General features: G+C 39.7%; 2 protein-coding genes across 2 annotated transcripts; both read right to left on the bottom strand.

Annotated features, from left to right (window-relative positions):
• Positions 1–556: 556 nt before the first annotated feature.
• Positions 557–13,285, bottom strand: Mmp1a (matrix metallopeptidase 1a (interstitial collagenase)). The gene is given in 11 exon segments (NM_032006.3): positions 557–1,231; positions 1,400–1,503; positions 2,008–2,170; positions 3,204–3,337; positions 10,112–10,229; positions 10,331–10,489; positions 11,750–11,875; positions 12,079–12,227; positions 12,319–12,341; positions 12,344–12,559; positions 13,131–13,285. Coding segments are annotated over 11 exon segments (1,392 nt in total). The 5' UTR covers positions 13,230–13,285; the 3' UTR covers positions 557–1,130.
• An 8,165-nt stretch (positions 13,286–21,450) lies between these two features.
• Mmp3 (matrix metallopeptidase 3) lies at positions 21,451–31,604 on the bottom strand. Its single transcript, NM_010809.2, has 10 exons — positions 31,418–31,604; positions 30,249–30,493; positions 30,010–30,158; positions 29,779–29,904; positions 27,513–27,677; positions 27,216–27,360; positions 26,086–26,219; positions 25,528–25,687; positions 23,707–23,810; positions 21,451–21,836 (listed from the first exon to the last, which is right to left on the bottom strand). The coding sequence occupies exons 1-10, from the start codon at positions 31,526–31,528 to the stop codon at positions 21,736–21,738; spliced, it is 1,440 nt and encodes a 479-aa protein (NP_034939.1). The 5' UTR covers positions 31,529–31,604; the 3' UTR covers positions 21,451–21,735.
• Positions 31,605–60,948: the final 29,344 nt, after the last annotated feature.

Genomic DNA, 60,948 nt, shown 5'->3' with positions numbered 1-60,948 from the left:
TCTCAGGATCAAAGCAGGCTATAGTCCTCTGCACTGCCTTTGTGGACTTTAAGATTCTCAGGTTTTTCTACGCATTGTTCATCTGGGCAGGATCTAGCTTTGCAGTTATATCCTCAATTGATTTTGATAGCTACCATCTCTCAGGTCTCACTTGGGCCATGACCTGGAGACTTCAGATTTCTCATTTATGCATACAGCCCACTGGCTGCCTGCCACCCTCGGCCCCAGCACTATCCAGAAGTATAGCTTTGGGAAAATGTCACTTTCCCATTTGCCTAAGCGATGAAGCAGCATCAAATTAAAAAAAATATTTTCTGCTTTTGTTTACTTTGCCTTTAAGCCATGTTTAGATTTCTTGTCTGGGACAAAGAAAATAGAGAATCCACTCATCTCTACATAGAACAAACTCTACAGAATTGTAGAAAATTCAAAATTTTGGATAGACTCATTTTCACATGAGAACTTTTCATATGTTTGTTTTCCGTTGTAAATGAGAAAAAAATAGCACTTATAAGTTAGGCTTTACAATCAGGAAATAACATAATGAAATAGAGATCTTATAAAACACTAGAGACAATAGTGGCTTTATTTAAGTATCAAATACTTTCGGACAGGAAGTGTCTCTTAGCTGGGCACAATAGGGATTACAGAATATCAGCATGTGGGAATCAGAGGTAGAAGAGTTCAGAGTCCACTGGGCTATGAGATTCTCTCTTAAACACCAAAACCAAAGCAGCAATGCATTTCCTCTCATGTACCTGTTCCTGTTTTCAGAGCCATTTTTACTTTGGAAAGACCTTTTCTGTTGACTCTCCTCTCTTGAAAGGAGATGCCTAGAATCACAGTGAGAGTCTTGAAGTGTAAAAATGCCTTTCTTCAGTGACTCTTCAACCATGACATGACTTTCTTGGGTTGTCAGTTGTAGTACTAAAGTCTTTTAGTTCATAAAATATTATACTATAAATTGTGAAAGTTTGCAGAATAAAATTAATTTGTAGTTAGTAGCTCTATGTATCAGCACTTCTGGAAGGTAAATAAAACATAACAATATTTGGTTCTTCAGAAAAATATCTTCTTTAAGATCATGGAATATGTATTTCCATTAACTTGATAAGGAGTTTCCAATATTTTTAGCAGTTGAACCATGTACTAGAATCACGGGAATCATCAACTCTTCTTATTTGGAGGTTAAATCTGTGTTGAACTGATTGGTGAAAGAAATAGAAATTTTCTGGAAATAAGAAAGATATTTATCATATAATACATGAAGCTTTCAGATTTTGACTAAATCCTGAGTGTTGCATGCCATCAATATGCATACCTTTTACATCTGCTGTATAAGTAGTACTGCTATTACTTTTAATACTTAACAAAATGGAGAAAATATATTTATACTCACCTCCTTTTTGGAAAACATCATCAACTTTATCATCAATTCCAGGGAAGTCTTCTGCTGTTAATCTGGGATAACCTGGATCCATAGACTGTGTATTTTCATCATACCTGATCAAAAAGTGTTTAAAAGTATTAGGACCTTTGACCAACCATGAAGATTGCTTAAAATACGTACAGAAAACACAAGAGTATGGATGCTATAAAATGTTTTAATTCTTGAGATTAGAAAAGAGTGAACTGGGTGAGAAAATGTAGGATGTTGGCTATACCAAAATATGCATAAGGTAAGGTCCTTCTAAAATCCAATGAACTACACAGATGTTTTCTTAGGGTAAAATACTTTGTGAATGGTAAATTTAGGCCAAAGTAGATGAAGAAGTTGATTGCCTTTACTCCCCAACCTTTCCATAGCACAGAATACCAAGACAGGCTCATTGGATTCCCCGTACAAGCAAGCACATTGCAATACCTGTTAGCACATGGTAATGAACACTCAGTGGCTACAGCCATTTATATAAAAGACAGTTGCTTAACATCATTTGAAATGCATTTAAAGATCTTTCTGTGTAGAAACAACTTGTAACATAGCATTATTCAGATTTAAGTCTTTACCTCCAGTACATGTGGTCAACAAAGAAGTATGTTTTTCCAGTCTCTTCCTCACAAACAGCAGCATCAATGTGTGTCACATTGCTAGGGAAGCCAAAGAAACTGTGGATGTCTCTGGGGAATCCTCTCAGTACACTCTGCTCTTGAACAGCCCATACTTTGCTGCCTGTCAATCAAATACCACAAATGACTCTCCTTGTCTACATTTTCAGGTAAGTTTCGTAAAGCTGGAACAGTGTGTCCTAGCTACAGACTGCAACTGTGCTGCGAAGGGCTTAGTGTCTTCTCTGTTGAATGTTGATATCAGGATCCAATCTCAAAGCAATTAAATGAGTTTGCCTTTTGTTTGATTGTTGTGTTTTTGAGACAAGGAACTTACTGCAACCTACTTTGGTCTAGAATCCACTATATAATTTACAGCAATCCTCCTGCCTTAGACCCTTAACTGTTAGGAGTAAAGGCATGAGCCACCAAACCTTGTTTATATGAGATTTTCTTTTCTTCCCAGGACATTCTAATCTGTAACATGCTTTGAAAATTATCTCATGTTCCCCTCCCCCATTGCAGTTGAAGTTCCTTTCCAAAGCCAGACCCTCAAACAACCTTAATTTCTAGTCCATTTTGTAGTAACAAATTTCAACAGCATCCTACAAGGTAGATGTGTAAATTTGTGCAGATTCAAGACTGTTATACAAAATGATATCAAGGAAAAAATCTCTGGGATGACAGGCAGAGAAACATGTTACCACTGTACTAGAAGTCAGTCATCAGTGCCTCGTCTGCCTACCTGCTGATGGCTTTCCCCCCTCTCAAGAGGGTGCTTCACATCACAATGGGGGTTGAGGGAATTGCATATACAAAATCTTTTTGTGTCATATTTTGTAGAATTGGCTCATGACTCTCAATTTTATATCTGAGCACTCCCAGGCATATGGAGGAAGTTTAAAACACAGTAATTGTGTACAAGATCTTAAATGAGTCTAAAGAATTAGAACTCTAGTCATTTAAATCTTAATAAAATTATGCTGAATACACAATATAAATTTTAACTAAGTTGATGAGCTCCCATAAACTTACTTGGAGAAGCTTGAACATTCAGAAGTCTGTGCAGTGAATGTAGCTAATACCCTTTTATCTCAGTACAAAACTGAATGAAAATTTAGTTTATAAAAACAAAGAGAAACAATTAGAAACATTACCTTTGAAATAGCGGACTTGATCTATCATACTAGCTTCATAAGCAGCGTCAAGTTTAACTGGAAGATTTGGCCAGAGAATACCTATTAAATTGAGCTCAGGTTCTGGCATGAATCTATTTACCCGAATGTAGAACCTGATACAAAAGGGAGAGAAAGTGTGGCTGTCAGTGGGTCTCTCAGCAATCTCCAGCCTCTTCTCACTGCAGCGGTCCTGTCAGCAAATGTCTACTGTCTCACTGAAGGAGGGGTAAGGCATGAAGGTTTCTGCTTGACGTGCTTGTTTCTTGATGGAAATACTCATGCTGTGGCAAATGTTGAGACCGACAGTAACATATCACATGGAATCCCGATCATTTGGAGACACAAATGGCATAAGCAAACTGGAGACTATAAGGAGTAAAAGGTATTGTGAATAGGAGTGGGCTAGAGCAGAGGGGTTAAGTGCTAGCCTGGCGTGCGTAAAGCTCTGAGTCTGAGGCTCAGTACTATTAACACCTTCAGTGAAGGTGATGACAAAGCAATGCTTTATTTCTATTACTGGTGGTTCTAGTATAATTTAATTTAACCTTGATATTGGCTGTGATTCACAACCAATTTTCATAAACCTTCTAAATATATGGTTAGCTTTGGTGAACCATGAGGAGCATGTGACCAACTGCAATATAGCATCCTGTGCCAATATACTGTATTTAGTGAAGGTCATTCATTATCTCTGAGTATGTGGTGGTGCATGGATAATCTTGTGGATCCCCAAATCCAGGGAAGATTAAAATCACTATAGGTGATTATAATTTTCTAATTTATGAGGCTACCATCACAGACCCCTATATTACCACCTCCAGTTCCTCACCCAGCCAGATCTTCCACATTCTTCATCAGGGCCTAGCCTAGTAAGTCTCCCTGATCCTCTCTAACCTTTCAGTTTTAACCTGGGTCCCACATCCAGCATCCCAGCTTAGTCTACCTGAACCACAAAATTGAGACTTTTGCTAACACTCTACCTTGTTCCCCATAGCCCACACACTCTACCAACACTATCTCCAACCTTTCCACCCAACCAGGCCTCCTTTTGTACTCCATGCTTAGACCAAGAGTCACAGGACATCATAGTTAAAATGCTAAATATATGTATCAAAGAAAGTGTACTGAAACTTGCAAGGGAAAAAACACAAGCCACATATGAAGGAAAACAAGTTAATAACACATATCTCAATGGAAACTTTGAAAACCTGAAGAGCCCACATCAATATATTTCAAGTTCTAAAAAGTTATGTCAGGTAGTCTAGGTTAATACAGCCAGAAAAACTACTACCTTAATTGAAGGAGAAAGAAAAAGGTTCCATGATGTAAACAACCTAAAAGCATTTTATCTAAAACCCAAATCTAAAGAAAATACAGGAAACAATATTTAAGCCTGAAGAGTGATGTTGGAAAAATATGAAGTTATTAAAATACACTATATCATTGAGAACACAAATAACCACATGTATCAACAACATGACCATAGTTCACACACACACACACACACACACACACACACACACACACACACACACACGGAAATTACACACCAATACCCTTGGTGAATATAGACTCAGAAATACTTAATGACATACTTGAAAACAGAATGCAGACATTCATAAAAACAGTTATACACTATAATCAAGTTGACTTTATCTCTAAAATGGAGAGATGGTTCAATATATTTAAGTCAATAAATTCAATTAACCACATAGGTGGACTTAACAAAAATCATATGATCATATGAATGGCCACAAAAAAACTTTGACAAAATTCACCATGCCCTTATGATACATGTTCTAGAGTATGTAGGACTACAGAAAACACACCCCAAAACAATTAAATGTATACACACACACACACACACACACACACACACACACACACACATATATATATATACACACATATACAAATATATATATATCAAAGCCTACATCATTCTATATAGAGAAAAGTTTGAAGCAATTCCACTGAAGTTGGGATCAAAAACAGGAAGGCCCACTATCCCTACCTAGTCTTTCTCACCATCATGCTCATAGTACTTATTAGAGCAATAGATCAAGAGAAGGAAATTAAAGGGATGCAGAGAGGGAAGAAGTCAATCTCCCTTTATTTGCTGATGAGTTGCTATTATACATTAGAGATCCCTAAAATTAAGATCCCTAAACCAGAAAACTTATAGAAACATTAAACAAATTCAGAGCATTGCAGGATACTGAATCAGCTCACACAAATAAATAGCTTAGCTTTACATCAACAGCAAATGTATGGAGAAGGATACACTCCCATTCAAAATAACCTCAAAGAAAATATAATGTCTAGGAATAAACCTAACCAAGGAAGTGAAGGACCTATAACATGAAAACTTCAAACCTCCTTAGGTTCCACAAACTAGCTACAAGTACTCATTGTTGAAGTTAACTCCTATTCAGCTCATTGAACATGGAGAAATCAAGATGGTGCCTACTGTGAAGCCTTCACCCATACTAAGTTTGGTACAGGAAGGAACCTGAATGCTACCCAAAGAGAAATGTAAACACCAACCCAGCTACAAATCCTTGAACTACAGTGGTGTTCTGCTTGTAAGATATAGTGGTGCAATGACACAAAGTTGTGAGAGCAACCCAACAATATCTGATTTGACTTAAGGTCCACTCTACCAGATAACACCTATACCCAGTGCTGCTTGGTTGACCAAGAGCCAAAGACTAGATAGCCCAGGGATCTAAAGTAAAACAAGAGTTCTCTCTCTCTCTCTCTCTCTCTCTCTCTCTCTCTCTCTCTCTCTCTCTCTCTCTCTCTCTCTGTGTGTGTGTGTGTGTGTGTGTGTGTGTGTGTGTGTAGCAATAAAATGAAGCATCTTCCTGCAGTAAATGGAAACAAATACAGAGACTCACAGCCGGACAATATGCAAAGAGTGAGAGACCTTAGAAAACTCAGCTCTAAATAGATGTCTCCATCAAATCTCTCTCCTCAGGGCTCAGGGAATCCTGTGGAGGAGTAGGAAGAAAGAGAATAAAAGCCAGAGGGGATAGAGGACACCAAGAAAATAAGGCCCTCTAAGTCAATATGTATAATTAATTTGTGACATATGATCACCTGATTAATTGCAGGAACTCTCAGAGACTGAGCAACATACACAAGGGCTGCACGGGTCAGTAGGAAGTTCTCTATGAATATTCTATAGCTCCAAGTTTAGTGTTAGTATGTGGTTCCTGTGTGTGCATATGAGAGAATCTGTTGTGCCTTCTCTTGGGCTCTTTTGCTCCTGTTTGCTTATCTGGTCCAACTCTGATTTATTTGTTTTATCTTACCTCATTTTATTGTATTTTATTATTGTTCCTTAAAAGCCTGATGCTTCCTAATAAAAGCTAGAAAGGGAGTGAGTCCAGATGGGAGAGAATCTATGTCAGCTCTACATATGGCACAGGATTAATAACCAAAATAAACAAAAACTCAAAACACCAACACCAACAAAACCCAAATGACATATTAAAAATTGGGCTTGGGACCCAAAAAGAGAATTCTCAAAAGAAGAAAAGAGATGACTAGGAAATGTATCAAAACCAGTCTATTCTTTCTAGCAATTAGGCAAATTCAAGTCAAAATACCTTTGAGAGTTTATCTTAACCCAGTCAGAATGGAAATGACCAAGCAAACAAAGAACAATGAATGCTGCATGGGGGCTGGGAAAGAACAAAAAGGGTCTCCTTCACTGTTGTTAGGAGCTGCAAACCAGAGCAGTCACTGTGGAAATCAGTGTGGACCCACCCCTTGGCATATGCGCATAGGTATTTGCTCATCCATGTTCATTGCTGCTCTATTCACAATAGCTAGAGAATGAAAGTAACCTACATGTCCTTCAACTGATGAATGGATAATGAAAATGTGGTTCACATACACCATGAGCTATTATTCAGCTGCAAAGAGAAAAAGGAAATTATGAACATTGCAGAGAAACGGATGGAACTAGAAAAGATCATATTGAATGATGTAAGCCAAAAAGACAAACAGCAAATGTTCTAAGTTGTTGGAGGCTCCTACCTCTAAATCGTCCGATGTGAGTACATACCCTGCAATAACTACAGTAATCAAGAAAGTAAAAAGGGGTCATTACCAGGATAGGAAGGTGGGAGCAATCGAGAGGAGAATGATATGACACAAGTGACTTGATCAGAAAAACGGGAAAGGGGTAGCTCTAACTAGGAAGGGGGATTGAAATAAATACACAAGGAGGGAGGAGATGTCTGAAAAAGTAATAAGAAATCATACTATTAACTATCATCCTAAGAAAAACCCTATAATATGCATAAGTCGCTACATAAATAGACATATATAGTTTTAAGTAAGATTTTTCCATCTGGGCTAACAATGATCTCTCCAAGAGCCAAAGACCACCCTATAAACCCCCAACACTATTATGAGAAGCCCTCTTGTGAGTTCTTGGTCAGGATTGTCCAAGAGACTCCTAAAATATTATGGGCTATAGCTGATGTCCTTGATTGCTCTCTATAAGTGGAAGATAACTCCCCTGTTACTAAAGACTTTGTACACTTCAGACACAGGGCCTAGAGGCTCTTGAGCTGAAACTAACCTGAAAGCCTCTTTCCCAAGGACTAGCTATCGTGATGCCAGAAGGTGCCATGCAAGCTTCCAAAGGAGGGAGGCAAGCAGCAGTCCTACCCAGCTATGGCAGCTATGAACTTCACAAATGAGCAGCCTGGCATTATAACCTAAGGGTGCAGTAGTGGCTGGCATGCATAACTTGAAGGTAACCAACAGCTCTCTAATCATACTTCAGACATGATCAATAAGAGATAAACTGTGCCAGAGGTAGTGGTGTTGTAGATCTTGACCACTTAACTAGCATAATCCCTAACTACATTCTAAATAATTGTTCTTATACCCATAAATAAATGTAGTATCCACCCCTCAACAAGGAAATTTCTCTTTGCACCAGACAGAAAACACTACAGAAAACCATAACAAATCCAAATATAGGGTTGTAGAGCTCAGTCTGAGTTGATATTTCTAAAAAGCACTCCCATATTTAAGGCTCAGGGATCACTGAGGAGGTAGAGAGAGTATAAGAACCAGAGCACCAGAGTTTGCTGTGAGATTGTCTCCTAGGAGTGTCTGAAGCTACACCTGTAAAATCTCATCAATGACTACATAAACATGGGCTGACCAAGGACAATACAATTGCCACAGTAGACCAGTAAGGCCCACAAGAGCTCAGCCCCGCCCCCTCCCCCCCCCCCCCAAAAAAAAAAAAAACTACAGGCAACTAAGAGATACTGGAAACATGAGAGATAGTCTTCTCAGGGAAAAGCACACCAATTGGTTAACTAATACCAAAAGCACAGCCCTAAAAATATAAATACAAATAACAGGATTCAGAGTGAGCAGTTTATATTTAGGGATTTGCATATGTATATACATAGGCACATGTAAGAACAATGATAAAAAGTCCCTGAATCTGAAAGAGAGCAAGGAGGTATGTATGGAAGGGATTAGAGGGAGGAAAGGAAATGGGGAAATGATCTAATTATATACCACAGAGGTTGTGAGCTAAGATGCTGGTGCTGGAGTTCAAATACGGGTCCTTTGCAGGAGCACCACGTGCTCTTAACTGTTTAGCTGTCTCTCCAGTGCAAACTGGAACTTTGGAAGCTCCTAGCTCTACCTTTCATGTGCTGTGATTACAGCTGTGTCCTATCATACACGGATTTATTTGATGCTTCAGATCAAACCAGTTCTTTGTGTATGGCCGATCTACTAAACCACATTCCCAGCCCTTGAGATTTCCTTTAAGGCTACATTTCAAACCTTCCCATCATGCAGGACCCAACCTTATCTTTCATTCTCATAAGTAGTAAAGAAGATCCTAGAAAGCACTTGGAGCCAATATCTGAATGTGGATGTAGATGTAGTCACAACATAGCCAGCCAGCACCAACTGTGCTCTGAGAAGAAGAGCTGGAGAGATACAGGGCTGTGGAGTTCCTATGCCATGTTCACTTTTTTGGTGGGGAGCATCAGGTATGCTTCCTGGATATGTAGAAATTGTTGTGGTGTGGAGGATGCAAGTGTAGTCCTTCTGTGAAAAGGGACCAGCATGCTTCTAGGTCCACACACTGACAGGGAGTTTTACTTCCCTCATATGTGGAAGGATGCACAGCATCCTGGCTGCTCTTCTCTGCCTGGGAGAAGATCTAAGGACTCAGAACTCTTTCAGCAATGGCTTCTTCCCTTCTCTTTCCTGAGCCTCTAAAAGGGCTGAGAGACCTTTCAGAAGCAGAGAAAAGCTGATAAAAGGTTTAGAGGGGCATATACATACATAATACATACATACATACATACATACATACATACATACATACATACATGCATACATACATACATACCCACACATATTGTTGGGAAAATGTATCTTAAAAGAGTTTCTACTTGTAAAGTACCATCATACTTATCAACACACAGATCAACATACCTAAAAGAGGTCTGAATTGGGGGTCAGGAGACTAATATATATTATACTACCCATGAGCTCTGAGGAACTCTCCCTTTTCCATGCCCTAATTTACAGATCCATAAAGTGACATATTTTCAGGTTTTCCCTAAAGTGATACTATCTCTGAACAAGTTGACCTAATGCATGTGGAAAATCAGTCATTATAAGTTGTAAAAATTAAGAAAAGAGGGGGAGGAGAGAGAGAGAGAGAGAGAGAGAGAGAGAGAGAGAGAGAGAGAGAGAGAGAGAGAGAGAGAGAGAGAGAGAAGAAATGTAAGCAATTGCTACTTTGTAGTGTGAGGCTAACACATGAGCCCTATTGGTGGCTTATAATAGTGAATAAAGAGCCTAGGAAACAATGATGATCTTACCTGCCTTTGAAGAAAAACACCTCTCCCCTAAATGTAGTTATAGCATCAAAGGTTAGATCACCATTACATGGATGTGGTGTTGTTGCACCTGTTGGCTGGATGGGATTTGGGGAAGGTCCTAAAGAATAGAAGAGAGCTGGAGTTAGTCTCCATGGTTCTGAAAGGCCACCTGGAGGGTGAAAATGCCTTCGACTATGCAGCTAAGGTTGGTTCACTTACCATATAAGTCCTGGATGCGATTAATATCATCCTGGTTTAGCACAAAGTCTTCAGTGTACCACGTGTAACTGGGGAACATTAGTGCTCCTATATCACTAGAATGAGTGAGCCCAAGGGAGTGACCCAGTTCATGAGCCGTAACATAGAACAAGTTGAAATCTGGCAGGACAAAGAGATCAATCTAATTATTAAAAATGGTTTTGAGATATTATTAAGGAAATAATCTTCCAGGGTAAACATTCACACCTTCTTAGTCACTTTTTAAACTACACACATGCATATACAGTCTTTTCCTGATAGTGGAAGTGTGCATCTATTAATAATAAGGAGGCACAGCCAAGCTTACACTCTAGGGTTATATTATACAATAGAGCTCTTATTGACTTAAGGTCCAGCTCAGCTGAGTCCATGTTAACCCTGAGCTGGGAAAAGATCCGTCTTAGAGGAGCAATGAAACTCTGCTAACAGTTTGTACTTCTTATTTACAAAGCTGATAGACACACAGTGTGTGAAAATTTGAAATTACAGAAAACACCTTCTTATCATTCAGTCTTCCAATTTAATAACAAATTTGTTGTTTTATTGCATCATTCCTGTAAGGAAAATTCCAGGCCCATAAGAAACATATTAAATATTCAATACCTCCTTCCTTTTGAAAAAAATTACTTTATTTGTTTAGAGTATCTTTGTTTGCTCATGTGCGTGTGCATGTGTGTCTGTGTGTGAGCATGAGTGCACACTCACACATGTGTTCGTAAACACAGTGTGTACTGAGGATGCCTGTGTAGAAGGCAGAGAACAGCTTAAAGGATTCAGTTCTCTTCCACCAAATGGGTTCTGAGAATAAAAATGAGGATTTCAGATGTCACATCTCACAAACCCTCTGAATTTTAGTTTTTATTCTTCTCTCATTTAATATATCCTGAATGTACTGCAGCCTCTCTGCCTTCTACCTCTTCCAGCCTTCCCTTGACTTCCTGTCTCCCTTCTATCTTTTCTGTTTCCCTTTAGAAAAGAGCAGCCTTCCCATTGATATCAACAGCACAACAAGATGCCATAAGACTATGTGCAAACCCTCATATTAGTTTGATGAGGAAACCCAGTAGGATCAAAAGGCTCCTGAGCACAGGCAAAAATTAAGAGACAACTCCATTCCCACTGTTAGGAGTCCCATGAACGTCTCAAGCTAAAGAACCAGAACTTTTATGCAGAGGACTTAGCACAGAGAAGCTTTAGAGTGACCTGTTTGCCAGGAGGAAGGCAATATGCAATCAGAAAATACTCATGTCTCATGCTTCTCAGTGTACTCCTAAGTCTCTGAGTGGTGATAGACTATTTGCTTCAATTAACGCATTCTGCCTACTGCAAGGAACTCGGAAGGTCCAGGTAAACTGCAAGAAACAATGTTGGTGAACTTACTTTCACTGCTGTTGGTCCACGTCTCATCAAGGTCATAATGAACATCACCCCCCAAACCTGGGCCTGGCTGGAAAGTGTGAGCAAGCTTATAGTTAGGTCCATCAAATGGGTTGTTGTCACCATGGTCTGCAAGAAACAAAAATTCATCAAAAGGCTCACTTAGTTCTCATGTTGGTTAGCTCAGAGTTTTGTTGAGCAGTCAATGTTCTTCCATCCATTGTGATACTACTTTCCTCTTCGGCTCCAGAAAATCAATAATGTTCTTCAACAAGGAACTCTTCCTACAAAGCAGAAGAGGTTGAAGGGCAAAGTGAGGGTGAAGAGTTTACCTCCTCTGTGGAAGGAGAGCACAATATCGCCTTCCTCCTCAAAGACTCTTTGGAACGTAAGTGGTGTCACATCACTCCAGACTCTAAAGGCTCTCGCGATGGCATCTTCCACAACTGCTTTTGGCAAATATGGTGTGTAGTTTAAAATGCTAAGAAAATAACATGGAGACACAGTGGATCTTGTTTCCTTCTGTCCCAGTGGTATAGATATGCCCCCGTTGTGACTCTCCTTCTAGTTACCTGTATGTCAGATGTGTTTTGGTCAACGAGGATTGTTGTGAGTAATGGCATATGGGGCCACATCAGGCACCCCACACCTGGGCTTCTTCATAGCTCTCAGGGTTTCAGGATCTGAATTTCCAGTCACTTTCAGCCCAAATAACTGCTGCATTTGCCTCAGCTTTTCAGCCATCATCTCCTTGCCATTCACGTTTTTAGCTTGCATGTTTTTGCCCAAGTTGTAGTAGTTTTCCAGGTATTTCTGATAAAATATAACAATAATGAACTACTAGGGTCTGGAGAGATGGTCCAGCAGATAAAAGCACTTACTGCTGGCAGAGAGTACAGGCCCAGGTGATCTGAAGATTCTGTTGGCCTCGACCTGGGGGAATGTACACATGGCACACACACATACACACACACACACACACACACACACACACACACACACACACACTCATAATTAGGAATAGATAAATATTTAAAGTTATTGAAAATCTAAGAGGAAAAATGGCTCTCATGGTTTTAAAATGACATCCTGATATTTTAGCCAAATAGAGAATTACTTTTCAAGCTCTGATTAGGCTTTCCTACCCTCATTATCCTAATTATTTTAGAGCAGAGACCATCCCAGCATTAACAACTGAAAAGTATGTAGTTTTGTAGGAGAGGTTTGCACTTTGTTACAAATCCACATTTATAGAGGGAGTTGCCCCTCCTTGCTTGGGTCCCCCCTACCCCAACCAGAAAGAGGTATATAGATTTGACTATACACATTTTGAGAAGGTTACATTTCTAGCAAACACCATTTCTGTAATGCAGTATTCATTTACCCAGACTGTCTCCACATTTTGCCGGTCTCCGTTGTGAAACACAGGGAAACTGTATGAGCTAGCAGCCCAGAGAAGCAACAGCAAAGGAAGGCTAGGCATGCTGAAGCTTTTCTCTGGGCAAAATCACCAGTGGCCTCCTTCCTGCCTGCTCCAACATCCTAGTCAGGAACTTCCATCTTTATATAGAGACTTCTTGTACTTCTAGAAAGCCAGAGGCTATGTGACTCATGGTTGACAACATCCTCTTCTGTAGCAGAGAAGAAATCAGACACTTTGACCTTAGCAGTTGAGTTAGGTTGGTTTGGTGCAGCAATACCAGGACTATCCAGCAGCACATGTGTGAAAGAGATGATCTTCAGCATTTACACTGCTGTCTTCTCTTATTCATATCCATTGTATTTGAAAAAGGTTCTGTCCTATTAATCCATAGAGACAGCATAGTTCAAAGTCATGTGTGTGTGTATGTGTGTCTGTATTGTGTATCTGGATATGCATATTTGTGTGTGTGTGTGGTGTGTATGTTTGTGTGTATGTGATGTGTTTGAATATGTGTATTTGTGTGTGTATATATGTGGTGTAATGTATGTTCACATGTTTTGTATGTGAACATACATGAGGTCAGAAGACAGCCTTGGTTCCTCTTCCTCAGTGACCATCCATTTTAGTTTTAGAAAGGATCCTCATGTTCTGAGCTCACCCAGCATGTCACACATTCCCAGTTCTGGGATGCTACAAGCACATACCATCATGTCTCACTGTTTCACTTGAATTCTTGGATCAAACTCAACCTTCTCTTCCCTTGCTCAGGCAGCCCTTCCCCAGTTGAGCCAGCCCTATAGTCCTCTGTGGTCCTTATACAAAGCACATTTTGCTACTCAGTTCTCTGGTTGTCTGTACACACCTTGCTCCAAGGACAGAGGATGGGATCACTGACCCTGAGTGACAGCCAATATTCAGTGCCCACACATCTGGAACTCTAGGTCATGTAGTATTTACTGGGTTTCTGAGGTCTTCTGCCTTTCAAGAACTATGGCCACAAGATTGCAAAAGTACCATGGCCTCTCTTTATTTTAATCCAGGCTTAGGCTGTGAGAACCTGCCCAAGAAGAATTCTCATCTAAGCTGGGAGAGGAAATATGAAGACTCACATAGACCCTGCTTATCAGCATCATGGGACAAAAAGGCTCCATCTCTGAAATCTGTCTAAATGTAACAGGTAAAACAGTCTAGCAAGAGACTAAGTGTGTTTCTAGGGTCTTTGCTCACTGGAGGTAGGTGACATATGTTGATACTGCACACACATACACACACACACACACACACATACACACACACACACACACACACACACACACAGAGAGAGAGAGAGAGAGAGAGAGAAAGAGAAAGAGAGAGAGAGAGGCATATATCCACACTCATTCATACATACACTAATATGCTCATCCATTCAGTAGGTCTCTCAGAGCCTCTCTTGCATAGCAACTACATGGATCACTGTGTACTGAAAGATGTTCATTCAAACACCCATGATTCATGTACAATTGAAGTGGGTGTTGACTCAAGTCATCTGTGTCCCCACTAGTGAGACAAGGTGGTCTGTCTCTAGGCTGCTCTATTTCTGTCCCTTCTCTCCTGAAAGGAACTCAACACTATACAGCACCAAGAAGCACTGACCTCCTCCACAAGGTCAGCTCCCCATTGTGTCACTCTCATCTTTGCACCGTGGTCTAGTTTCTCAGGACTATTTCCACTTGTGGATGTCTGCCCTCATGGAGAGACAAACGATATTTTATTGATAAATAATACTTTGATAGAATGGATGTTTGGATTGATTTGATAGCTCTCATTTCCTCTCTTCATTGAACCACAGCTTCCTTGACTAAGAGGAGTAATACGTGAGTCAATCAGCATAGGAGGAAACTGAGAGAGGATCTCACAAAGACCAACCTTCTCTTCATGGGCATCAGATGGAGTGTAGGTGCACATGAGAAGGCTTCAGCGGGGTGACCTCAGCTCACGCAAGGAACACAGGAAAACAGTGCCATCAGGAGCTGGGCAGGGGCAGTTGAAGGTGGGTGGCATCTAAGATGCTCTTGTTATTTTATTTTGTTTTTAAAACAAGGTTTTAAAATTCTATATATTTTAAATATATAGAATATATTTTGAACATAGGTTCTTTTCCCTCATACTCTCCTCACCTTCCCACCCTTCCTTCTAACTCCACTCTTTCCCTGTCTCTTAAGAAAACAGACAGACAAGCAAAAATGACAAACAAGGAAAAAAGAAAATGAACAGAAAGAAAAATAAACAAGCATCACACACACGCACACACAGACAGACATATACATACACACATATAGACACACACATACACCACAGACACACACACACATGCATACACACACAGACACACACATACACACATACAGACACACATACGCACACACATGCACACACACACACACAGACACACACACAGACACACACACACAGACACACACATACACACATACAGACACACACACACAGACACACACGCACACACAGACACACACAGACAGACAGACACAGACACACACACAGACACACACAGACACACACACACACACAGACATACACACACACAGACACAAACACACAGACACACACAGACACACACACACAGACACACACAGATAGACACACACACAGACACACACAGACACACACACACAGACAGACAGACAGACAGACAGACACACACACAGAGTAATATGAGACCCTCAAAATATTTCTAACAATACCATTGAGCTCATTTTGTATTGGTTATCTATTGCTGGGCCTGGGGCCTACCTTTATGTGTGATTTGTGTATCTAGTGTGGCTCCCTTGGAGAAACTAGTTTTCCCCTGGGAGCAATTATCAACTGGGGGTCGTTTCTTGGTTACTTCTCCATCTCAGCACTGGGCCCCATCTGGTTTGAACCTATGCAGGCTCCCTGTATTTTATCACAGTCTCGCTGAGTTCATACTGTTTCAGTCCTGTGAGTCTGGAAGGCATTGTTTCCCTGGTGTCATCCATCCCCTCTGGCTTTCACAATCTTTCTGCCTCCTCTTCTGCATGCATAGGTCTTTGACCCCTGAGGGGAGAGATTTGATAGAGACATCCCAGTTAGAAATAAGTGTTTCAAAATCCTCACTCTGCACATTGTTCACTAGTTGTATTCACTATTAGTTCCCGACTCCTGAACAAGAGTCCTTCGCTGATGATGACTGAGACACTGATCTATGGGTATAGTAGAATGTCATTAGGAGTCATTTTATTACTATTTTCTTTCAGCAGTATGGTAGTGTTTGGGTCAACCCTAGGTCCATTGTCTGTCTAGTCTCAAGTTCTTGGCCACAGTGAAGTATCAGGCATGAGTTCCCTCTCATGGACTGAACATTAAATCCAATCAGATTATGGTTGGCTACCCCACTGATACTTGTGTTACGATTAAGTCACCATATCATGCAGACAGATCACCATTGTAGATCAAAGGGTTTGGAGCTGAGTTGATGTTTGGCTTTCTCCTTTGTTAGTGTGCACAGTACCTTCTAGTACAATGAAGACTAGTCAGTAGAATTCAAGGCCCTAGGAAAGCATCAGTTGAACTTTCCAGTGGTCAGTGAATGATGTAGATGCTGTCTTCAGCAACAGGGTCTTCACATCAGATTGTGGAGAGCAGCCAATCACATTGGTAATAGCCTGAGTTGTTTTGGAATTTCTATTGGGTCTGTCATAGTTAGTGTTTCATTGCTGTGAAGGGATGACATGGCCAAGGGAATTCTTTAAAAGGCAAACATTTAATTGGGGTCCGATTATGGTTTCAAAGGTTTAGTCCACTATCACCATGGATCGAAACATGGTAATATGCATCCAGATATGGTGCTGGAGGAGCCAAGAGTTCTAGGTCTTTATCTGAGGGCAGCCAAGAGAGTGTGTTAGGTTGGCAGCTCACTCTTCAACACCGGGCAGAGCTTGAGCATAGGTAGAGACATCAAAGCTCTGGGTGACATCCCCTGGATGACACATTTCCTCAAACAAGGCCACACCTCCTAATAATACTATTCACGGTGGGCCAAACATTTAAACACATGAAGTCTATGGGGGGTCCACCCCACTCAAACTACCACAGATCCATTCGATAACAACTGAGTTAGATAGATCCCATTCCTGGTACTCACTAGGGATTTCACTTGATTGACAGTAATGCCTAGTTGGGGCTCTAGCTGCCTTATTATTTAGTGATCCCATGTAGATTTCTTTCATGTATGTATATATTTTAAGAGACTTCTAATGTATGTTTTTGTATGCCCCTTCAAAAATCCCATATTGTTAGCAGTTCTTCTGTGTATTTTCTCCCTTACCCTCCTCTTCCCTGACCTTCCTGTTTAATCCTCCTATTTCAGTAGCCCTCCTGTTTCTCCCAACTATAGAGCGTATTTCCCCTCCCTTTGGAGATCCTTTCTTCCCCACTAGTTCCTTCTCTATAGCTAACCTCTGTGGTTATTCAGAAAGCAGCTTGCCTCTCAAAGACTTAACAGCTAACATGCACTTACAAGTGAGTGTGTATGTCTTTTGGGGTCTGGGTTGTCTTACTCAGGATGACTTTTTATAGCTCTATTTGCCTTTGATTTTCATATTTTTAACAGCTAAATAACATTCCTTTCATTAATGTACTATGTTTTCCTGTTCCTTTCAGGAAATCTTAGTTGTTTCCCATTTCAGGATATTATAAATCGAAGACCAATGAGTAAGTCTGAGCAAGAGTCTCTGCCGTGGGATGTAGAGTCCTTTGGGTATATTCACAAGAGTACTGTTGATAGATCTGGAGACAGAATACGAAGTTTTAGAGAAATGCCCTTTCCTGTCTCCCTGGGATGTAGAAAACAATGGTTACTAAGCTCACTCAAGAGAGAAAATAATGTAACCACTCTGAATCCAATGTGGAAACAATTGCATACAGTGTGACGCTCACAAAGGTTCAGAAAATAGCTCATCTTGCAGGCATCTATTTGTGCTATAGTCTAGAAACTTTCAGGCTTTTATAAATAACCATCCTGTACTTAAACAAAACCCTTACTTGGGCCTACTGTGGCATTGCAGACCTTTAATCCCAGCATTTAGGATGTGGAGGCAAGCAGATTTCTGCGATTACAAGGACAGTCTGAACCCACCAAGCCCAAACCCTAGTCCTAGGTCACAGGGACAGCATCATTTGGACAGAGACATGAGTCTTTGTGATTGCAGGGCCAGCATGTGCCCATGCTGGGCATAGAACTTGGGTTTGAAACCGAGAGCGAGCATCTGAAGCCACCAGGACTGTTTCTTTAATGTCCTCGAGCCTCCCTGTCATGGCCCTGTCCTTCTGGCCTGAGAAATTATCACTACTTTCCTCCAAACTACTCTCCCTTACCCTTTTCCCGATTGAAAAAAGAAAGGTAGCAAGGTCTCTCTTCTGACCTGCACAGTATGATGGGACAAGTATTTCCTTCTGCCTTCAACTCCTTTATCAGAAAGATGTGATTAGATTTACTTAACAGAGTTCTTGCCCAGCCAAATTGTTAAAATACTAGTTTTGTTAAATGCTTGACATTCTTCCTGTCATGTAGTAAAAGTACAGAGACTCTTGTTTGTTGTTGCTGCTGACTTCTCAGAGGAGCAAGTATTTGAACCCAGGACATGGAACATGCTAGGCAAGTGTCTCTCCACTGACTCACACCCCTGATTCTTTCTGCTTTCCACTGAGTTTTTTACTTCCCCAACTTTCTACTTTGAAGAAAATGGCTCATGGTTTTTCTTGTCCATATATACATGCATACACAAATACCTACATACATATCCTATAATAGAGACATATTATAGGGCTGTTTTTTGTTTTGGGTTGTTTTTTTTCTTTTGGTTTTTGTTTTGTTTGTTTGTTTGTTTGTTTGTTTTCGAGACAGGGTTTCTCTGTATAGCCCTGGCTGTCCTGGAACTCACTTTGTAGACCAGGCTGGCCTCAAACTCAGAAATCTGCCTGCCTCTGCCTCCCAAGTGCTGGGATTAAAGGCGTGCGCCACCACGCCCGGCGATAGGGCTGATTTTTAATAACAGGAATGAATTCTGTACTCATAGCAAATAATCTAGGTTGAATGTCTCATTTCACAGGTGAGGAACTCAAACTTATCACTTTAACTTACATATTCCCTAAGTAAAGCCCCTCCCTGCCTCAGCCATCAACTTTCCTCAAATCCTTGTAACTGGGCATGGTAGTACACAACTTTAATCGCAGGAACTCCAAAGTCTAACTATAATATGTCTAGTATTTATATTATATAATATAATTTCACTGATTGGTGAGCTGCTGGGTTTTTACCTTCTCATTGCATCAAATTCAATCTTCTGACGGTTTATTGCTAACTCCTCAGTAGATCCCCAGCATCTGTTCTCCTTCCCCCTACCCTCAGGTCAGACAGTCCGCACTTCCTGTAAACACAGAGTACTAGACCTTTTTAGTGTCAAAGGTTCTGGGGACAATAGGTACTAAGCCATTCTGGAGCCTTTAGGTAAAATCTACAGAAGAGAATCAGAATAGAAGAGTGCAGGGGCCAGAAGCTAGATCACAGCAAAGTCTACAGCCTTTCTTCATGTTGACTGTCCTTTGTACAAAGCTGCTTAGAAATTTCTTCTGCTTATATATTCTCATTTTCCAACCTTCCACCACAGCCAGATTCTGTTCTGTGTTTTCCCCAGCCCTAACATCTTCTCTTGAAAGTATATAGTTCCAAGAAGAGCATCCTAGAAGTATACACAAAAGTGTGTTTTCTTTTATAACTCCTTAACATTATAACTGTTTCTCCAGATTTATGATTATTTGTACATCTTTGCTAGATTTTAATGATGATTATAATTATCCCAATGAAGCCAGGAATTGTATGCATACTTTTGGGTTTCTATACCTCTAGTCTATCAAAATGCCTGGCACTTGGAATATGATTAATAAATTATTGTCTAGTGGATAAAAAGTCTAAAGGTAACTGTGAGCCCTCTGCATGTTAGGCATTAAAATTCAAGTGATACTGAGGGATGAGAAATGGGTTTTGTAATTGCCCTTTGCAAATGGACTTCACCTTGTGGCACATACAGATACAAAATGAGCACAAGATGATTAGTTCTCCTTTTTTGTTTGTTTGTTTGTTTGTTTGTTTGTTTTGAGACAGGGTTTCTCTGTGTAGCCCTGGCTGTCCTGGAACCACTTTGTAGACCAGGCTGTCCTCAAACTCAGAAATCCGCCTGCCTCTACCTCCCAAGTGCTGGGATTAAAGGTGTACACCACCACCATCCGGCTCTCCTCCTCCTCCTCCTCCTCCTCCTCCTCCTCCTCCTCCTCCTCCTCCTCCTCCTCCTCCTCCTCCTCCTCCTCTTCTTCCTGGACTTGGTCTTCTTCTTCTTGGTCTTGTTTTTCTTGTTCTTCTTGTTCTTCTTGTTCATCTTGTTCTTCTCCTTCTCCTCCTCCTCCATGAATGTATGTATGTATGTATGTATGTATGTATGTATGTATGTATGTATATATATAAAATCTATTCACTTATTTATTTGAGACAGAATCCCATTTACTTCTCTTTCTTCCTTTCTCTCTCTCTTTCTCCCTCCTTCCCCCTCTCCCCCCCTCTTCCTTCCTTCCTTCCTTCCTTCCTTCCTTCCTTCCTTCCTTCCTTCTTTCCTTTCTTTCTTTTTTTCTTTGAGACAGGGTCCCACTATACAGCTCTGGTTATTATGGAACTCACTATGTAGATCAGGCTGGCCTTCTTTCTCAAGTGCTGGGATTAAAGGGGTGCACAACCATGCCCAGTACAAGATGATATTTTCATGTATACACAGGGTAGTTGTGAGCCACGTTGATGATTGAGACAGGAAGGAACAATGCTGAGGAAATATGTAAGCTAATGGATAGCCTTGACTCCCTCATTTGCAAAATGAGGCATTCAAACTAGTTTGCTGTGAGTACATACATGATAGTACTCACATTGTAGTTATTAAAAGCTAGCCCTGTAATGTCAGCCTCACCCTTAGCTTTTTCCATTGGATATGGCAGAAAACATATGTCTAGGTGGAGAGAATGCCCTTTTTGTATTTTCCTGTTTGTAGTGGTACATTAGCCGAGCAAGTGTTCCATTTTCTTTATGAATAAACTCAGCATGGAGACAGCAAATGTGCTACTTCCAGGAACCCAGCATCTCAAGTGATGTATTGCTCAGTCCATCACTGCCCAAGGTCCTGAGCACTTGTTCTGGAAATCAACAAGCAAGCAACCATAATTTAATAAACGACACACAATCTTTATTAAATAAAACAAACCATCTACACAGTTCAGACACTTGTTTGTGGCCCAGGAGTGCCTTCCCTCCTCTCCTTGGGACACAGTGTAAGCTACACAGTGCTTCTGAACATCCTTTGACAACTTGACGTTGACTGGTGTCATCCATAGCTCCTGTTTGGTTCTGCCATAGCACATGCTGAACAAAGCACTTCCTTTCACAAAGACTCAGATGAAGAACTATAAGCATCAGTTAAAACACAGGATGCCTTCCTTGGATCTCTTTTTAACAATTAAACCAGCTATTGCTCTTCAATATGTGGGTCACTTTTTTGGCATTTGGGTCAAATTCCAACTGCGAAGATCCACTGAAGAAGTAGAGAAACCCTGTATGTAAAGATGAGAGAGCCCTTGAGTCACTTTCTTCAAAGTAAAAATTTGGGAAAGTTAAAAAAAAAAAAAAAAAAAAAAAAAAACCTCAGTGAAAGGTAAGTGGAAAGCAGAAAGAATCAGGGGTGTGAGTCAGTGGAGAGACACTTGCCTAGCGTGCTCCATGTCCTGGATTCAAACCCTTGCTCCTCTGAGAAGTCAGCAGCAAGAACAAACAACAGAGTCTCTGTACTTTTACTACATGACAGGAAGAATGTCAAGCATTTAACAAAACTACTATTTAAACAATTTGGCTGGGCAAGAGCTCTGTTAAGTAAATCTAATCACATCTTTCTGATAAAGGAGTTGAAAACAGAAGGAAATACTTGTCCCATCATACTGTGCAAGTCAGGAGGGAGATCTTGCTGCCTTTAGGGTAGGAGGAAGATCTCTTGCTTTTCTGCTTTCTATTCAGGAAGAAAATTCCTTCTTGTTTGAATCTATGATCTATTTCCTTTCTTCCTAACCCCTCCCTCCTTCCTGTGTCATATCCTAGCCCAAGGCTTTTCAGGACCTAGGGAAGATTAGTCACCACACCCCTTCCGGACCGTCTGCACTGTCAATAAAGATCACTAGCTTTTACTCACTTACCCTTTCATAGGAAACACATCTTTTAAGCTTTAGGTAATGGAAAGGGGAATGTTTACAAGGAACCAAAGTTGTCTGTCATTAAAGGAGTCAGGAAAGACAAAGTCTGAGATTGAGTGGTTCAAACAGGTTGGGTAGAGAAGGCCTTACCAGGGCCCAACCACTGATGGGAGCTTTGGAAGAACATCACAAAGCCAGGCAGTGGTGGCCATGCCTTTAATTCCAGCACTTGGAAGGCAGAGGTAGGTAAATTTCAGAGTTCGAGGACAGCCTGGTCTACAAAGTGAGTTCCAGGACAGCCAGGGCTATACAGAGAAACCCTGTTTCAAAACAAACAAACAAAAAACCAAAAAGAAAAAAAAAACCAACAAAAACCCCAAAAAACAACAACAACAACAATAAAAACAAAAAGAAAGAGAAAGAAAGGCTCACAAAGTGAGGCAGTGACTTGTCAGCACTTTGGTCTTTCGCTTCTGCATAAGATAATACTACTCAGCTATTAAAAAGAATGAATTTATGAAATTCCTAGGCAAATGGTTGGACCTGGAGGGCCTCCAAATGCTGACACCATTGCATATACTAGCAAGATTTTGCTGAAAAGACCCTGATATAGCTGTCTCTTATGAGACTATTCTGGGGCCTAGCAAACACAGAAGTGGATGCTCACAGTCAGCTATTGGATGGATCACAGGGCCCCCAATGGTGGAGCTAGAGAAAGTACCCAAGGAGCTAAAGGGGTCTGCAACCCTATAGGTGGAACAACAATATGAACTAACCAGTACCCCCAGAGCTCGTGTTTCAATCAAAAGATGGCCTAGTCAGCCATCAGTGGAAAGACAGGCCCATTGGTCATGCAAACTTTATATGCCTCAGTACAGGGGAATGCCAGGGCCAAAAAGTGGGAGTTGGTGGGTAGGGGAGTTGGGGGGGGAGAGTATGGGGGACTTTTGGGATAGCATTGGAAATGTAAATGAGGAAAATACCTAATAAAAATATTTAAAAAGGAAAAAAAAGATAGAGGCATTTTTTGTTAATCACCTTCATGAGTCAAAGCAGCTCACCCAAGGAGAGCTGCAATGGCCACGAAAACAAAGGGGTTGAAATTTTTGGAAGGAAGGAGACTACTGAGGTTTGTTTGTTTGTTTTTTTAACCGTGTTATTAAAATTATTTCTCTTCTGTTCTCTCATACCACAGAGTATGTCAAGGGCCCCATTGCCAACAGAATAAGTGTCCTCTTACCAAATGCTTCAAAGACAGCATCCACCCTTGAGTCAACACCTGGAAAGTCCTCAGCTATCTTCCTGGGAAATCCTGGCTCCATGGATTGTTTCTTCTCATCAAACCTGCCCAAAATGACAGAAGTACAGCTCAGCAGTGCATGGAGGGTGTGCTCCCCACACTCGTGAGCGCTGTGCAACTCTAGTAGCCTTTCCAAGTTCTGCACATACATGGCAAGCTTACTTAGCACCATGTGGTTTTAATAAGCTAAAGTTTAGCTCTTAAAACCATAGCTGTGCTTCTTCTCTTCCTTCTCTGCATGGCTACCCATTCTCTCTTTCTCTCTCCCTCTCCTCCCCACTTCCCCTTTGGCAACTTCCCAGACCTCTGTCCCCAGAGCCAGTGAACTAGCTGGCACCCAGAGCAGCTTCCCAATAAATCTGCCTTTAATATAGTCTTTAAAAAATAGCTCCAAGAAGAACAGAGACAACAGCCTACTACAGGAATACTGTTTGTTACTGTTTTTCTTAAATCTGGCTTAGAGAATCATCATCCTTTTTCATCCACAAGTACATGATCATATGAATATACAACCATATGTATTCATGTATGTATGCATGTGCACACATGTGTGGACTGAGTTACTGATCAGAAATACAATTCCTATGGCTAGCAATGCCTTTGTGGTTAAGAGCACTTTTGCTGTTGTTTCCCCATAACTGGAGTTCATATCCCCATACAAATTCAGGTGACTTATAGCTGCCTGTAATTCCAGGGTCAGAGAAACTAATGGATCCCTCTTCTAGCCTCTGTGGGCACCTGCATGAACATGCAGATATTCTCACACAGAAATACCTTCATAGATAGAAGTGGAATATTGTGGCTGCAGTAATGGCTCAGGTGTTAAGAGCACTAGCTGCTTTTATGAGGGTTCCAGGTTAGGTCCCCAGAACCCACATGGTGGCTCCCAACCATCTGTCGCTCCTATTCCTGAGAAATTCTATGCACATTTCTGCCTCTAAGGGCACTGTAAGCATGTGATGCATACACACACACACACACACACACACACACACAGAGAGAGAGAGAGAGAGAGAATACTCATATACACAAATAATAAAACTATTTTTAAAAATTAAATACACTTTCCATTTCACCATTATAAGTAGACTGTTTATATCTTCTTTTCCTTCCTGTGCATTGATTTTTTTTTTTTTAATGAAAGCTCCCATAGCAAAAGAGACTGAACAAGAAGCAAAGTACTGTAAGTATGGTTTTGACTCATGGGCTTTACACTGGATGGTCTGCCCTGATGCCTAGGACTCAGTAATCCTATAAGGAAGCAGTCCTGAGTGAGAGCCATGAAACAGGTCTGCTGTAGTGTCTCCTCTCTATGCAAGCAGAGGTCAGCAGAATGTGAGCTCAGCTGCAGTCCTTGAGAGGAAGATAAGACGCACACATGGGAGACAATGAGAACTCTGGGGCTCTGGTAAAGGACCAGTTAACTGAGATGTGGGCTCTCAGTGAGGAAGTAAAGGCCAGCTGGACCTGAAAGTGAGGGACTTAAGCCTGAACTGGAAGTGTATGTGCAGGATTGAACAGGTAAAGGAGAGAAGATGGCCTCTCAGCAGGAGGGGAGAAGGAAGTCCTACTTTACTGAATAGGAAGGAGCTGGGGAATAACAGGTAGGATGGGCAGGGGTGGGGAGGTGAGTCTCTAAACAGGAACACCTAACTGCCTTTTGGCAGCTGCTGCTGTTTAAAAGCCCTTCCCATAGTTGCCAGAGGGAGAAAGTAATTCTCCACTCAGTCTCTAAGCTAAGGCATCCTCACAGAATCCCACCTCCAGTATTTGTCCTCTACAAAGAAGTAGGTCTTCCTTTTCTCTTTATTAGAAATGGCAGCATCGATCTTCTTCACGGTTGCAGGGAGACCCAGGGTGTGAATGCTTTTAGGATAACCTGCTAGCTCCTCGTGCCCTCGTATAGCCCAGAACTGATTTCCTACACAAAAACAAAGCAACAACAGAAACACCATCGTGTTAAAAAGTCCAGGAATTATGGCTTGCGGTTCTGGAAACACATTCTTAGCACCCTCACTTTAGTGGTGAAGATGGAGTCCAAGTTTTAGATTTATGCCTTAGGTTTGTGGTGTGCATGCAACAAAAATGTTCACATGGAAACAATCATCAAAGATCAAATGAGGGAATTTTCAACTTGGACCATGTCTCTCCTCAAGTTAATTTTTTTATCTCTAAATTATAAACATGCTGGCTTTATGTATTTCTTTATTCTCTTTGGCTATTTTTTATACAGAATTTGACACAGTTGAGAAAAGTACTGTTTACTTTCCTTCCAGAGGCTTGTCTCACTAAGTTAAAGCGATATTATGTAATAATTACCTTTAAAAATGAAAACAGTGTCTCTGTTAGTAACCTCATATGCAGCATCCATGTTGGATGGAAGAGATGGCCAAAATGAAGAGATCAAATAAAATTCAGGCTCAGGAGTCCTGAGAGATTTGCGCCAAAAGTGCCTAAAAGCAGATGTTAAAAATGTGACAATTAAAAAACAACCATTGTCTTTAACATTATGTCTCCTGTCCAAATTCCAAATTCACCCATAATCCCTTCATTTTCTTATCCTCGGGGTTGGATGTGCAAAATATAAGAATGTTGTTACTGGGAAAATCCCACCTCTCCCTCTCCCACTACCCCTCTCCTCCAAAAGAAGTCTGCAGCATACCTCCTGTCATAGATTTATAGAGGAATATCTGTGAAAGCAAATTTTCTTACTGTGTCAATTAATTAGTTTAGCATAAGCTTTAACTAAATGTAATACATATGAAACAGTATATATCTCCTACATTTCCCCAAAAGACTGTGTGTGTGTATGTGTGTGTGTGTGTGTGTGTGTGTGTGTACATGCACACCCATGTGCATGCATGAAGGAATGTGATGTATAAATATTTTACTGTACACTCACAGAAAAATCTAGAAAGATGCACAAGAGGTCTTGAAGTAGGGTGTGGTGCCATGAGATTTGGGAAGAGGTATGAAATCACAATTTCCAGGCCATTCTGGGCTCTCAGAATACTTACTGTTCATGTACAGAGAGAGCTGGGAATGTAAACTGCTCAGCTCTCTTCCATGCAGAATGAAAGTTTTCTCACAGGCATAGTTACCCGGCAGCAAGAAAACTAACTGATAAAACTCAATGCTTCTCATGGTACCATTTTGAAAGAAAGTAAAGAGAAAACTATGACTATAAAGATTACTTCTACCCTCTAAAAACAGTTACCCTGGCCTAGGAAAACATTTGGGACAAGAATCAAATTATGATACAGGCCTTCTAAACTGAGCTTGCCCATTTTAGGAACACACAGAGAGGACAATGCCAGATCCCAAGGATGCCTAGCTCTAGAATTTGTCTTTAAAAATGTTTAAATGTATCTATCAATTTCCTGATTATTGTCCTTTCTAAGAAATTTCTCCTTGAAAATAGATAGTGATTCAGAGCTCTTTGGTCTGACCTGTCTTTAAAAAACAGGACTTCTCCCCGGAGGGTGCTGACTGCATCAAAGAACAAAGTAGAGCTGCACATTGGTGATGTCTCAGGTTCCAGAGAGTTAGACTTGGTGGGTACCACGAGGACATCAGGGGATGCTGTGGGAGTTCCTAAAGGGAACAGATTAAAAGAGGCATTATTAGGAGAAACATGGCCTGCCTGTCAACTCCATGCTTCCCAAATGCTCTCAGGAACTCTGAATTTAATCACAGATACGCAGGTTGGCAAAGCCACAAGTACTCCTTTTTCCAGTTTCTCTTACCATAGAGGGACTGAATACCATCTACATCATCTTGAGAGAGATGGAAACGGGACAAGTCTGTGGAGGACTTGTAGACTGGGTACATCAGAGCTTCAGCCTTGGCTGAGTGGTAGAGTCCCAGGGAGTGGCCAAGTTCATGAGCAGCAACCAGGAATAGGTTGGTACCTATTGAAGAAATCATACATAGTAAGTTTTTTTTTTATTCCTTACCTACATGTATATCATATAGGCAAGTTGGGCATTGCATTTATTTACTTCCTGGAAATGCACAAGCTCTTATTCACCTTATTTGCTGTTTCATTGAACAGTGAACTGATCATTCACTCAACAGAGAAATACGTGTATTTAACAATTCATGCTTGAGATAAGTCTAAAGTATCCAGACACAGCCAACAGTTCTCTTTGACTTCAAGAATGTTTGAATACCAGTTGTCAGAAATTGAATGAAGGTTATTACTTATTGTTTAGCATATCCTTTGTCTCTGAACAGCTTAACACTGCTCTAGTATGTAGTTAGCACTTGACAATTTCAGTATCAGTCAGCCAATCACAAGGTCTTCATCTCAATTCAAAATCCTGTGAGCAACCATAATTCTGTGCTTTCTGTTGGATCACCATTTTCCAGCCTCATCATCCTATTACATATTAAGTGCAAAAAGATGATTAATGAGAAAGATGTTATAGGTTTTATAAAATTAAAGCATGACATGCCTACGTGTTACGAATGAGATCTTAGACTGTATGCACATTCTTCTCAGTATAGCACTTGAAATAAACATCTCAGTGCTGACATTGGGAGGTGTGGGATGGCATGATTGGCAAAATTTTCTCAAATGTTACATGTGAATATTGTAGACCTGAGGGTGCTCTCATTTGAGTATCTGCAATAAGGTCTTCTGAAAAAAATTGCTAATACTATGAAACCACAAGTTTTATTCAGTGCAAAGTTAGATTTGTATTTTCTATGGATATCAGTTCATAATTTCTTTTTGAATCCCTGTTCAGTCCCCAAAAGAATATAATTTATTTCAGCCACGATTTTGAAAACTTTGAAAGTCAATCCCCCAAATTCTGAACTAAGAACCCTTTCCACCTACATAGTTGGCCCTTGCTCTTCAGGGCTAGTTCTTTTCTTTCAGAAGCTGATAAAAATTCATCTTAACATAGAAATCACAAAAATATGAGCTCAATCAGACCAACAAAACTTACTAACCAAACCAAAAAAAAAAAAAAAACCCTCTGATTTTTAAATTTAATTTTGGCTCCGGGTTTGAAAATTACAAGAATCAATGAGTAATATTTCCCTGTTGTATTGCTTGAATATCTGCAATTTGATATCAGTGCAGATTTTAGTAATCATGATCTTGGATCACATGAGATCCATAACTTTTACAAATTTAATGATTTTTCCCTTTTGTTTTATTTTTTCTATTTTATTGAAAATAGGTTGTTTGCTTGGACAATATATTCTGAATAGTTTCCTCTCCTTCTATTCCTCACAGTTCCTCCCCACCTCACCTCCCATCCAGATCCACTCCCTTTCTGTTCCCATTATAAAAGAACAAGCTTCTAACAACAAAGCATAGCAAAATAAATATTAATAAAACAAAAACTATCTCATTGAATTTGCGCAGGTCAGACACTTAGTGATACATTTTATGTTGTTAGTATCAGGAAAATAAATAGTTTCTAAGCATCTGAAAGTACATTCAGCAATAAGTAAAACAAAGTATTTCATTGGAATCCAGAATGCACTCTATCATTAATACTGCTGGTTATTTGATACAGCTGTCTCCTGTGAGGCTTTGACAGTGCCTGGCAAATACAGAAGTGGAGGCTCACAGTCATCTATTGGATGGATCACAGGACCCCCAATGGAGGAGCTAGAGAAAGTACCCAAGGAGCTGAAGGGGTCTGCAACCCTATAGGTGGAACAACAATATGAACTAACCAGTACCCCCAGAGCTCATGTCTCTAGCTGCATATGTAGCAGAAGAAGATATGTAGCTTTGTCAGCCATCATTGGGAAGAGAGGCCCCTTGGTCCAGCAAACTTTATATGCCCCAGTACAGGGGAAAGCCAGGGCCAAGAAGTAGGAGTGAGTGAGTAGGGGAACAGGGCCGGGGGGGGGGGTATAGAGGACTTTTGGGATAGCATTGGAAATGTAAATGAAGAAAATATCTAATAAAAAAACCACTGGTTATGAGGACATCCCTAAATATGAAAAGAAATGAAACTAAGTCATGCTGTGAGCTGCAGCACTCACCAGTGACATCCTCTGTCCATCGTTCATCATCGTCAAAGTGAGCATCTCCATTAATCCCTGGTCCAGGTGCATAGGCATGAGCCAAGACTGTTCCAGGCCCATCAAAAGGGACAAAGTCTCCATGTTCTTAAAAGAAATACATACATACATATGTATATATATGAGTGTGTGTGTAATTTTTAGTAAAATGCCACCTGTTCATGAGTATTTCAGGTAGTTTTTGGCTTTTACCTCCAACTGCAAAGGAGATCATTATGTCAGCCTCTCCTTCAGAGATCCTGGAGAAAGTGAGTGGGGTCACCTCCTCCCAGACCTTCAAAGCTTTTTCAATGGCAGAATCCACACTCTGTCTTGGCAAATCCGGTGTATAATTCACAATCCTGGATAAGAGAAATCAAAGAAGGTAATCTTTGCTTCTGTGATGCTCCTGACACATTTATAATGCTGTGTGAAAACTCTGGTGCCATTACCTGTAGGTGATGTGGGATTTCCTCCATTTTGGCGAACCTGGGAAGGTACTGAAGCCACCAACATCAGGAACACCACACCTGGGCTTATGCATCAGCTCCATAGTGTTGGAGTCCAGCTTCCCTGTCATCTCCAACCCGAGGAACTTCTGCATTTCTTGAATTTTTTTGACAATAAGACTACTGTCCTTTTTCTTAATAAATTGCTTCACATCTTTTGCAAGGCCATAGTAGTTTTCTAGGTATTTCTAATGGAATAAATATAACGTTTAAGTAACAATTCGGATTTTTTAAGCTATTGTTATTTATAGTAAACTTTTACAGTCACACACCCTTCCTCCTTCCCTTCTCTTTCCTTCCTTCCTTCCTTCCTTCCTTCCTTCCTTCCTTCCTTCCTTCCTTCCTTCCTTCCTTCCTTCTTTCCTTTCCTCATTCATTTCGACAGGATCTCATTATCTAGCCAAGAAGTTTCTTTAACTCACAACCCTTCTGTGTCTGCCTTCTGAGCACTGGGTTTACAGGCTCGGACAACCGAGCCTGACAGACACTTACTTTTTCAGTGTCTTTGACCTCTTTTTCCAATTTGCTGAAATCCTAAGTTTAATACTTCATTAATTTGTCAGTAGTGACTACATCTTTACTTTGTTTTGAAACACAGTGTCTCTGTAGTTTTAGCTTGCCATTAAAACAATGACTTCAAGGGGAAATTTCAAAAGCATTTAGTGTAGAGAAAAGCAAAATGAACAAATTAGCATTTGTGCGAATAGTTGTCTGTTTGGGGTAATTTTATTTAATTTTCTCAATTTTCCACTTTTCATAAGGATTTAGTTTACTAGGGAAAAAACAGACATGCCTCTCTTATACTAACAGTACAAATATTTTACTAAATTACACTGGACCAAAGCAAGGCACAGTTCATGTGCCCTTCCCTTGCCGTTCATGTGCCTCCTGCACCAGTGTTGCCTCTGCCACCATACTGCATAATCATAAAAAATCACCCGATATTCCTGGCCTTTGTTCTTACATAACAGGAAGGATCATGTGATATTGAGATTCAATAATTTCTAATTCTTCTCTATTGCCAAGCCACATTTACACAGGCAGTCAGAACCCGGCTGTGGAATGCAAAGCTGTGCCCCACCAAAAGCCCAGAGGCCATTTTCACCCCTTACCTGCAGAAGCTCCATACCAGCATCATCATCCCTTGCACTGTCATGCAATGGGTAGGATGAGCACACAACCACACACAGCCACAGCAGGACCGGAAGACCCTTCATTTTCATTGACTTCCCACAGCTCTGTACCACCTTCAGTAGGTTCTCTGCTGCCTCCTTCTAGGTCCACCTTCTTAAGCCCAACTTTTATAGAGTGGTTGTGTTTGTAGAGTCACCCGAAAACTGACTCATAATTGCTTCCATCCAAATGGGACCACTTCCAAAAATTAAAAATCAGAGTAGGGTGATACAATCTTCTTTACTAAGTTCTTCAAACCTTCTTAATTTTGCAAGGCAAATGGTGATTAATCTCCAGGAAATGCTTCCTGCCTTGGCAAAAGAGAAAACTGGGGCATTTTTTTCCACTTTGGAAAATTTAACTGTCCTTCCAGAGCTGTAATGTTTGTGACTTGGATAGAAGTGGACTAACTTGGTAAAAAGTCCAAGTTGTACAAAGAACTTCCAGAAGCCCAAGCTGAATACTGTGAGAAGAGGTAAGGAAAATGTCTGCATGTATAGCTACAGTCCACACTATCAGTGACCACATATATTAAAAGATCATGGGCCTATAATACCTTTTTCTATAAAGACTCATATATTGATATGATTTACTGAACTAGAATGTCCTGGTTTATCTCATATCTTTTATTTTTGTCACAAGTTTTCTTTTGTAGTAGATGATTTGATGTTGAAAAATATCACCCAAGATTCTTTGCTTATGCTTTACTTTAATTTGCTTCTCCTCTTCTCTCTTCTTTACTCCTCCCCTATTCTCTCCTTCCCTCCATTTGCCTCACCTCTTTTCCTCTCTCTCTCCCCTCCCCTCTCCTTCCCTCCCCTCCCCAGTAGAGTCTCACTTGTATTCTCAGTGTATAATGCATGACTGTAGTACTTAAGCATTTTATAAAAGGTTTTGCTAAACTTAGCCACCCTTGCCCCTTTCCAGCCTCCTTCTCCAGTCTTCCCAACACCACACATTGCGTGCTTTTAATTTGCTTGTTTGTCAGCCATTTGTTTCCTAATGAGCACACTATGCTGTCGATGAGAGTCACATTATGGTGAACTACATGCTGTGCACATATAGGATCTGCATTTTCTCTCTCTTTGTTCTTCTTTCTCACATTTTCTTTCTGTGCAATTTATATTTTCAGTTGGGAAGATGTACAAAGATCAGGGTTACTGTTTTTGTGGAATACATCCCCAGTACTGCAAATGCCTGACAGAGACAGTTGGCCAGAGACCGAACATCACATCACAATAAGGCATCCATTTCCATTCCGAGTTCTCTTTAAAGACCACTCAAAAACAGGTCTATAATTTTTTATTCCTTAGATGAAACAAAATCTGTGTTTTGTCTTCCCTGAACAAAAAAGGCGGAATATTTGTTTATGCTGGTGTGAGAATAAGGGTTGTGCTTGGTGGCAATCCTTAGGAGACAGAATTCAGGAAGGGGTGGAGCCAAGAAGAGAAAGTGAGATAGAAAAGGTAAGAGAGTTTCAGTGGCCACAGTTCCTTCTAGGTGAAGAATCTCTTCTTCATATTTTCTCCCTGAAATTATCATTAAGATATATTTTAGTGTATTTAAAGTTTAGGGAGAAGCCTAAAAGGTATGTATTTATGTTCCCAATTTTTCAGATGTGATTGGCAAAATGGTCATGCTGTACTTGAAATAAAAACAAGCCTGGCAGTATGTAAGAGAATAGTGTTAACTTTATGAACAGCGTTAGACTTCCCTGAGCAATCTTTTTGAGTCCCAGGCTATCATTCCCCGCTTTTCAATGGCACCCTGTGTGCTTCTGTTACTGCATATTCAGATCACTGTGGCACAACGTATCTCCCATAACTCACATTGAGGCTCTTTACCTACTTAATTCTGTGTTCCCCATACTTAGTATAATGCTTGACATATAGCACACACTTAAAATATTGTATTAATGTTTTAATCAGGACTGAAAGGCACATAGCAAAACAACATTTATAATAACACAGAGAATTCTGAATTCTTGGATCCTATAAATACTCAAGGAACTGATTTTTAAATTTTCCTAAAAATGAGTTAATTTATCTACTGTGTGCATTTCCTTGTGTTCCCTTAGGTACTTCTGCAGGTTTGCAACATGGCATTTGCAGAGGTCAGAGGACAACTGTCAGGAATCGGTTCTTTCCTTTCACCGTGTTAATCCTAGGGATCAAACTCAAGCCATCTGTACATCCTAAGCCATCTCACTGACCTTCCAGCAACTAAAGTTCTAAAGCTTAATTTCCACAGAAAACGTTTAAGCAATCACCTCAAGATCTTCTATTAAAAGAACAAATTGAATGCATGTACTAGGATGTCTTCTGAGTTCTCAAAGTAAAATCATAGGACTGGCTACTTTCCTCATGATGAAATAGTCAGATTATACTCTGTTGATATAATTTTAAAATGTGTTTCATTATTAAAAGGAATAGATAAAATAACAAAACTAAATGACAGGGGGAGGTGGAAAGAAAATCATGAAGGGAGGGAGCAAAGGGAAAAACGGGAGTGAAAGGGAGGGGAAGGAGAAGAAATGAAGAAGAGAATCACCATTTTGAATGCAGAAGAATATGTGAACACCCTTATTGTCAACACAGAAATGATGACCTTGGGAATGCTGGCCCCACAGAACAACCACTTATTGCATGGGTTAATAATATAGGCAAGGATCTGGTAGTGGCTAGTTTTATAAATCTGATCTCTCAATGCTTAGAGACTTGGACCTAAACTGATCTAAACGTCTCTGCAGAAGTTACAGCTGGTCCAAGCAACACCTAATCTGATACATCTGCATTTCCCCTTCCGGTTGGTCATACTCCTTCCTGACTAATCAGTCACGAGAGTACATAATCCTTGACCTGACCCGCAGATAAAATCACTTAGCTATATACTAATTTAGCAAGTGTCTGAATCTGAAGAACTTCAAAATATGCAGACTAAGAGTTCACATTGGTTAATAAAATTTTAAAAGAAATCTAGGGGAGGGAGAATAACAAAATTAACTAAAGATAATAGTTTAATTTTGAAAAGCTTTTGATTGATTCTTTGTGAATTTCACATCATGCATCCCAATTCTACTTAACTCCCCATCCCTCCATATTTACCCTTTACTCTTGCAATAACTCTCAAAGAGAACAAAAACTAAAAATAAAAACAATTTTAAAAAAAGACAAAAAAAACATTAAAAAAAAAAATCTTGCCATGGGAGCTACTGTGTGTCACAGTATGTCACATGGCATACCCTTTTTCCTATACATCTTTATCTGTAAATGTCCATTGCAATGAGTTGGTCTGGTCTGAGGACTTTGGGTTCTGATACACTATCAACACGCAATCCTCACCAGGACTCTTCTTGGATATCCTGTTACTGTGTCATGGAGATCCTGCAGCTTTGGTTTTGCAGGACTGGCCCCTTTACATACTCCAGCAGTTTCATAGATGAGGTAGATACTGAGGTGGGTTAACTCAAAACACTGAATCTGGGTCTGTGTGGTAGCTGTGTGGTTCATCCTGCCAGCTTTTCTTCAGTTATGCCACCAGAGCTGCTTTGCCCAGGTAAAGGATGGAGCCAGCTCTCCTGCTTTGTTCAGGTGAGGGGCAGGGTCAGCTCTATTGCCTATGACAGCAGCAAGAGGTGGAACTGGCTTATTCCATCAGGATCAGCTGCCATGCACCCATGCCAGCAAGGCTAACTCTCCAGCACTGCCCCAGCTAGGGTCAGGGCCAGCTCGAATAAGTTAATGTTTTAAATGGAAAATAAAGAAGGAAGGAAGGAAGGGAGGAAGGAAGGAAGGAAGAAAGGAAGGAAGGAAGGAAGGAAGGAAGGAAGGAAGGAAGGAAGGAAGGAAGGAAAAAGTGAAAAAAAAAAAAGATGGAAAGGAGGCTACAATCCAGAAGAGCGGCTCCTTACACAACTGCTCTGTAAGAAATAAGGTAAGAAGGAAGAGTTAAATGGAAAGTGTTTAAACATAGATAAAATAGCAAAAGCTGCTGGCATGTGAGTAATACAATCATTTGGGCATAGAGAAAATTCAGGGGTCAAAAATCATTTAGAGAGTTTATGGTTTTCATCTGTGCTGGTAGTTCATCCTGTGCCCCAGCGCCCTGAGCTGATCCTGTTCCACAGTACTCCATACCCAAATACTGCTGGGAGAGAGCTGGTCTTCCAGGAGTACAGAGACATCTGTTAGCATAAGTAAGACGACCACTTCTGCCCTGAGGGACCTTCCTGGAGCCCTCAGGACACAGGAACTAAGTAGCAGGCTGAAACAGAATCCTTCCTGTTTGCAATGTTTTCTTGTTCCTTTCTGTCTGCACTCGGAGCTGATCTTATGCCACAGCTCTCCATACCAAAATTCTTCTCAGAAAGAACTGGTCTCCCAAGAGTACTGACACACAGGCTTGCAGGAGGGACAAGCCACAGTCAGAGACAGCAAGACCAGCTAGCACAAGAGATATCCAGATGATGAGAGTCAAGGGCAAAAACATAAGCAACAGAAAACAAGGCTACTTGACAACATTAGAACCAAGTTCTCCCACCACAGTGAGCCCCGGATACCCCAAAATTCCAGAAAAGCAGGACTCGGATTTAAAATAACATCTCATGATGATGATAGAGGACTTTAAGAAGGAAATAAATACAGACAGTTTTGTACCAGCTGTGATGTTGTGCTTTCCATATGGAGCATGTTAAAGACACTTTTAAAATCTCAAATACATTCAACAATTATATTACTTGCTTTTACATTTTAAAAGCACTTTTAAAAAATCTACATTTCTTGTAGGTTTCACAGCTGTATGGTTCTTTGAAAAATTCTTCCTTCGAATGTCATACTGTAATCTTTAAGGCAAAAAGCTACACGAACCCTTTGGGAAAATTTGACTAGAAGAAAAATAATTTGTACAACTTTTCTTTTGGAAGTAAAATTTTTATGAAACTTGGTTTCTAAAATGTTGTGAACTTCTTGGCTTAGAATTGTGTATAAAATGTCTTTGATTTGTGTGTATGCTATACAGGCCACACCACAGATTTTCAAAGTTTTAAAGTCCTACAAGCACCTCCTCTCCCCATACCTACAGTTGTCATTGGCACCATCCTTTGAGGGAGAAAAGTTTGTCTAGATGCTTTAACATTTTGTTAAAGCACAGGACTGGTTTTTTTGTTTGTTTGTTTTACATTTCAATCTTCCTCACATTTTCATTCTTCAAGGATGCTTTGCTACCAGTTAAAAGAAAGAAAGAAAGAAAGAAAGAAAGAAAGAAAGAAAGAAAGGAAGGAAGGAAGGAAGGAAGGAAGGAAGAAAGGAAGGAAGAAAGAAATATTATATTATATTTGCTTGTAGCCAAACACCTTAAAGAGACATTCAGTCTCAGGTTGACCATTACAGTGCAAGTGTTGATCATTAGCTTGATGCATGCTAAAATGTAGCTTTTAAAAAGCATTCTGCATCAGTACTAAAATAAGCGATCAACCCCAGTCCACCCTCTATTCACGGCTAAATAGTTAAAGGTTATTTATAGCTTCTTTAATGAATTCTTGCTTAAACAAAGTGAAATTATGTCCTAGAAAAGTCGCAGCTGTAACTGGAGCAGTGCCACTGTCAGAGTTTTATGAAATACATGCTTTAATGGTAAAATGGTATGCTAGGGTCCATGCTAGTTAATGGATAATACAGAACAGGGGACTGAATTTGAATTACGGCCTAAAAGTATAATAGCTCGGTTTTTCTAGCCATTGTTGATCATTTGTACACATATTTTGTACTTAAAAACCACGTCTCTTTCCAATCACCTACTCTCAACCAGACTATCACATCATACCGACTCTCGGCATGCCCTACTCCTTCTCCTTATGAGAGGTGTCCTGTGCTAACCTCCTCCTGATGCAAGCCTCCTTGTGGGACTGTTGGATCTTCAGATGTGTAACTTAAGTGTGCTGTTATTAAACACTTTCTATGTTCATGGAAAAAAAAAGAAGGAAATAAATAATTCCCTTAAGGAAATACAGGAGAACACAGGTAAACAGGTAGAAGCCCTTAAAGAGGAAACATAAAAAGTCCTTAAAGATTTACAGAAAAACACAACCAAACAGGTGAACAAAACCTTGCAGGATCTAAAAATGGAAATAGAAACAATGAAGAAATCACAAAGGGAGACAACCCTGGAGATAGAAAACATAGGAAAGAGATCAGGAGTCATAGATGCAAGCATCACCAGCAGAATACAAGAGAAGCTCAGGTGGAAAAAATACCATGGAAAACATTGACACAACAGTCAAAGAAAATGCAAATGCAAAAAGCTCCTAACCCAAAACATCCAGAAGTCCAGTACACAACAAGAAGACCAAACCTAAGGGTAATAGGTATAGAAGAAAGTGAAGATTCCCAACATTAAGGGCCAGTAAATATCTTCAACAAAATTATAGAAAAAAATTCCCTAACCTAAAGAAAGAGATGTTTATAAACATACAAGAGGCCTACAAAACTCGAAATAGATTGGAGCAGAAAAGAAATTACCCTTGTCACATAATAGTCACAACACCACACACACAAAACAAAGAAAGAATATTAAAAGCAGTAATGGAAAAAGGTCAAGTAACATATGAAGGCAGACCTATCAGGATTACACCAGACTTCTCACCAGAGACTGAAAACTAGGAGATCCTGGGAGATGTCATACAGACCTTAAGAGAACACAAATGCCAGCCCAGGCTACTATTCCCAGCAAAACTCTCAATTAACATAGATGGAGAAATCAAAATAGTCCATGACAAAACCAAATTTATACAATATCTTTCCACAAATCCAGCCCTACAAAGGACAATAGATGGAAAACTACAGCATAAGGAGTGGAACTACATACACCTTAGAAAAAGAAAGAAAGTAATCTTTCAATAAGCCCAAAAGAAGATAGCTACACAAACATAAAAATAACATTAAGAAATAGCAGGAAGAAAAAGATCACTCTTCCTTAATATCTCTTAACACCAATGGACTCAATTCCCCAATAAAAAGACATAGACTAACAGATTTGTAAACAGAACCCAGCTACATACAGGAAAACAATGTTAGAGTAAAGGGCTGGAAAACAATTTTCCAAGCAAACGGTCTCAAGAAACAAGCTGGACTAGCCATTCTAATAAAGAATAAAATCAACATTCAACTAAAAGTTATCAAAAAGGCCACTTCATACTCATCAAAGGAAAAATCTACCAAGAACTCCGAATTCTGAAATCTATGCTCCAAATGCAAGGGCACCCACATTTATAGAAGAAACTTTATTAAAGCTCAAAGCATACACCTCACCCCTCACAATAATAGTGGGAGACTCAGCAATGGACAGATAATGGAAACAGAAACTAAACAGACACAGTAAAACTAACAGAAGTTATGGACCAAATAACAGATATCTGTAGAACATTTCATCCTAAAACAAAAGAATACACCTTTTTCTCAGCACCTCATGGTACCTTCTCCAAAACTGACCATATAATATGTCACAAAAGAGGTGTCAACAGATACAAGAAGATTGAAATAACCCCATGTATCCTATCAAATCACCACGAACTAAGGCTGGTCAATAGCAACAAAAGCAACAGAAAGCCAACATACTCATGGAAGCTGAACAATGCCCTACTCAATGACAACTTGGTCAAGGAAGAAATGAAGATATTAAAGATTTTTTTTTAGAATTTAATGAAAATGAAGGCACAACATACCCAAACTTATGTGACACAATGAAAGAGGAAAACTCATGGCTCTGAGTGCCTCTAAAAAGAAACTGTAGAGAGCATAAACTGGAAGCTTAACAACACACTTGAAAGCTCTAGTACGAAAAGAAGCAAATATACACAAGAGGAGTAGAAAGCAGAAAATAATCAAACTCAGGGCTGAAATTAACCAAGTAGAAACAAAAATATTATAGAAAGAATCAAGAAAACCATGAGCTGGTTCTTTGAGAAAATCAACAAGATAGATAATCCCTTAGCCAGACTAACCAGAGGACATAGAGACAGTATCCAAATTAACAAAATCAGAAATGAAAAGGGAGATATAACAACAGAAGCTGAGGAAATTCAAATAAATCATCAGATCCTACTACCAAAGCTTATATTCAACAAAACTGGAAAATCTGGATGAAATAAACAATTTTCTAGACAGATACCAAATATCAAACTTAAATCAAAGTCATATAAACCATCTAAACAGTCCCATCACCCCTAAAGAAATAGAAGCTGTCATTAAAAGTCTCCCAACCAAAAAAAAGAAAAGACCCAGACCAAATGGATTTAATGCAGAATTCTATCAGACCTTCAAAGAACACCTATTACCAATATTCTCCAAACTATTCCACAAAGTAGAAACAGAAGGAACACTACCCAATTCATTCTACGAAGCCACAGTTACACTGAGTATTCTCCCTTAGAGATGGAATGGTTTCTGTGTAATCAGGAACTTTTCAGAATTTCCTTTCATGGGGACTTCATAAAAGTTTTTTTTTTTCTATGTCTATCACGTTTAATGTTCCAATTAAATTTTAAAAACTGGTTGAGTGCATATTAATTTTAGCTTCAGAAAATATCAAGTATATTTAAGAGGCATTTAACTTATAAATTATTTTGATAACTTAGGTCAACATTGAGTTGTATATTTTTTCCCTAGATCCAATTATTTTAAGGGATTTTTTTTGTTTCAAAAAATTTTTATTAGATATTTTCTTTATATACATTACAAATTTCAAATGCTATCCCGAAAGTTCCCCATACCTTCCCCTTGCCCTGCTCCCCTACCCACTCACTCTGACTTCTTGTCCCTGGCATTCCCCTGAACTGGGGCATATAAAGGTTGCAATACTAAGTGGCCTCTCTTCCCAGTGATGGATGACGAGGCCATCTTCTGCTACATATGCAGCTAGAGACACAAGCTCTGGGGGTACTGGTTAGTTCATATTGTTGTTCCACCTAAAGGATTGCAGACCCTTTCATCTCCTTGGGTGCTTTCTCTGGCTTCTCCATTGTGGGCCCTGTGTTCCATCTTATAGATGACTATGAGCATCCACTTCTGTATTTACCAGGCACTGGCATAGCCTCATATGAGACAGCTATACTAGGGTCCTTTCAGCAAAATCTTTCTGGCATATGCAATAGTGTCTGGGTTTGGTGGCTGATTATGGGATGGGTCTCCGGGTGGGGTAGTCTCTGGATAGTCCATCCCATCATCTTAGCTACAGACTTTGTCTCTGTAACTCCTTTCATGGGTATTTTGTTCCCTATTCTAAGGAGGAACTAATTATCCACCCATTGGTATTCACTCTTCTTGATTTTCTTGTGTTTTGCAAATTGTATCTTGGGTGTTCTATGTTTCTGGGCTAATATCCACTTAAGAGTGAGTGCATATCTAATGACTTCTTTTGTGATCGGGTTACCTCACTAAGGATGATATTCTCTAGATACATCCATTTGTCCAAGAATTTGATAAATTCATTGTTTTAAATAGCTGAGTAGTACTCCATTGTGTAAATGAACCAAGTTTTCTGTATTCTTTCTTCTGTTGAGGGACATCTGGGTTCTTTCCAGCTTCTGGCTCTTATAAATAAGGCTGCTATGAACATAGTGGAGCATGTGTTCTTATTGCCAGTTGGAACATCTTCTGGGTATATGCCCAGGAGAGGTATTGCTAGATCTTCCAGTAGTATTATGTCCAATTTTCTGAGGAACCTCCAGACTGACTTCCAGAGTGGTTGTACAAGCTTGCAATCCCACCAGCAATGAAGGAGAATTCCTCTTTCTACACATCCTCGCCAGAATCTGCTGTCACCTGACTTTTTGATCTTAGCCATTCTGACTGGTGTGAGGTGGAATCTCAGGGTTGTTTTGATTTGCATTTCCCTGATGAGTAAGGATGTTGAACATTTTTTTCAGGTGCTTCTCAGCCAATCGGTATTCTTCAGTTGACAATTCTCAGGTTAGCTCTGTACCCCATTTTTAATGGGGTTATTTGAATTTCTGGAATCAAGCTTCTTGAGCTCTTTGTATATATTGGATATTAGTCCCCTATCAGATTTAGGATTGGTAACAAGTCTTTCCCAATTTGTTGGTAGCCTTTTTGTTTTATTGACAGTATCTTTTGCCTTACAGAAGCTTTGCAATTTTCTGAGGTCCCATTTGTCGATTCTTGATCTTACAGCACAAGCCATTGTTGTTCTGTTCAGGAATTTTTCCCCTGTGCCCATATCTTTGAGGCTTTTCCCCCACTTTCTCCTCTATTAATTTCAGTGTCTCTGGTTTTATGTAGAGGTCTTTGATTCACTTAGACTTGAGCTTTGTGCAAGGAGATAAGGATAGATCAGTTCGAATTCTTCTACATGATAACTGACAGTTGTGCCAGCACCATTAGTTGAAAATGCTGTCTTTTTTTCACTGGATGGTTTTAGCTCCCTTGTCAAAGATCAAATGACCATAGGTGTGTGGATTCATTTCTGGGTCTTCAATTCTATTCCATTGATCTGTCTGTCACTGTAACAGTACCATGCAGTTTTTATCACAATTGCTCTGTAGTACACCTTAATGTCAGGCATGGTGATTCCACCAGAGGTTGTTTTATTGTTGAGAATAGTTTTTGCTATCCTAGGTTTTTTATTATTCCAGATGAATTTGCAAATTGCCCTTTCTATCTCAGTGAAGAATTCAGTTGGAATTTTGATGGGGATTGCATTAAATCTGTAGATTGCTTTTGGTAGGATAGCCATTTTTACTATATTAACCCTGCCAATCCATGAGCATGGGAGATCTTTCCATCTTCTTAGATCTTCTACAATTTCTTTCTTCAGAGACATGAAGTTCTTATCATACAGATTTTTACTTCCTTAGTTAGAGTCACACCAAGGTATTTTATATTATTTGTGACTATTGTGAAGGATATTGTTTCCCGAATTTCTTTCTCAGTCCGTTTATTCTTTGTGTAGAGAAAGGCCATTAATTTGTCTGAGTTAATTTTATATCCAGCTACTGCACTGAAGCTGTTTATCAGGTTTAAGAGTTCTCCGGTGGAACTTTTGGGTCACTTATATATACTATCATATCATCTGCAAATAGTGATGTTTTGATGCTTTCCTTTCCAATTTGTATCCCCTTGATGTCCTTTTGTTATTGAATTGCTGTGGCTACAAATTCAAGAACTACATTGAATAGCTAGGGAGAAAGTGGGTAGCCATTTCTAGTCTCTGAATTTAGTGGGATTGCTTCGAGTTTCTCTCCATTTAGTTTGATGTTGGCTACTTGGTTTGCTGTATATTGGCTTTATTATGTTTAGGTATGGGCCTTGAATTCCTGATCTTTCCAAGACTTTTATCATGAAGAGGTGTTGGACTTTGTCAAATGCTTTCTCAGCATCTAACAAAATGATCATGTGGTTTTTGTTTTTCAGTTTGTTTATATAGTTGATTATGTTGATGGATTTCTGTATATTAAACCACCCCTGCATCCCTGGGATGAAGCCTACTTGGTCATGATGGATGATCGTTTTGATGTGTTCTTGGATTCAGTTTGCAAGGATTTTATTGAGTATTTTTGCATTGATATTCATAAAGGAAATTGGTCTGAAGTTCTCTTTCTTTGTTGGATCTTTGTGTGGTTTAGGTTTCAAAGTAACTGTGGCTTCATAGAATGAATTGGGTAGAAAATCTTCTGTTTCTATTTTGTGGAATAGTTTGAGAAGAGTTGGAATTAGGTCTTCTTTGATGGTCTGATAGAACTCTGCACTAAACCCATCTGGTCCTAGACTTTTTTTTTGGTGAGAGACTATTGATGACTGCTTCTATTTCTTTAGGGGAAATGGGCTTGTTTAGATCGTTAATCTGATCCTGATTTAACTTTGGTTCCTGGTATCTGTGTAGGAAGCTGTCTATTTCATCCAGGTTTTCTAGTTTTGTTGAGTATAGCCTTTTGTAGTAGAATCTGATGATGTTTTGGATTTCCTCAGGGTCTGTTGTTATGTCTCCTTTTTCATTTTTGATTTTGTTAATTAAGATACTGTCCCTGTACCCTTCAGTCAGTCTGGTTAAGGGATTATCCATTTTGTTGATTTTCTTAAAGAACTAGATCTTGGTTTGGTTGATTCTTTAAATAGTTCTTTTTGTTTCTATTTGGTTGATTTCAGCCCTGAGTTTGATTATTTCCTGTTGTCCACTCCTCTTTGGTGAATTTGCTTCCTTAGATTCTAGAGCTTCTATGTGTGCTGTCCAGCTGCTCATGTATGCTCTTTCTAGTTTCTTTTGGGAGGCACTCAGGGCTATGAGTTTTCCTCTTAGGACTGCTTTCATCGTGTCCCTTAAGTTTGGATATTTTGTGGCTTCATTTTCATTAAACTCTAAACATCTTTAATTTCTTCCTTTATTTCATCCTTGAACAAGGAATCATTGAGTAGAGTGTTGTTCAGGTTCCACGTGAATATTGGCTTTCTATTATTTATGTTGTTATTGAAGATCAGCCTTAGTCTGTGGTGATCAGATAGGATGCATGGGATAATTTCAATATTTTTGTATCTGTGGAGGCCTGTTTTGTGACCAATTATATGGCTAACTTGGGAGGAGGATCCATTGGCGCTGAGAAGAAGGCATATCCTTTTTTTTTTCTTTTTAGGATAAAATGTTCTGTAGATATCTATTAAATCCATTTGTTTCATAACTTTGGTTAGTGTCCATGTGTCTCTGTTTAGTTTCTGTTTCCAGGAACTGTCCATTGGTGAGAGTGGGGTGTTGAAGTCTCCCATTATTATTGTGTGAGGTGCAATGTGTGCTTTCAGATTTACTAACGTTTCTTTAATGAATGTGGCTACTCTTTATTTGGAGCATAGATATTCAGAATTGAGAGTTCATCTGGGTAGATTTTACCTTTGATGAGTATGAAGTGCCCCTCCGTGTCTTTTTTGATAACTTTGGGTTGGAAGTCAATTTTATTGATATTAGAATGGCTACTCCACCTTGTTTCTTGGGACCATTTACTTGGAAAATTGTTTTCCAGCCTTTTACTCTGAGGTAGTGTCTGTCCTTTTCCTTGAGGAGTGTTTCCTGTAAGCAACAAAATGTTGGGTCCTGTTTGTGTAGCCAGTCTATGTCTTTTTATTGGGGAATTGAGTCCATTGATGTTAAGAGAAATTTAAAAAAGTAATTGCTGTGTCCTGTTATTTTTGTTGTTAAAGTTGCGATTCTGTTCTTGCGGCTGTCTTCTTTTAGGTTGTTGAAGGATTACTTTCTTGCTTTTTCTAGGGTGTAGTTTCCATCTTTTTGTTCAGTTTTCCCTTTGTTATCTTTTGAAGGGCTGGATTCGTGGAAAGATATTGTGTGAGTTTGGTTTTATCATGGAATACTTTGGTTTCTCCATCTATGGTAATTGAGAGTTTTGCTGGGTTTAGTAGCCTGGGCTGGTATTTGTGTTCTCTTAGGGTCTACATAACATCTGTCTAGGATCTTCTGGCTTTCATAGTCTCTGGTGAGAAGTCTGATGTAATTCTAATAGGTCTGCCTTTATATGTTAGTTGGCCCTTTTTCCCTTACTGCTTTTAATATTCTATCTTTATTTAATGCATTTGTTGTTCAGATTATTATGTGTCAGGAGGAATTCCTTTTCTGGTCCAGTCTATTTGGAGTTCTGTAGGCTTCTTGTATGTTTCTTTAGGTTTGGGAAGTTTTCTTCTATAATTTTGTTGAAGATATTTGCTGGCCCTTTAAGTTGAAAGTCTCATCCTCATCTACTCCTATTATCCGTAGGTTTGGTCTTCTCATTGTGTCTGGGATTTCTTGGATGTTTTGAGTTAGGATATTTTTGCATTTTGCATTTTCTTTTATTGTTGTGCCCATGTTCTCTATGGAATCTTCTGCACCTGAGATTCTCTCCTCCATCTCTTGTATTCTATTGCTGATCTTCACCTCTATGATTCCAGACTTCTTTCCTAGGGTTTCTATCTCCAGCATTGACTCATTTTGGGTTTCCTTTATTGTTTCTACTTCCCCTTTTAGGCCATGCATGGTTTTGTTCAGTTCCATCACCTGTTTGGTTGTGTTTTCCAAATGCAAGGGCAGCCACATTCATTAAAAAAACTTGAGTAAAGCCCAGAGCACACATTGCACCTCATACAATAATAGTGGGAGACTTCAACACCCCACTCTCAACAATGGACAGAGCCTGAAAACAGAAACTAAACAAAGACACATGGACACTAACAGAAGTAATGAGACAAGTGGATTTCACAGATATCTACAGTACATTTTATCCTAAAACAAAAAGATATACCTTCTTCTCAGCACCTCATGGTACCTCTTCCAAAATTGACCATATAATTGGTCACAAAGCAGGCCTCCACAGATACAAAAATATTGAAATTATCCCATGCATCCTATCAGATCACCACAGACTAAGGCTGATCTTCAATAACAGCATAAAAAATAGAAAGCCAACATTCACGTGGAAACTATACAACACTCTACTCAATGATACCTTGGTCAAGGATGAGATAAAGAAAGAAATTAAAGACTTTTTAGAGCCTAGTGAAAATGAAGCCACAACATATCCAAACTTATGGGGCACAATGAAGGCAGTTGTAAGAGGAAAACTCATAGCCCTGAGTGCCTCCAAAAAGAAACTAGAGAGAGCATACACTAGCAGCTTGACAACACACCTAACAGCTGTAGAACAAAAGGAAACAAATTCACCCAAGAGGAGTAGATGGGAGGAAATAATGAAACTTAGACCATTAGCCAGACTAACTAGAAGGCACAGGGTCAGTATCCTAATTAACAAAATCAGAAATGAAAAGGGAGACATAACAACAGACCCTGAGGTAATTCAAACATCATCAGATCCTACTACAAAAGGCTATACTCAACAAAACTAGAACACCTGGATGAAATAGACAACTTCCTACACAGATACCAGGTACCAAAGTTAAATCAGGACCAGGTTAATGATCTTAACAGTCCCATTTCCCTTAAAGAAATAGAAGCAGTAATTAATAGTCTCCCAACCAAAAATGCCCAGGACCAGATGGGTTTAGTGCAGAGTTTTATCAGACCATCAAAGAAGACCTAATTCCAGTTCTTCTCAAACTATTCCACAAAATAGAAACACAAATTATTCTACCCAATTCATTCTATGAAGCCACAATTATTCTGATACCCAAGCCACACAAAGATCCAACAAAGAAAGAGAACTTCAGACCAATTTCCCGTATGAATATTGATGCAAAAATACTAAATAAAATCCTTGCAAACCGAATCCAAGAACACATAAAACGATCATCCATCATGACAAAGTAGGGTTCATCCCAGGGATGCAGGGATGGTTTAATATTCAGAAATCTATCAACATAATCCCCTATATAATCAAACTCAAAGACAAAAAACATAATCATTTTGTTAGATGCTGATAAAGCATTTGACAAGATCCAACACCCATTCATGATAAAAGTCTTGGAAAGATCAGGAATTCAAGGACCATACCTAAACATGATAAAAGCAATCTACAGCAAACCAGTAGCCAACATCAAAGTAATATAGAGAGAAGCTGGAAGCAATCCCACTAAAATCAGGGACTAGACAAGGCTGCCCACTTTCTCCCTACCTCTTCAACATAGTACTTGAAGTATTAGCCAGAGCAATTCGACAAGAAAAGGAGATCAAGGGGATACAAATTGGAAAAGAGGAAGTCAAAATATCACTTTTTGCAGATGATATGATAGTATATATAAGTGACCCTAAAAATTCCTCCAGAGAACTCCAAAACCTGATGAAGAGCTTCAGTGAAGTAGCTGGATAAAAAATTAACTCAAACAAATCAGTGGCCTTTCTCTACTTAAAGGATAAACAGTATGAGAAAGAAATTAGGAAAACAATATCCTTCACAATAGTCACAAAAATATAAAATACCTTGGTGTGACTCTAACTAAGGAAGTGAAAGATCTGTAGGATAAGAACTTCAAGTCTCTGAAGGAAGAAATTAAAGAAGATCTCAGAAGATGGAAAGATCTCCCATGCTCATGGATTGGCAGGGTCAATATAGTAAAAATGGCTATCTTGCCAAAAGCAATCTACAGATTCAATGCAATCCCCATTAAAATTCCAACTCAATTCTTCAACTAATTAGAAAGGGCAATTTGCAAATTCATCTGGAATAACAAAAAAAAAAAAAAAAAAAAAACAGGATAGCAAAAACTCTTCTTAATGATGAAAGAAACTCTGATGGACTCACCATACCTGACCTCAACCTGTACTACAGAGCAACTGTGATTAAAAACTGCATGGTACTGGTACAATGACAGACGGGTAGATCAATGGAATAGAATTGAAGACCCATAAATGAATCCACACACCTATGGTCACTTGATATTTGACAAGGGAGCTAAAACCATCCAATGGAAAAAAAACCAGCATCTGCAACACTTTTCTCTTTTCTTAAAGAATAATTATGCTACTTGTTGTTTTATGAACATCTTACACACTGTTAGAATACCCAGTGTCAACTATCACCTAAAACTTCATTGTTCCTTTAGCTAATGGAAAAGCTTATTTCAAAAAACAAACAGCCTTGTTTTAATTTTATGATTATGAATAACAATGATGTTATTTGATGCTGAATGTTCTGGGTCCTGATCCCTTCTTCACACAGTGTAGGTTTAATGAAGAACAGGCTGGCCCACAACATCAGCTCACTGGAGTTTTGAAAGTAAGCTTTGCTTTGGGATACATCCAAGCCTAATTTTGGATGTTCCAACAAACTTCCACTTTGTCATTCTTATATAATGTGATCCATTTCAAGGATGTTTCACAATTAACAAAATCATGACTCAAAAGAAGATGAGGTCCCTCAGAGCAATGACAAAAAAGTATCTAAGAATTGTCAATCAATAAACAGTACTAATTACAGGTATCTGAGAAAGGAAATAAAAAGCAGAAAGAAAACCAATACCTATAATAAGACAGTTCTGAATTACATTTAAAATGTTATCCTTTGGCCTAGTCAGCCATCAATGGGAGGAGAGGCCCTTGGTCTTGCGAAGATCATATGCCCGAGTACAGGGGAATGCCAAGTCCAGGAAGCAGGAGTGGGTGGGTTGGGGAGAAGGACGGGGGGAGGGTATAGGGGGCTTTGGGGATAGCATTTGAAATGTAAATGGAGAAAATAATAAAATACCCCCCCAAAAAAAAAAACAAAAATAAAAATACAATAAAATGTTATCCTCATCCAAGGGAGTATTCCAGACTTTTATTCATTTCACAGATGATGTCTTGATGGCGGGAAAGGACCCCCAAGATTTGCTTTTGTGTTATGGAGACTTACGAAAGGCCCTGGCTGATAAGGGATTACAAATTGCTTCTGAAAAGATACAAACTCAGGATCCTTATAATTATTTGTGTTTTAGACTCACTGATCAAGCTGTTTTTCCCCAGAAAATTGTTATTCGTAGAGATAACTTAAGGACCTTAAATGATTTTCAAAAATTGTTAGGTGATATAAATTGGCTTCGCCCCTATCTAAAGCTTACTACAGGAGAGTTGAAACCTTTATTTGATATTCTTAAAGGGAGTTCTGATCCCACTTCCCCTAGATCCCTAATCTCAGAAGGACTACTGGCCTTACAGCTAGTGGAAAAGGCTATTGAAGAACAGTTCGTCACTTACATAGATTACTCCCTGCCGCTGCACCTGTTAATTTTTAATACGACTCATGTGCCTACGGGATTGCTATGGCAAAAATTTCCTATAATGTGGATACATTCGAGGATTTCTCCCAAACGTAATATCTTGCCATATCACGAAGCAGTGGCTCAGATGATTATCACTGGAAGAAGGCAGGCATTGACTTATTTTGGAAAGGAGCAGGTATCATTGTCCAGCCTTACAGCGTGAGTCAGGACACTTGGCTGAAACAGCATAGTACAGATTGGTTGCTTGCACAATTAGGGTTTGAAGGAACTATAGATAGCCACTACCCCCAAGATAGGTTGATAAAATAATTAAATGTACATGATATGATATTTCCTAAGATGACTTCCTTACAGCCTTTAAATAATGCTCTATTGATTTTTACTGATGGCTCCTCTAAAGGGCGAGCTGGATATCTTATTAGTAATCAACAGGTTATCGTAGAGACTCCTGGTCTCTCGGCTCAGCTCGCCGAATTAACAGCAGTACTGAAGGTTTTTCAGTCTGTACATGAGGCTTTTAATATTTTTACTGACAGTTTATATGTTGCTCAGTCAGTACCCTTATTGGACACCTGTGGTACGTTTAACTTCAATACACCGTCAGGATCTTTATTTTCAGAATTACAAAACATCATTCTCGCCCGGAAAAATCCGTTTTATATTGGCCACATACGGTCTCACTCTGGTCTTCCTGGACCTCTGGCAGAGGGTAATGATCGCATTGACAGAGCTCTAATAGGAGAAGCCTTAGTTTCAGATCGGGTTGCTTTGGCCCAACGTGATCATGAAAGGTTTCATCTCTCTAGCCATACCCTAAGGCTCCGACATAAGATCACAAAGGAGCAAGCGAGAATGATTGTAAAACAATGTCCTAAATGTATTACTTTATCTCCAGTGCCGCATCTAGGAGTTAATCCTAGAGGCCTTATGCCTAATCATATTTGGCAAATGGATATAACCCATTATGCAGAATTTGGAAAACTAAAATATATACATGTTTGCATTGATACTTGTTCAGGATTTCTTTTTGCTTCTCTGCATACAGGAGAAGCTTCAAAAAACGTAATTGATCATTGCCTACAAGCATTTAATGCCATGGGATTGCCTAAACTCATTAAGACAGACAATGGGCCATCTTATTCCAGTAAAAACTTTATTTCATTCTGTAAAGAATTCGGTATTAAACATAAAACTGGAATTCCTTACAACCCCATGGGACAAGGAATAGTTGAACGTGCTCATCGCACCTTAAAGAATTGGCTTTTTAAAACAAAAGAGGGGCAGCTATATCCCCCAAGGTCACCAAAGGCCCACCTTGCCTTCACCTTATTTGTCCTAAATTTCTTGCACACCGATATCAAGGGCCAGTCTGCAGCAGATCGCCACTGGCATCCAGTTACTTCTAATTCTTATGCATTGGTAAAATGGAAGGACCCCCTGACTAATGAATGGAAGGGTCCAGATCCAGTTCTAATTTGGGGTAGGGGCTCAGTTTGTGTTTTTTCACGAGATGAAGATGGAGCGCGGTGGCTGCCAGAGAGATTAATTCGTCAGATGAACACAGATTCTGACTCTTCTGGTAAGTATCATTCTAAAGACTAAAATTCCTTTTGTGCTTAGAAATCAGCTGAGAGTGAAAGCTCCCAAAGCTGTTTTCCAGCTACTCTCTGAGCCAGCTCCTGACAGGAGGCCGGAGACTAGCCTCAGCTTTACAATTTGCATTTGAATAAAGTACCTAGACTTCCCCAAAAGAAGTTCTGCTTTCCTACTTTCTCACTGTCGAGATTTTGTCTTTCAAGCAGGTAAATCAACATTCTTGAAGCGGACCAGCGGATGTGCATCCCCGCCCCCCTAGAGCACACAGGTGGCTACTGTTATCTCCTTTCCAAGGACATTTCCAGCACGTGGCTTTCAGTCTGAGTTAAAAATTAGGTTTACCTAGAGGGCTAGAAGAGTAGATATTTCTATATTAATAAAGATTGGTTTTTATTTTGATAGACAGGCTTAGCCCCTTAGCTGACCTCTGGCCTTTCACCCTTGCTGTTACTGCAAGGTGTCCTTAGCTCAATAAGGCTGTGGAAAAAACAGGGATGAGGAGGAACGACTTCCAGCTCCTATTTTAGCCACAAATCGTGGTGTTACTAACGACATAATTCTTGCTTAGGCTTTGCTAATTCTGAGGTTGATAATTCTCCTTTAGGAGCTGCACAGCACTCAGAACTGTGCATACTGGTTTGTGATTGTACAAATTCAGTATGGGCATCACTTGGTGCAGAGGCACTGCAGGGGAAGGTCCAGCTTGACCATTTCTGAGTTTCCTGTGAGATAAACCCGGTTTGAAAGAGGTTGGTACCAAATTTTGGCTAAAAATGAAAAATATTTTTTGGCTCTGCCTCACCTCCCCAAAAGGTACCCAGAGCCACAGGTGTGGGTCTTACCAGTACCCACGGGAGGAATCGGGTCAATGTCCACCCAAGCCAAGGTTAAAAGCCCACTCATCTACGGATGAGAAAATCATTTGATCACCTCAGTTAAGCGTTGCCTTATTTAACTTAATTAATAGGGGGGAGAGAGATTGGAGACGTACTATTGAAAGGGCAAGCCCTTCACTGCCTCCCACCCAAATAAAAAAGCCAATTGGCCTTGTACTACAAGAGCCGGTCGAACTCCTTCTCCCTGTTTCCCGCCTATCATCCAAAAATGCGGAGGAATATCAACTTAGTGTTATTTTCACATTTGTTCAGTCAAACTTAGCCAGAGTTCCAACGCCCTACTTAAAATTCAACTAGAAAGTTACCTACCAAGTACTAATTAGCGTTATAAAGTCAGAGTCTGCAGCTCCAGGCCTTTCAGTTAGTTGTTTACTAAGAAAGGACAGTCTTAAGCCAGATACAGTTTACCATAAGAAAAGTTAAAGAATCCCAGTGAAGCAGGTTTTTTCTTTAGCCCTAGATTCCAGGCAGAACTATTGAGCATAGATAATTTTCCCCCCCTCAGGCCAGCTTTTTCTTTTTTTTAAATTTTGTTAATAAAAGGGAGGAGATGTAGTCTCCCCTCCCCCAGCCTGAAACCTGCTTGCTCGGGGTGGAGCTTCCTGCTCATTCGTTCTGCCACGCCCACTGCTGGAACCTGAGGAGCCACACACGTGCACCTTTCTACTGGACCCGAGATTATTCGGCGGGAATCGGGTCCCCTCCCCCTTCCTTCATAACTAGTGTCCCAACAATAAAATTTGAGCTTTGATCAGAATGAATTTGTCTTAGCTCCGTTTCTTCTTTCGCCCCGTCTAGATTCCTCTCTTACAGCTCGAGTAGCCTTCTCAGTCGAACCGTTCATGTTGCGAGCTGCTGGCGGCCGCAACAGCACACTTTCTTAATTTGAAGACCACTACATAATGCTAAGGACAGCACACTGATCAGGCCAACTGCAAGTTTCTTTCCAATTCCTGTCTTCTAGATTCTACTGTTAGGTTCAAGGGCATTTCCAATTAGAGCAGTGGCAGTAGACTTCAGCATCCTCCAAGAAATATTCAAGAAGAGAAGACAGTGACCAAGGCTGATACTTAGCTGGTAAAGTGCTTGCCTTGCATATACACATTCCTGGGCTCAGGTCCCCGTACAGTGTCTACTGGGTGTGTGTGAAAATCTGCCATGTCATCACAGGGGTGTGAGGCAATAGGATCAATGTCAAGATAATTGTTGGCTACATATGAAGTTCAAGGCCAGCCTGTGGTATTTGAGACAGTTTCTCAAAAGAACTGTTTCACAAGAATAAAGGACAACTTTTAGTCTCCTCTTAATCCAAGAAATCAACCCATGACCCAGTTAACCTGAACCACATATTACTTCACTCCATCAGTATTTTCCTGTGTTCTTGGAAGTTTATGTCATGTTACATTGTTATTGAAGAGACATGACTCCCATGGTGCTTCCTATGTTTTTGTTTGTTTGTTCACTTGACATAAGATAGGGTCATTTGAGAAAAAAAAAAAAAGAACCTTGATTTACAAAATGCCTCTATCAGGTTGGCCTATAGAAAAAGTCTTTAGGGGGTATCTTCTTGACTAATGACTGATGTAGAGGGCCTAGCCCACTGTGGACCATGCCAGCAATGGACAAATTGCTTAGAAGCCATATAAGAAATGGCACAGCAAGCTAGGAAACAGGGTTCCTTCATGGCTACTGCAACAGCTCCTGCATACAGGAGCCCACCTTGAGTTCCCAACCTGATTTCTCTCAGTTATGGACTGTGATCCTGGGCCATATTAGCCAAATTTCCTCAACAAGTTGTTTTTGGTTCTGATGTCTGTCACATCAACAGAAGGGAGCTTAGACACCTCCCCCCACTATAATCTTTTAAAATAAATTCTCACATGGGGAAGGTTACACTGGTCACACAGCTAATAGTCTGTTAGAAACTGAAGACTCCCACTGACCAAAAACAGGAGGCTTCATATGTCAGAGGTCAGGGAACTAAGTGGAGAAGACACATACTACTTAACCAGAAAAGAATTCTCAGAAGAGCTATTTGCCTAAGAGACCTGCTGTCACATTCACAGCAGAACCAGTTATAAAGAATTCCCCAAGAGAGGAGGGCTGAGGTGGTCAACAGCTGAGATAAGGACAAGGTCAAAATCCTTTCTGCATCCAACTATCCAATTCATATATGAAGAGTATTCTAGAAGAATATTCTTTAACTTAGTTTGTCATCATGTCCCTGAAGCAGAGTATTTCAGAAAGCACACACATAACCAGGAATTTCTTCTGTCATGGAATTCAAGTTCAGCAGACATTGATTTTGGAACAAATGTGCTGGTGCCACCTGTAATCAACAACTTTCTGGTAATACTTCCTTAGAATCTAAGGACATAATGACTGGGTAGTGTTGGTATAAATTCACATTTGCTGTTGTCTTCAACTGACCTTTGATGCCCAAGGCCCCTCACCACTCATGTGGTGTTCTATTTTATACACACACACACACACACACACACACACACACACACACACACACAAACACACACACACACACACACATATATTACAGGGCAATTCTTCAAACCAAGGGAAATGCTTCTTTGTGGTTTTGGCTGTTCAACAATCTCCTACAAAAGTTTCTGTTTTGAAAAGCAATATCTGAGTGTTTCTGTAGTAAACAGACATAAGACTCAGCTTATATAGTGCAATTCTAACAGAAAAATACACATCAGAAGATCTGTATTAATCATATCTCCTTCAATTCTGATTGAGTTATATAAGTTTATAAAGACTTCTCAGGCTAGCAAGATTCAGAATTTTGAGGACTAATAACTAAATTTCCTAAGTTGCATAGCCAACATGATGTGCAAACAACATACAGGTATAAAAGTGCAAATTCAGGGCTGAAGAGATGGTTCAATGATCAGAGCACTGGCTGACTTACCAGGGAACCTAAGTTTAATTCCCAGCATCAATATAGCAAGCCAAAACCATCTGTAACTTCAGTCCCAGGGGATCCAACACCCTTTTATGACTTTTGTGGGCACCAGACACTCACATGGTACACAGACATTTATACATGCAAACACTCACCTATCCTTACAAATAAGAATTTTAAAAATTACAAATGCACAATTAATAATCTTAAAAGATCCCTTATTGTAACAGGACTATGAATGATTTATTTCCTTGTATGTGTTCTAAACCTGCCTAATAAATATTTAAACTTTGTTATGTTTTGCAGAAGCGAGGTTTCCATCTATCATAAAATGTGCTTTAAAATTCTCTACTGAGAATTATGATATTCTGTGGTCAGGCTTAAGCTTACCTGCACAAAATTTATTTTCTTTTTTTTTCCAATTTTTATTAGGTATTTACTTCATTTACATTTCCAATGCTATCCCAAAAGTCCCCTATACCCTCCCCACCTCCTGCTCCCCTACCCTCCCACTCCCACTTCTTGGCCCTGGTGTTTCCCCTGTACTGGAGCACATAAAGTTTGCAAGACCAAGGGGCCTCTCTTCCCAATGATGGCCAAATAGGCCATCATCTGCTATATATGCAGCTAGAGACACGAGCTCTAGGGGTACTGGTTAGTTCATAATGTTGATCCCTTCAGCTCCTTGGGTACTTTCTCTAGCTCCTCCATGGGGGCCCTGTGTTCCATCCAATAGATGACTGTAAGCATCCACTTTTGTGTTTGCCAGGCACTGGCAAAGCCTCACAAGAGACAGCTATATCAGGATTCTTTCAGCAAAATCTTGTTGGCATATGCAATAGTGTCAGCCTTTGGTTGCTGATTATGAGATGGGCCCCCGGGTGAGGCAGTCTCTGGATGGTCCATCTTTTCGTCTCAGCTCAAAACTTTGTCTCTGTAACTGCCTCCTTGGGTGTTTTCTTCCTAATTATAAGAAGGGGAAAAGTGTACACACTTAGCTCTTTGTTCTTTTTTAATTTCATGTGTTTTCCAAATTGTATCTTGGGTATTCTAAGTTTCTGGGCTAATGTCCACTTATCAGTGAGCGCATATCATGTGAGTTCTTTTGAGATTGGGTTACCTCACTCAGGATGATATCCTCCAGATCCATCCATTTGCCTAGGAATTTCATAAATTCATTGTTTTTAATAGCTGAGTAGTACTCCATTGTGTAAATGTACCACATTTTCTGTATCCATTCCTCTGTTGAGGGACATCTGGGTTCTTTCCAGCTTCTGCCTATTATAAATAAGGCTGCTGTGAACATAGTGGAATATGTGTTCTTATTATCAGTTGAAACATCTTCTGGATACATACCCAGGAGAGGTATTACTGGATCCTCCAGTAGTACTATGTCAAATTTTCTGAAGAACCTCCAGACTGATTTCCAGAGTGGTTATACAAGCTTACAATCCCACTAGCAATGGAGGAGTGTTCCTCTTTCTCCATATCCTTGCCAGCATCTGCTGACACATGAATTTTTGATCTTAGTAATTCTGACTGGTGTGAGGTAGAATCTCAGGGTTGTTTTGATTTGGATTTCCCTGATGATTAAGGATATTGACCATTTTTTTCAGGTGCTTCTCAGCCATTCGGTATTCCTTAGGTGAGAATTCTTTGTTTAGCTCTGAGCCCCATTTTTTAATGGGGTTATTTGGTTTTCTGGAGTCCATTTTCTTGAGTTCTTTATATATATTGGATATTAGTACCCTATCTGATTTAGGATTGGTAAAGATCATTTCCCAATCTGTTAATGGCCTTCTTGTCTTATTGACAGTGTCTTTTGCCTTACAGAAGCTTTGCAATTTTATGAGGTCCCATTTGTCAATTCTTGATTTTATAGCTCAAGCCATTGCTGTTCTATTCAGGAGTCTTTCCCTTGTGCCCATATCTTTGAGGCTTTTCCCCTCTTACTCCTCTATAAGTTTCAGTGTCTCTGGTTTTATGTGGAGTTCCTCGGTCCACTTAGAGTTGACCTTAGTACAAGGAGATAAGAGTGGAACAATTCACATTCTTCTTCATGATAACCGCCAGTTGTGCCAGCACCATTTGTTGAAAATGCTGTCTTTTTTCCACTGGATGGTTTTAGCTCCCTGTCAAAGATCAAGTGACTATAGGTGTGTGGGATCATTTCTGGGTCTTCAATTCTATTCCACTGATCTACCTGTCAGTCACTATACCGGTCACTATATCACAATTGCTCTACAGTACAGCATTAGGTCAGGAATGGTGATACCACCAGAGATTCTTTTATCATTGAGAAGATTTTTTGCTATCCTAGGTTTTTTGTTATTCCAGATAAATTTTCAAATTGCCCTTTCTAATTCATTGAAGAATTGAGTTGGAATTTTGATGGGGATTACATTGAATCTGTAGATTGCTTTCAGCAAGATAGCCATTTTCACTATATTGATTCTGCCAATCCATGAGCATGGGAGATCTTTCTATCTTCTGAGATGTTCTTTAATTTCTTCCTTCAGAGACTTGAAGTTCTTATCCTACAGATCATTCACTTCCTTAGTTAGAATCACACCAAGGTATTTTATATTATTTGTGCCTATTGTGAAGGGTGTTGATTCCTAATTTTTTTCTCAGTCCCTTTATCATTTGTGTAGAGAAAGGCCACTGATTTGTTTGAGTTCATTTTATATCCAGCTACTGCACTGAAGCTGTTTATGAGGCTTAGGAGTTCTTTGGTGGAATTTTTAGGTCATTAATCTGATCCTGATTTAACTTTGGTATTTGATATCTGTCTAGAAATTTGTTCATTTCATCCAGGTTTTCCAGTTTTGGTGAGTATAGCCTTTTGTAGAAGGATCTGATGGTGTTTTGGATTTCTTCAGAATCTGTTGTTATGTCTCCCTTTTCATTTCTGATTTTCTTAATTTGGATGCTGTCCCTGTGCCCTCTAGTTAGTCTAGCTAAGGGTTTATCTTTCTTGTTGATTTTCTCAAAGAACCAGCTCCTCCTTTGGTTGATTCTTTGAATAGTTCTTTTTGTTTCCACTTGGTTGATTTCGCCCCTGAGTTTGATTATTTCCTGCCATCTACTCCTCTTGGGTGAATTTGTTTACTTTTGCTCTAGAGCTTTTAGGTGTGCTATCAAGCTGCTAGTGTATGCTATTTTTAGTTTCTTTTTGAAGGCACTCAAGAGCTATGAGTTTTCCTCTCAGGAATTCTTTCATTGTGTCCCATAAGTTAGGGTATGTTGTGGCTTCATTTTCATTAAACTCTAAAAAGTCTCTAATTTCTTTCTTTATTAAAAAGTCTCTAATTTCTTTCTTTATTTCTTCCTTGACCAAAATATCGTTGAGTAGAATCTTGTTCATTTTCCACTTGAATGTTGGCTTTATATTATTTATGTTGTTATTGAAGATCAGCCTTAGTCCGTGGTGATCTGATAGGATGCATGGGACAATTTCAATAATTTTGTGTCTGTTGAGGCCTGTTTTGTGACCAATTATATGGTCAATTTGGAGAAGGTATCATGAGGTGCTGAGAAGAAGGTATATCATTTTGTTTTAGGATAAAATCTTCTGTAGATATATGTTAAATCCATTTGTTACATAACTTCTGTTAGTTTCAAGTGTCTCTGTTTAGTTTCTGTTTCCAGGATCTGTTCACTGATGATAGTGAGGTGTTAAAGTCTCCCACTATTATTGTGTGAGGTGCAATGTGTGCTTTGAACTTTACTAAAGTTTCTTTAATGAATGGAGCTGCCCTTACATTTCTAGCATAGATAATCAGAATTCCGAGTTCAACTTGGAAGATTTTAACTTTGATGAGTATGAAGTGACCCTTCTTGTCTTTTTTGATAACTTTGGGTTTGAAGTCGATTTTATTTGATATTAGAATGGCTACTCCAGGTTGTTTCTTGGGACCATTTGCTTGAAAAATTGTTTTCCAGCCTTTCACTTTGAGGTAGTGTCTGTCTTTTTCCCTGAGATGGGTTTCCTGTAAGCAGCAAAATGTTGGGTCCTGTTTGTGTAGCCAGTCTGTTAGTCTACGTCTTTTTATTGGGGAATTGAGTACATTGATATTCAGAGATATTAAGGAAATTAATTGTTGCTTCCTGTTATTTTTGTTGTTAGAGTTGGGATTCTGTTTTTGTGGCTGTCTTCCTTTAAGTTTGATGAAGGATTACTTTCTTGCTTTTTCTAGGGCTTGGTTTCAGTCCTTGTATTGGTGTTGTCCTGTTATCATTCTTTGAAGGGCTGGATTCATGGAAAGATATTGTGTGAATTTGATTTTGTCATGGAATACTTTGGTTTCTCCATCCATGGTAATTGAGAGTTTTGTTGGGTATAGTAGCCTAGGCTGGCATTTGTGTTCTCTTAGTGTCTGTATAACATCTGTCCAGGCTCTTCTGGCTTTCATAGTCTCTGGTGAAAAGTCTGGTGTAATTCTGATAGGCCTGCCTTTATATGTTACTTGACCTTTTTCCCTTACTACTTTTAATATTTGGTCTTTATTTAGTGCATTTGTTGTTTTGATTATTATATGTCAGGAGGAATTTCTTTTCTAGTCCAAACTATGTGTAATTCTTCTTTTTTTTTTTCAAATATTTTTATTAGGTATTTTTCTCATTTACATTTCCAATGCTATCCCAAAAGTCCCCCATAGCTCCCCCAACTCCCCTACCCACCCACTCCCACTTTTTGGCCCTGGCGTTCCCCTGTATTGAGGCATATAAAGTTTGCATGACCAAGGGGTCTCTCTTCCCAGTGATGGCCGACTAGGCCATCTTTTGATACATATGCAGCTAGAGATAAGAGCTCCGGGGTACAGGTTAGTTCATATTGTTGTTCCACCTATAGGGTTGCAGATCCCTTTAGCTCCTTGGTTACTTTCTCTAGCTCCTCCATTGGGGACCCTGTGATCAATCTAATAGCTGACTGTGAGCATCCACTTCTGTGTTTGCTAGGCCTCAGCATAGTCTCACAAGAGACAGCTATATCAGGGTCCTTTCAGCAAATTCGTGCTAGTGTATGCAATGGTGTCAGTGTTTGGAGGCTGATTATAGAATGGATCCCTGGAAATGACAGTCTCTAGATGGTCCATCCTTTTGTCTCAGCTCCAAACTTTGTCTCTGTAACTCCTTCCATGAGTGTTTGGTTCCCAATTCTAAGAAGGGGCAAAGTGTTCACACTTTGGTCTTCGTTCTTGAGTTACATGTGTTTCACAAATTGTATCTTGTATTTTGGGTATTCTAAATTTCTGGGCTAATATGCACTCATCAGTGAGAACATATCATATGAGTTATTTTGTGATTGGGTTACTTCACTCAGGATGATGCCCTCCAGGTCCAATCATTTGCCTAGGGATTTCATAAATTCATTCCTTTTAATAGCTGAGTAGTACACCATTGTGTAGATGTACCACATTTTTGTATCCATTCCTCTGTTGAGGGGCATCTGGGTTCTTTCCAGCTTCTGCCTATTATAAATAAGGCTGTTATGCACATAGTGGAGCATGTGTCTTTCTTACCAGTTGGAACATATTCTGGATATATGCCCAGGAGAGGTATTGTGGGATCCTCCGGTAGTACTATGTTCAATTTTCTGACGAACCACCAGACTGATTTCCAGAGTGGTTGTACAAGCTTGCAATCCCACCAACAATGGAGGAGTGTCCTCTTTCTCCACATCCTCACCAGTATCTGCTGTCACCTGAATTTTTGATCTTAGCCATTCTGAGTGGTGTGAGATGGAATCTCAGGGTTGTTTTGATTTGCATTTCCCTGATGATTAAGGATATTGAACATTTTTTTCAGGTGCTTCTCAGCCATTCGGTATTCCTCAGGTGAGAATTCTTTGTTTAGCTCTGAACCCCATTTTTTAATGGGGTTATTTGATTTTCTGTAGTCCACCTTCTTGAGTTCTTTATATATATTGGATATTAGTCACCTATCTTATTTAGGATTGGTAAAGATCCTTTCCCAATCTGTTGGTGGCCTTTTTGTCTTATTGACAGTGTCTTTTGCCTTACAGAAGCTTTGCAGTTTTATGAGGTCCCATTTGTGAATTCTCGATCTTACAGCACAAGCCATTGCTGTTCTATTCAGGAATTTTTCCCCTGTGCCCATATCTTCCAGGCTTTTCCTCACTTTCTCCTCTCTAAGTTTCAGTGTCTATGGTTTTATGTGAAGTTCCTTGATCCACTTAGATTTGACCTTAATACAAGGAGATAAGAATGGATCGATCCACATTCTTCTACATGATAACCGCCAGTTATGCCAGCACCATTTGTTGAAAATGCTGTCTTTTTTCCACTGGTTGGTTTTAGCTCCCTTGTCAAAGATCAAGTGACCATAGGTGTGTG

Source organism: Mus musculus, chromosome 9, assembly GCF_000001635.26.
Source record: "Mus musculus strain C57BL/6J chromosome 9, GRCm38.p6 C57BL/6J".
NCBI lineage: Eukaryota > Metazoa > Chordata > Mammalia > Rodentia > Muridae > Mus > Mus musculus.
Note: the sequence above shows the minus strand (reverse complement) of the source record. Positions and strands in the feature narration are given on the sequence as shown.

What these genes read in the sequence shown, in the direction of transcription:
- Mmp3 (NM_010809.2), bottom strand. Translation starts at nt 31,528, where the DNA reads ATGAAAATGAAGGGTCTTCCGGTCCTGCTGTGGCTGTGTGTGGTTGTG. An exon ending in GATCTCCTTTGCAGTTGGAG is followed by an intron (nt 29,905 to 30,009) that starts GTAAAAGCCAAA and finishes ATTTCTTTTAAG; the next exon opens with AACATGGAGACTTTGTCCCT. An exon ending in GTCCTGTTTTTTAAAGACAG is followed by an intron (nt 26,220 to 27,215) that starts GTCAGACCAAAG and finishes ATCTGCTTTTAG; the next exon opens with GCACTTTTGGCGCAAATCTC.